Source organism: Drosophila gunungcola, chromosome 3R, assembly GCF_025200985.1.
Source record: "Drosophila gunungcola strain Sukarami chromosome 3R, Dgunungcola_SK_2, whole genome shotgun sequence".
NCBI classification, from domain to species: Eukaryota; Metazoa; Arthropoda; class Insecta; order Diptera; family Drosophilidae; genus Drosophila; species Drosophila gunungcola.
Genome location: NC_069139.1, coordinates 26,507,337 through 26,561,764, shown reverse-complemented (window position 1 = coordinate 26,561,764; position 54,428 = coordinate 26,507,337). Strand labels below are relative to the sequence as shown.

General features: G+C 41.2%; 7 protein-coding genes across 14 annotated transcripts; 6 read left to right on the top strand and 1 right to left on the bottom strand.

Annotated features, from left to right (window-relative positions):
* The first annotated feature begins 440 nt into the window (after window positions 1–440).
* LOC128254902 (uncharacterized) lies at window positions 441–1,833 on the top strand. The gene is given in 3 exon segments (XM_052984264.1): window positions 441–1,314; window positions 1,317–1,499; window positions 1,558–1,833. Coding segments are annotated over 3 exon segments (1,221 nt in total). The 5' UTR covers window positions 441–473; the 3' UTR covers window positions 1,755–1,833.
* A 571-nt stretch (window positions 1,834–2,404) lies between these two features.
* Window positions 2,405–11,556, top strand: LOC128266285 (neuropeptide F receptor). 7 transcript variants are annotated; one of them, XM_053002692.1, is made up of 6 exons: window positions 2,405–2,696; window positions 4,013–4,210; window positions 7,433–7,802; window positions 7,865–8,034; window positions 9,098–10,008; window positions 10,966–11,556. In XM_053002692.1, exons 2-6 carry the CDS (start codon window positions 4,208–4,210, stop codon window positions 10,979–10,981), a joined length of 1,470 nt encoding a protein of 489 aa, XP_052858652.1. In that variant the 5' UTR covers window positions 2,405–2,696; window positions 4,013–4,207; the 3' UTR covers window positions 10,982–11,556. The 7 variants fall into 7 exon arrangements, with proteins under 7 accessions (XP_052858652.1, XP_052858651.1, XP_052858650.1 ...); XM_053002691.1 differs by having other exon boundaries at window positions 3,964–4,210; XM_053002690.1 differs by having other exon boundaries at window positions 3,901–4,210.
* Window positions 11,557–15,411: 3,855 nt separating this feature from the next.
* On the top strand, window positions 15,412–26,217 carry LOC128266136 (uncharacterized). Its single transcript, XM_053002431.1, is given in 7 exon segments — window positions 15,412–15,867; window positions 22,124–22,314; window positions 22,316–22,820; window positions 23,574–23,687; window positions 23,748–23,909; window positions 23,976–24,426; window positions 25,184–26,217. Coding segments are annotated over 6 exon segments (1,572 nt in total). The 5' UTR covers window positions 15,412–15,867; window positions 22,124–22,185; the 3' UTR covers window positions 25,395–26,217.
* A 1,867-nt stretch (window positions 26,218–28,084) lies between these two features.
* LOC128266658 (uncharacterized) lies at window positions 28,085–32,108 on the top strand. The gene is made up of 5 exons (XM_053003319.1): window positions 28,085–28,202; window positions 30,105–30,450; window positions 30,823–30,969; window positions 31,121–31,260; window positions 31,464–32,108. The coding sequence occupies exons 2-5, from the start codon at window positions 30,107–30,109 to the stop codon at window positions 32,000–32,002; spliced, it is 1,170 nt and encodes a 389-aa protein (XP_052859279.1). The 5' UTR covers window positions 28,085–28,202; window positions 30,105–30,106; the 3' UTR covers window positions 32,003–32,108.
* Window positions 32,109–35,868: 3,760 nt separating this feature from the next.
* Window positions 35,869–38,625, top strand: LOC128266329 (uncharacterized). Its single transcript, XM_053002783.1, has 3 exons — window positions 35,869–36,206; window positions 36,818–36,993; window positions 37,757–38,625. Exons 1-3 carry the CDS (start codon window positions 36,117–36,119, stop codon window positions 38,355–38,357), a joined length of 867 nt encoding a protein of 288 aa, XP_052858743.1. The 5' UTR covers window positions 35,869–36,116; the 3' UTR covers window positions 38,358–38,625.
* A 102-nt stretch (window positions 38,626–38,727) lies between these two features.
* On the bottom strand, window positions 38,728–43,881 carry LOC128266328 (protein lingerer). The gene is made up of 4 exons (XM_053002781.1): window positions 43,165–43,881; window positions 41,953–42,292; window positions 40,309–40,622; window positions 38,728–39,040 (listed from the first exon to the last, which is right to left on the bottom strand). The coding sequence occupies exons 1-4, from the start codon at window positions 43,640–43,642 to the stop codon at window positions 38,973–38,975; spliced, it is 1,200 nt and encodes a 399-aa protein (XP_052858741.1). The 5' UTR covers window positions 43,643–43,881; the 3' UTR covers window positions 38,728–38,972.
* A 6,559-nt stretch (window positions 43,882–50,440) lies between these two features.
* LOC128258149 (uncharacterized) lies at window positions 50,441–52,839 on the top strand. 2 transcript variants are annotated; one of them, XM_052989599.1, is made up of 3 exons: window positions 50,441–50,797; window positions 50,980–51,459; window positions 52,135–52,839. In XM_052989599.1, the coding sequence occupies exons 2-3, from the start codon at window positions 51,141–51,143 to the stop codon at window positions 52,422–52,424; spliced, it is 609 nt and encodes a 202-aa protein (XP_052845559.1). In that variant the 5' UTR covers window positions 50,441–50,797; window positions 50,980–51,140; the 3' UTR covers window positions 52,425–52,839. The 2 variants fall into 2 exon arrangements, with proteins under 2 accessions (XP_052845559.1, XP_052845550.1); XM_052989590.1 differs by having other exon boundaries at window positions 50,441–51,459.
* Window positions 52,840–54,428: the final 1,589 nt, after the last annotated feature.

The window sequence follows — 54,428 nt, the reverse complement described above, 5'->3', positions numbered from 1 at the left end:
ACACTGTTCTCCTACATCGCGCATGCTGTATGCAAACAACAAATTAGTTAATTTTCATTGTCTGGAAAAATATGATTCAATAGGTTAGATATTAATTTACTGGTATTTTTAATCGTTTATATTATGTAGATATCCCGCGCCCTGCAACCATTCCTTTTATACAGACAAACAAAAATAAAGATTGTGGCGTATGTGTTCGACTCAATAAAATGTTTGAGAACGAGAATGATTAGACGAATCACAAGCAGTACCCAGGGAGAATGACTTGGCTTTCTACAATTCGCAATCTCATAATGACCTTGTATAACTGAGAATTCACTTGAGAATGACGATATCATACGAATTGCCATTACAAAGCTTATCGTAGGTGAATTAATTGTATCTGTCTCTGATAAGAGCCCGTTTCGTCATTATATTAAGGTGAGTCTCGCAACAAAGACATCAGAAGTGCGAGAAACCCAAGAGCGTAGACAATGCTTCCGACCTGGCTAACCGAGGAATATTTGCAGCCCAGGCTGAGGGCCTATTGCAAGGACGATGGGCTGAAGGTCCTCAAAATCTGGGCCAAGCCGGCGACCGGAAAGGGTGAGAACTTCGTGGGCATCATGACCCGCATCCACGTGGACTATCAGCTGGACGATGGATCGGAGCACAAGAAGTCCTTCATCGTCAAGCAGGCCCTTCCCGAGGATGTGCCCCAGGCTAAGGTCTTCTTTGAGTACGACCTCTACACGCGAGAGATGGACATGTACGAGTTCGTCCTGCCAAAGCTGAAGGAGCTGCTGGCAGAAGCTGGCCTGGAGGGAAAGCTCACTGCGGATGCCATCGCCGTGGACCGGCAGTACAGCACCATGATTCTGGAGGATCTGGCGCCGTACATGTACGTCAATGCGGACCGAGTGAAGATGCTGGATCTGGCCCACACCAAGCTGACTGTGGAAATGCTGGCCAAGTTCCATGCCGCAGCAACAATCCTTAGGCAGCGCCATCCGGAACTCCTGACCAAGTGCTTCTCGACGCACTGCTTTTCGCGAGACAAAAAGGCCTACAGGGAAGTCTACTTGGGAATGTTCAGGGCATTCTTGAAGTTCATAAATGGCCATTCCAGTTTGAAGCAAAGCTATGGCGCCAAATTGGAGAAGTTGATCCCGCACATCATGGAGTATGGAGCTCGGGTCTATGATGTGGCGGAAGGGGACCTGCAGACGTTGAACCACGGCGATTGCTGGAGCACCAACATCATGTTCCAGTACGATGAAGCGGGAATTCCCCAGACAGTCGTAGGCATTGATTTTCAATTCAGCAACTGTACTTCACTGCCATCGATCTGCACTACTTCTTTACCACTTCGCTGAGGGAGGAAGTCCGGAACAAGGAGTCGGAACTGGTTGAGCATCACTACAACGCCCTGAAAGCTAATCTCGAAAGGTTCTCGTACCAGGGTCCGTTCCCCAGCCTTCAGGAGTACCAGCTCCAGTTCGAGCGTCGTCGATTTATGAGTAAGTCAAGTGGCACTTATAGGTCTAACACATTGCTTTAACCTTTGCCACTTTTAAGGTCTGATGGCGCATCTCTTCAAGCCTTTTATGATCTACAATGGCAGTGAGGAGACCTCGGACTTCTCGAGTCTGTACAAGGAAACCCCGGAAGGACTTCGGTTCCAGAAATCCGTTTATGAAAGTGAAGTGGTGCTCAGAAGTGCAACCAAATTGTTGGCTATTCTCGATAGCAAGGGTCTTTTGGATCTTCAATAGGCTAGGATTGCTTATTTTAATAATAGCTGTGCAATTTAATACAGAAAAAACTATATAAATTGACAAATACACAAGTAAACAAAAAAGCCTTTTATTCACTATTTCAAGAAAAGCACTAAGTCTTAGATAAGTTTTAATATAGATATAATTTATTTTATTTATATATTATTTCTTATATTTGCAATTGAATAAAAAAAGGGTCCAACAAAATTCATGATAACAATCAAGGTGACAACTTTTTATTTACTTTTTTAAGAGGGTTAGCAACTAAGACAGTTTCAGTGATAGTGCTTGTATACCCTTTAATTTTTATGCGGGTGCTTCTTTAGATAAGCTATGAGCAGACATCAAATTACTTTAAAATGTCATATGACGTCATTTTGGCGTCATTTTGGGCGGGGAACGATTAAATCCGATAGCCTTTTGCCTCGAGTGATAACTGAAAACTTACTTGATGTGACTCAAATCGGCGGGTAGACAAGGCGGAAGCTCGGTGCGTTTTTGTGGCAACCCTTGGCCCAATGTGCAGAGCTTTTCCACCCCCAGCTTCAGTGATAAGAAAGCTCCGCACAGCTGATGGACGAGAACCAAAACAAAGTCGCACGGATTGCGGCGCCTTCAGTTGCCTTTTGTGTGCCACACGGCGTATACGTAACGCGCACTCCGCCTCATTGGAAATCGGACAGATATATCGACTGGGACGAGGCTTTATAAGCAGGGGATGCGCACCGAAAGCCAACAGATGGTCGCTGACTGTGCACGCGTGTGGTTATCGGAGATCAGTAAACAGCCAAACTAAACACCAAAAGTAATTGTAATAAAAACGCGTGGAATAAGCGAAATAATTAAAATGCGGCTGCAGATTTATTTCGAATTTTGAGGCGTCCGAATGCGGAGGTCGAAAAACTCTTTGGATCTACACGGAATTTCGAATTCTGAGAGGTATGCCCCCGGCGCTGTGTTCTGTGTTTTTTTCTTTTCCCAACAATGTGCCGTTATTAAAAGTGGAAAGCGTGAAGATTTCGCACGGAGCCTCGACATTTACGACTTTTCGTACCCCGATCCGTAAGTGGGCCGCGGAAATTCGCTAATGGCCTGCCGGACGCTCCGCAGTTGTCGGTATTTATTATGATTGTTCTCCCGAACGCGCTTCAATGAATCGGAACTGCAAGTGGCAAATTAATCGAAAGAAAATATTATTCCAGCGTGAGTCTCCCGGGAAACGAAAATTGTTCGCATCTGTAATAAAAAGTGACTTGGGCGGCCAAGGAGAAGAATAAATAATATGCCGAAATTACTGAGCTCAGGAAACCGAAAACCGGTTCACTTCCACTCAATTGAAAATTAATGGATGTGCATCGCGCGTAATGAGATGTAAACGAGTGCTGCAGTTCAATACAAAGTACAACCGAAAAGCAATTTGCCTAATGGCATTATTAATGGACTTACAATAATGAAGCATATATGTAGCATTATATTGAAGCCATATTTTGGGCACACACGTGCTGACAGGAATATTGGGGCAATTATAATTAAAATACATGAAGGATTACCCATCTGAGGCCACACAAATTATGTGCGCCAGCATATGTACAATAGTTAAACCTGAGCTTTTGTTGACTAATTGTTGCGTTATGGCAAATGACTTTCTTTTACGCCATGTTTTTGATTTTTAATCTTGAAATCTTTTTATTTAAGAGACTTTGAATAACTAAAAGTAACAGGGCAATGCTAAATACGGTTTTTGAAATTTGTAAAAATTAAATTAAAAACGAACATTTAAGGTTTTTATAAAAATACAATTTTATTGTGTCATTCAATATAAGTGCAAACGCTTTCAAGAAAAATGAACATTTCGTCAATTGTAACATTGTACATTTAAGCTCATTTGTCCTTAAGCGTCCCCTTTATAAGTAGAGCCTTAAACTTAGTAGAGCTTTTAGGGTAAATGCTTAACTAAACATGGTTTAAGTGGGCCAAAAACATCTGCCCGAGTCTATAAAAAGTGCCAAAAGTTATGCATACCAATGCATGCAGAAGTGCAACGCAACCCCCAAAGGCACTTAAAAACTGCACCAAGGATTAAGTTGTTGGCTCAATTTCGATAATTTATGCGGAATTTTAATTAAGTTTATTATGCTGACAGGCAGCTTGGCTGCTATCTCAAGACGGATTGAGAAGTTTAAAAGCTAGATGTTTGCATCCCCAGAAACCAAGGCATCCTCAGCAAGAATGCTTCCATTTTTTATAATTTTAAGACGGCAAAGACAGCAACAGTGAAATCCCCGAGTGCAATCCAAATTGGAAACTAAATGAACAACAGCTGAACAACAGCCAAAAAACTGAGAGTCACTAGCAGGCGAAAAGACAACAACTGTCGGCCAAAAAGAACAATACTACACTCCACGGCTTATATAATACATATCCCCGGGGCGGAGGAGATTGTCAGAAGGATGGTGAGTGTAAATGCAATATAAATACTTAAAGCCAGCTCGACGAAGCCATTCCGGAGTAGATGTCAAACGGAACGAAATTACTTTATTCCTAAAATGAAAAAGTTTGCTTGAGTTGCTTTGGGGGAGTCGGCTCTGTAAATTCCCATTTGTTTGACATTTGCAGAATACTCCGCCAGATTGGGGCCAATTGGCTGGGGAGGGAACCATACAAATTTCAAAATAATGCTCCCTTCTTGTGGGCAATTTAAAGAACTCGGAGAAGGCTTAAAAGTCTTGGGAAAGCATATCAATTTACGTAATAATTGCTGTCTTGGTTACACAATCATTATTTTTTTGTTCTATGAATTTTTTATTTTTATCTCGAGAGCGTCCTATGCACTCGGTGGCTTTTCTTTGACACCTAAGAAGTGTTGAGGGCGCAAAGAAAATGATTAAATTGCAAGGATTTACACGAATGTGCTCAGCCCTTAAGCAGCTTAGATGATTAATTCCCTAGAAACCCAGTTTCGCACTCGGCCAGATGTCGCCGCTTAAGCACATCACATTATTCTCGGAGTGAATAATTTGGACTTGACCATCCAAACAGATGAATCCAATTCCAGTAGGATCTTACCTCTTCCATGTTTAAACTAAATCGCCTTCAATTAATAAGAAAACGTCCTGTGCCAACTGACAAATTCATCAGCCGGCAGGGGCCAATCAGTATTTGCAGCAAACAAATCGCACCAGCGGCAATAAAATTCATCTTGTTGTGGGCGGAACAAGAAACCAGCCAAAAATAAATCACAAAAATAGCTGAGTCAGAACGCCAGCAGACTGGAATCCGTTCGAATTTCCCCAGCTGACTGGCATTCAAAATCCCTGTCACGCTCCGCTCATCCAGCGAAGCGAAAAGGCCGGAGGCCTTCGAATTGCCAAAAATTACACCAAATTTGTGAGAACTGCCGATAACTTGAGGCAACTTTACATAATTCTCCGGACGTCAACTTCGCTCCTTTGCTCCAAGGGAACCGAGAAAAAAGGCAGAAAGGGGGAAAATACATGAAAATTCAATTTTCACCTTGCAAGTCCGTTCCTCGAACTGTGATTGAAACTTCTGCGACAAATTGGTGTTCAACTTCGGTCGCTGCTCCTTTTGTTGGGCGAAAACTTTTTTATTACACCTTTGCCTGGGGCGGGAAGGGAATCCCAATCCCCCTAACTGTTTTCGATTGCAACAGGCAGACCGTTTTACAGACTGGCCAGTTTGCGGTCGACAGACTTTTCCATTTAGGTCTGGCCAATGTTTGAGTTGGCAGTGCAAATGTTAGTCAATTAAGTGCCGGCCAACTTGAAATTGAATTTCCATGACAACTTTGTCTTCGGCTCGTTTTCAGCACCAATTCCCCCACCCAGCTATTCGGCGAGTTAATACCCCGATTGGTGAGATTTATTAGCGCCCCGTTTATCGCAGCTGTCAGCTGGTAACGCATACCTTTAGGCGCCCCCATAAGTTTGCTTCGCCCACCTCACCTGCGCAGAGCCATCGGCTTTTATCGATACTGACAAGTGCGCAGCCATCCGGCGCATAAAATTACACAATTATTTTTAGCAAATGTCGTCATTTACAACCTGCCTGTATCCGTATAAGTATCTGTATCTGACGGCCGTCCCTCGACGCCGTGATTCCTTGATCTCCTGGCAAATGCCAGGCATCAAACGCACATTTCCCCGGGAACAGCACTCTTGACTTCTTCCAATTAAGTGCATGTCTCGCCCTGATGTGCTGCATAATTTATGGCGCCGGCTAATGCATGAATATTTACGAGGGACAACAAGCAACTAACTCTCGCATTTAAAATTGAGATATTGCATAAACTTCACAGCCAACGCGGAGACGTTTTGAAAAAATGAAGAAATGGGCAAAACTTTAAGACAAAGTCAAAAATTTTGCCTTGTGAAAGTTATCCTGTGGCAGATAATTTGCGAGTCAAGTCCCATGACTCGTGTCCTTTGTCTGTGTTCAAAACGGCATTAAGAGGCAAATACCAAAACCGTTTGAACTTTTTATCACGCCCTGAGATCTCAACTCTGTTATTAATTTAGAGCACTGGAAAATGCGTTCCCTATCAAGATTACGATTTAATAGGGAAAAGAACCCCTTCTTTGTAGCTATATTTTATGTCATTTAAAATAAAAATTTTAACTGAGTGATATTTGTGGTACCTATGGTATTTTTCATAAGCTTAAAGCTGATTTCAGGCTGCAAATTCAATGTTTTTTTCAGCTTAAGGGCCGGTTTCTTGTCTCAATGTCAAAGTCCCAAACCGCTTTCGTCCGAAAAAACTAAAAACCAGATAAATTTGTCGTATAAGCAAATCGGTTTAATTTGTGTAAATAATGTGCTGTAATTGTGCTTTGAGGAACATAAGCAAAGGTTTTCTTTGACTGAATCAGTCCAACTGAGCTGTGAACTACATTTTCATTTATTTGATCTGTCTTCAGAAACCATTTGTCATTTTGTCGAGCCAACAAAACCCTTAACTTTAGCTCTCACATAAACGCACGACACAACCAAATTTTCTTAGCAGTCCCTTTATCAGACCTAGACATTTTGACAATATATGAGAATCCCTAAGACATATGACATGCCTACCATTATGACGAGTAAGCCAGCCAAACTGTTTGAAACTTAGCTGCAATTACTTTCTGATTCATAATTAAATATTTTTGAGTATAATAAGCTGACTTTGAAGAAATCGAAATTTGTGTGCTTCCCAGGTAAAATAAATTTAAAATACTTCATATTATATTTTAAATACAATATCATATCAATATATTTACGCATAAATCTTTACAAATCGAATTACCAAAGCTAATAAATTGTATTTTAAAACTGGATGCCTTTACAATTATACCCGAAATTGTTCCCAGTGTTTGCCTGCGAAGGAGGCGTCAGAACTTTCATTCATGTCGAATACCCATAGAATCCTTTGGTGCTGGGCAACCTACTGGCACGGCGCAAACTTTTCATACGCTTATTGCCTCATATTTTTTGGGCGGCCTCATAAACCAGTGGCATGTGCCATCCGCAGTTGGGCGAAATGTGTGGGTGGCGTGTGCTGCCAGCCACTTCTCATAAATCATAAGTGATGTGGCACGCAAGTCGCCCTCCTCGGGCCTTCCCCGACAAGCGGATACTTTCGCAGCGGATTCTGGATATAACGATACAATGTTTTCCAGATAATCAGCATGAACCAGACGGCGGAGCACCTGAGCGGCTACGCCAGCAGTAGCAACAGCGGCAGGTACCTCGACGACCGGCATCCCCTGGACTATCTGGACCTGGGTCCCGCCCGTGCCCTCAACACCACGGCCGTCAACACCTCGGAAATAAACGAGACCGGGAGCAGGCCGCTGGACCCGGTGCTCATCGACAGGTTCCTCAGCAACCGGGCCGTGGACAGTCCCTGGTACCACATGCTCATCAGCATGTACGGCGTGCTGATTGTGTTCGGGGCCCTGGGCAACACGCTGGTGGTCATAGCCGTGGTCCGGAAGCCCATCATGCGCACGGCCCGGAACCTGTTCATCCTGAACCTGGCCATATCGGGTGAGTTGCCATCGCCCCTCTCCGCCGGCGGAAATCCGTTTCTCATCCGAGCGGACTTTCAGATCTGCTGCTCTGCCTGGTCACCATGCCGCTGACCCTGATGGAAATCCTGTCCAAGTACTGGCCCTACGGTTCCTGCTCCATCCTGTGCAAAACGATTGCCATGCTGCAGGCACTCTGCATTTTCGTGTCGACAATATCCATAACCGCCATCGCCTTCGACCGCTATCAGGTTAGTCCTCGTTCGAGCCTCTTTTAATGCCAGCATTGGTATGCAAATGGGGCCAAAGTGGGGCAAGTCATGTTCCGATATTAATGAGGAAAATGGCTTCAATTTGTAACCATTAAACTTGACGTTGACGGAAAATCGATGGGCTCTGAGTAAATATTTGGTGATTACAAAAATGCTTAACCCACCATTAAAGTTCTGAGTGTGGGTCCCAGATAGAGAATTAATTGTTTTTAATTGTATATAATTTATATGTCCTTACACATAATAAGTATTGTTCACCGGACAGAACATTTAAAAAATGGTTCGTTGAAAAATAATTAAACTGCTGGCTGGGTTTTATTTAACCAGAGCAACCAACGTCAGCAAATTGAACAAATCAATAAGGATTTTTAATTTAACATTTGACCACTAGGTGACACAAAACAATCCGTTTGCACAAGGGTTGATATTTAATGAACTGAGGGGAGACTTGTAACTGATGTCAATACTTTTCGAGAGGTCTTTACAATAGTTTTGTCAGATTATACTTATATTAAATTAAAAAAAAGTTAAAGATTAAAAATCTGAGTAAACTAAGAATTTCTTGGCAAGAAAAAACATGTTTTCACTGGTAAAAAACGTAGTAAATCCAAATATTTTGTATTCAATTTTAAAATTTTCATTTTGATTTTCATATGAATATGAAAATATTAAAAAATTGTTTAATTTTGAATTTGACTATTTTCGAGTTTGATTTAAATATTAAAAATTTAAAAAAACTTGCCAAATAAACTAAAATTGTTATCAAGAACTTATGTATATGGTTTAAAAATAGGGCCTAAGACTATAGTTTTAGACTTCTGGTATAGAAGTGAAACTTAAAAGGATAGTGGTTACATTATTTAGTGTTAAATAAATCCTAATATTATACTTTAATACTGTCTGTAGTTTATTTTCAAGACACACTTGTTAAAACTAAACTTTCAGATTTTTTTTTGGGTGTGGATCTCGAGCTGGGACGAGTCTGTAACCCGGCTACCTAGTCCACTGCAATATTTGAATCACCCAATGACTCTGCTTCCAGGTGATCGTGTACCCCACGCGGGACAGCCTGCAGTTCGTGGGCGCGGTGACGATCCTGGCGGGGATCTGGGCGCTGGCCCTGCTGCTGGCCTCGCCGCTGTTCGTCTACAAGGAGCTGATCAACACGGACACGCCGGCGCTGCTGCAGCAGATCGGGCTGCAGGACACCATCCCGTACTGCATCGAGGACTGGCCGAGTCGCAACGGGCGCTTCTACTACTCGATCTTCTCGCTGTGCGTGCAGTACCTGGTGCCCATCCTGATCGTCTCGGTGGCCTACTTTGGCATCTACAACAAGCTGAAGAGCCGCATCACCGTGGTGGCCGTGCAGGCGGCCTCCGCCCAGCGGAAGGTGGAGCGCGGGCGGCGAATGAAGCGCACCAACTGCCTGCTGATCAGCATCGCCATCATCTTCGGCGTGTCCTGGCTGCCGCTGAACTTCTTCAACCTGTACGCGGACATGGAGCGCTCGCCCGTGACCCAGAACATGCTGGTGCGCTACGCCATCTGCCACATGATCGGCATGAGCTCGGCCTGCTCCAACCCGCTGCTCTACGGCTGGCTCAACGACAACTTCCGTAAAGAATTTCACGAACTGCTCTGCCACTGCTCAGAACCCACTAATGTTGCTCTTAACGGTCACACGACAGGCTGCAACGTCCACTCGGCGGCACGTCGTCGTCGCAAGCTGGGCGCCGGCGCCGACCTCTCCAGGGGCGAGCTCAAGCTGTTGGGTCCGGGCGGCGCCCAGAGCGGCACCGTCGGCGGCGAGGGCGGCGAGGGCGCCACCGGTCTGGCGGCCACCGACTTCATGACCGGAGGCCACCACGCGGGCGGACTGCGCAGCGCCATCACCGAGTCGGTGGCCCTCACGGAGAACATGCCCTCGGAGGTCACCCAACTGATGCCGCGGTAAAGCCCAGGGCACTCCAAAGTCCCATGTCCAGTCTGCATCTGCATCTGCATCTGAATCTGCATGCCAACCACCTTCGAAGGACATCCGTGTCCTTCTTTCAACCCCTGGGCTGATTGGATTTGCATGCTCCAAGCGTCGCTGCTGCTCCCTTTTACGTTTCACTTGTTCCAACTGCCATTGCCAGTGCACACTGGGATTAATCTCAGCTGTTCAGACCCTTTAATTGCACGTCTCGGTCTCGAGTGGTAGTTAAAAAGGTATTTAAAAGTACATGTAGGGTTTGATTTAGGTAGAACATGAGGACGAACCATTCGATGCCAATATGAATTTTACTTAGCTAAGCATTATTGGGCCACAGTGATAAATTTACTTTTTCCTTTGGGTAATAATTGTAATAAACATGTCCGTATCAACTCGTTTACTCGTTGCTATGTAATCAGGTCGTTATACTGAAAAAAATATTGTTTTATTTTCGAAATTCAGTTACTCAATGATGTTGACTTATAAAAAAATTCGGTTCGTTTGAGACTTAATTTTTGGCTTTCTCTTGAACTCTCTGAAGAACAACTTAAGCCTTTCTTTTCAAGTGTAAATAATCCAAGTTTATAATAATTTTTAAATTTAATTAAATATTTCTTACCCCTAAAATAATGTGTTATGTTCAATGCATATATATTAAATATAAATGTTATTTTTTTAATAAGAACAATGGCAGAGTTGAACATGAGAAACAGATTCACGCTAGAGACTGACCCTTTCAGATTTAAGGTTTATCCCAAATATGATTTCTTCTCGATTGACTATGATTTTTTCTCAGTGTTTGCATGCGCTTTTCAATTCCCTTTGTCGTTGCCCTGACGAGCTGTAACTCTTGTCGTTGCGTCGCCATGTTGTGACATTATTTGCCTTGAGCAGCCATCGATTATGACCCAGCTTCTGTGACACATTTTCAGTTTGGAACAGTACTAAATTGGCAATCAATCCTGGAGCAGCGGGAGGCCGGAGCAGCGTTCGAGTGATGCGACTTCCGATTCGCTCTTAGAATTTACAGAAAACACATACTGTCCAGTGATCCAAAGCCAAGCTGAGTTACACCTAAGTTAAGAAACAAAACGAGTAGAAATCGCGAGCATCTCATCACATCCACCATCAATGTTGGACTAAGTCTTAGGCCTACTTTGGTTAGAACACTTTGCTATCGAATGCCGGAAAGTAATTGATTGAGCCCCCAATTAGATTTCGGATATTTGATAAGTCGAAAACGCCTAAGACCTCGAATAAGTTCCATTAAAAAGTTCCTAGGAAACACTTTCATTTTCTCTCAGAGCTGTTTATTTCTTGTTATCATCTAAGCTTAGGATTAGCCTTAAGTGAAGTTATGTTTTCTATTCTCTAATGATAGGCTAACTTGAAACATAGTCCATAATTGTAAAAAAGTCTTTAAAATTAATGTCAGCAGCTCTAAAACATCCGAATGTAAAATGTTTAATGTCTTTCAATGACAGACTCTACGAAAAAACTATAAAATATTTTAATAAATGTTGTTTACAAGTCCTGCATAATATAGTTGTTTCATTAAAACTAAAAAGCGTTAATTTTCATCAACGTGAAAAGTGAGTGCTTGTTAAGTACCAATTAGAGATTTCTGTTGAACTCCAAAGAGTGTTCAAACTAAATGCTCAAGGGCTCTTAACTGCATAAAGCTTTTGATTGTTTTCCCTTAAAAATATTTGTAATAATATGCATTTAAGAGGCATTAGGACTTTCCGCGGAAAAGCAATCGTAAGTATGGATAGAGTTAAAGCGACTTTACTTTAAAGCATTTCAGGAACAAAATGTTGTTTTTCCTTAAGTAAGTGTGCAAAAAAGGGACACTGTGTTTACCAGTTTAACAACACAGCTATAAACAGCAGCTGACCCGCCCAACACTTAACCTTTGACACTTTTGGGGGTTCGAGACACTCAAGTAGCCGCAGCATAAAAACCTACGACCCATAAAAATAGCGGTTAAGCATGCGAACTGTAAGTATGCCTATATATAGACATCGCCCTTAAGGAAGTTGGAGATCCAAAATATCTATTCTCTTTAAAGTTTTTCTTTAAAAGTATGTGTCGTTCAAAAAATAAAAACCTTTGAAATTAGAATGTGTGATATAAAAGCAAAACCATTGCAGCTTGATTATGACTCCCAATTAAGGCAGTCTCTGGTTTACTCATAATAAACTCATTAGCCCGCATTTTGCGGAGGGTTCTTTCGATGGGTGTCAGGTTAGGTAAATTAGTGTTTGATTACATTTCAATTAAGGCCTTCGCAACGCCATGGGCGAAAGGCCAGCCACCATCTCCCCTCGGTTCGCATTCGCAGTTCGTCAACGTGTGACACAAACGTGACCGGTGGCGAGAGAATTATGTATCGTACGGAAAAGTGAAATGTTCCCGCAAGGCAGCGTGAAAAATGAAACAAAAATAAAATAAACTAATTAAAAATTTCTTTGGGGAATGCGTGATGCGACAGGTGAGGCTGCTGTAAAACTGTCAACGGCCCGTTGGCCGTTTGTTTTGACGGGCTTCAGCGCGGTCTTATGCACTTGCGGCTTGTGAAAGTGTTTACCTTACTTTTTGTCACAGTCAGCCGGACTCCGCACCTTCCACTCCCTGGGTCAACACCATCATCGCCATCTCCATCGAGTGCTGATTATGGTAACCCATCTCACTTTCTTCTCATGCAGATTACGCAATGCTGACAAAAGCATTCTGGGTGTGAGTGTATCGACATCGAACATTTTACGGAACCGGCGTGAGTTGGCAATTAGCATATTTATGAGTAAAAGTGAAATTAATGATTGGAATAAAATTCAAAGCAAAGGTTCGCAAATATTTGCGGTTAGCCGCAGACCCTCTCTGCATACCAATTGATGGGACAGAGATTCAGATTCGGATTCAGATACAGAGTCGACTGAGATATAACGTAATAGTTGTCTGGGATCAGGGCACTTAAATCTCTACATCCCCGCTGCTGTTCGACAGATGTCAGTGGCAAATGATGGAGGATTTTAGGGGCAGCAAAACCAGAGGGCTTTCTTTGACATCTTTGGCGGGTCTTTAATAGGCGCTAAACGAATTCGCTCCGAGCACTTTCACATGGGGATGGCCAAGATGGGTGTTCGCCAATAGTTCATCCATTGTTTGGGCAAAAAAGTTGGCCTCGATTTGCGATGCGTTTTTAGAAAACATTGCTCGGACCATTGTTACACTGAGAGTGGTTATTGATTTTGCGGTCCCATAAACTGGCTTTCATTTCGTTTTGGCTTTTGAGCTTCTCAGTGGTTCAGTGGTTCAGTGATTTGGTGGTTCGGTGGCTTGGTGGCCTGGTGGTCGGGAGGTGGGGCGTTTCCGCTTGTTAGCCACAAGTCAATGGCAAAGTTTGTCACCAGAAATTAATAACAATGTGACGCTCAGTTGGCCAATTCTAAACGAAGACTTTCTCATGCGTAAACCGGCCAACGAAACCCGTTCACAGATCAAACGCTGTACACTAATAAATAAGTGAAAATGTGCTTACACTTAGCGCTGCTCGAAAACTAGTTCAGTTTAAATATTTATAGAAATCGAAAATGCTCGGCAGATGTGCACAAATGCATGTTGCATGTTTCACTTTGCCGCTGTGCTCGGCATCCCTAATCCCTAAATCCCCACATGTGCATTGGAGAAAGGCAGCTCCCAACAGCCAATATTGGCTCCACAAAAAGGACTGAATTCCATTGAAACAGAAAAGGAAGCGATTGTCCTGTGGGTTTTTCCGAATCGATGGCAGTCGAGCATGTTTACTTTGAGCCATGAGACCCACAAATATATTGCAATGCTACCAATAAAAATAAACTAAACAGTTTGCAACCAGCTCTTTTGCCAAGAAAATTACATAACGTTTCCATTTGATTGCCAAGTTTTTCCCCAACTGAGGCTAAAGTCAACATATATAGTTCTATCAAATTTAAAAATGCATCTTTAATCTGCTAATTATAATAGTCTTTACTTTCAAACTTTAATGGAAACTTTAGAAACTTGCACAATCTAGCCAATTTATTTAAATTTCTCCGAAAACTGTATTCCTCCTCATTATGGAACGCAAAATGTCATTATTATGATAACATTGATTCTGTAATTTGATTATGCTCACCGCTCCACCGGTTTTAAGTTTTAATTTCGAAATCCATACTTGTTTATCAATTTGCGATGTTAATTATTTTGAATCGAGCGCAAATTGCGTGGGGAAGCTCAGTGTTTCAAAAGTTTAACCGACGCTTCAGGCGGGGAAAAACACACAGAAACAAATTGTAACAAATTAAGTTATGTTTGCGGCAACTCTTGGTCAAGTTTTTGCAACCGAGATCCACACAGCTTCCCTTTTGGGGCACAGAAAATCGAAAGTTCGACTTTGCCAACGAGTGACTGACTAAGTGACCGCTTTCCGTTAGCATATGGTGACTCTTGTTTTGCGCCATGACTTGACGTGTTTCCAGCGATTCATATACATATATCCACATGCAAAATTGACATGCAATTTCACGGCGACAGGGTTCGTATTTTTTTAATATTTTGTGAGCTGTCCGGAGAGTAGCAGTTTTCATTAGCGACTAATTTCCCGTGTGCAAGAGAAAATGGTTACCCACTGATGCGGATATACACTGCGAAAATAGTTCTATGGATGTAAATATATTTTATTTACATGCTAAGCAAATATCTTTTTATTTTGTTGTGATAGTTATCTACAAGGATAAGTCAAATATCATGATTAAATCGAACTCACAATTATTTTTATTGTTGCAACCCGCAGTTATTAAGATCTGCGCTACCCACACATTTTGTGGGAACTCCAATTATATGATAATTACTATTTTATTTGTATTTGTAATTGCATTTTATAAGCTCGCTTGTTACCATATTTTTAAAATTATAATTTTAATTGCATATATATACAAATATAAAGGAAATTGTATAAAATGACATTTGTACCTCTTACTATTAATATATATTAATAATATATATATTATTTCTAATATTATATGTTTTTTATGCGTCTTAAGTTAGTTGCAAAGTAGCTATCAGCATATTTGTAAAGTTCCGGGTTTGTTAAATGTATTTGTCTTAAAATATTTTTATAAATAAACATACTAATACAAATGAACCCATAAGCGAAAGATCCCAATTTTCTGCCGGTGTAGTTGACGGCGTTGTCACTCGGCTTTGCCGTCAGCTGTTGGCTTCAGCTTTGGCCCGGCTCAAAGACTTGGCAGGCGGCGCTCTTAAGCCGCTCTTCGCTACGTAAGCACAGCGGTCCGCTCACGTTGCGCAGCGCTACGTAAGGCCAAACTGGTTGATCGCACCCGCCGTTTGGCTTTCGCCCGGCAGTCTAAATCTTCGCGAGCTGAGCGACAGACGCAAGCGCGCGAGAAATCCGAGGAAAAGCTAGTTAACGATCTCCAATCCCCATCGATTACAATAACTGCCAAAATACTGGCAATCAGTGGCGTGTGCTGCACCAGTTAAAAGTGGGGTCCATTGTTTGCACGGGCAAACTCACGGGCAAACACAGTGGATTAAAGTGCTGTTAAAGTGAAACGAGCTGCGGCAATTGCATTGACAAAGGAAGTGAGCGCAGTGAGTGAACGGGTTTCGGCCAGTATTTTCACCTGGCCAAATCGGAGAGCCGACGCAGCGCAGCAGTGAATGCAATTCCGATTTCAAAACACACAGAAACGAAAGTCTGGCGAAGAAAGTTCTTCGCCGAATGCAAAAATATAATTACCACAAAACTTGAACTCCTGAAGGAATTACCCAGCTTTGCCAGCGAAAAGGTAAATTGAGTTGTTATTGATGACCGCCAGTGAGTGGCCTCATTAATCACCAGTGAGACACCGATCCTCCATGCAGTCTTTATTCACGAGTCTTAATTCGAACAATTAATGAGTTATTGCCTGCGCTGGGAGAAGCTTGTTGCCGCCGACAAAACAGAAAAGAAACCGATTGTTAGCATTTCCCTGTCGACACTGTTGTTGCTGTTCAAAGCCATTCACATCGCTGTCCCTCCGCATTTGTATCTCCGAACCTCCGAAACTACGAGTTTCACACTGTGTGGGCCTGAGCTGGCCGCTAACTTAATAGAAAAGCTCGGCGGCTGCGTAATTAATTGTCGAAAGATGTTATGCAAGCCGAGCAGCTGGCCTACCCCAACTGGCCAAAAGGGAATCATCTGCTCAGCAGGGCCGGCAATCGAAGCGTCGCCAAATGTTCAACGATACTTTCTTTTTTCGGCTCATAGCGCGTAAAAATGCGTCGAAGAAAGCCCTCGTCTCAGTCGATCAACTGCAAAGTTATGAAAATGATACGAGCGGAGGAGTGAAACACACAGAGACAAATTATAGACTTGATATATACAGATCAAAATTCCATTGTGGAAAATAATTTTTTCTTGTATAAACTATCTTTAATTTCAAACAAGATAATCGGGGAATGCTTGAGTGTTTGGTGACATAGCAATATATTAACTTAAATTAAATTCAAATCATATTAAAATCAGCTTTAAATTCAACTTCTACTCATAAAAGATAACATTGTCGAAAATCATAGATTCTTTATATGCAAGAGGGTTGTTTCTTTGTTGTTGAAGAATATAATTATCAGCCTCTGTATATGGGTGCTCTAAATAGCTAATTTCTGAAAACTAGATAAACGTTTTTGCTTAAAAAAGAAATACATTAAATATTTTTACTTAAGAAAAACCCTTGATAAATTTACATAAAGTGTCCGAACTTTTTTCTGTGCAACTATCATGGCATTTAATCGGACTACAGAGCACAAACTCGTATTAATTTGCAGTTGCTCACTGGAATTGTGGTTAGTGGTGCAGTGGTGCCGGTTAGTGAAATGCGAGTGGGCTGGGAGGCAGATGCAGAGGAGCATCCTCGCGAGTCACGAGTGTTTTTCCGCCGACTCGCACTTTCATTTTGCCAGCTCTTAAATCTCGCACGCTGGAGAAGCAACTTTCCTGTCGAGAGCACTCATATCAACCGACAGCTGCAGATGAAGACCGCATCCACACATGATTTCCATATGGAAGAGCTGTCGCTCGACATCCTCGCAAGATGGGTATGTCAAAATGGTTTCACGGGCACTTGAGTTCGGCTTGAATTGGCGGTGATTTAAAAGTCGTTTGGATAGTGAACTAAAACAGAAGGCAAAGATTACATCACTCGCGGACTGCGAGCGATTTTAATTTGGTCTTACAGCACCGACTTAACGACATGAATAGCAGTCGACTTTCTAAAGCCCAGGGGAATCGCAGTCGAATCGCAGAAACACCACCCAGGTGCTGGGCACGCATGTAAATCACTAAATTCGAGTGAGTGTCAGCCGAGGAGCGAAAACGCCCCGTAAAACAATCAGCGCCTAATGGGCCTGCTAGCATTACGGCCAAATTGGCGGCTAATTGGCGAAAACAACATTCCATTTGACTTGGCCCAGACTGATTGCATTGCCAGGTTGTCGGGAATCAGCCGAAACTGATTGTCCTAACCTGGAATCGATTAAAGCCACTCCGAAAAGGCTGAGCCAAGTTCCTCACGTAGCAACCATTATTTCGCTTTCGAGTGAGAGCCGTTAAGCCGAGCAAACAGCTTGTTGAAGACATTCTGGATTTGCCTGACAGTGTTTATCGCGTGTGACTTAATGTTTGACTCGAAGCGGCCAAAGGTTCAAAATTGACGAAGGTTTCGCGCAGTAATTTCTTATTCAATCACATTGGTATTCAGGTTTTTATCGCCATTTCTTCAGCAAAAAGAGAACTGGAGAAAGGTTACTTTAAGGAGCAAGCCATTGCAAGCTGTCAAAACGTTGACAGTTATTTCAGAAACGTAAAATCATATATGAATATAAGATACGAACAGCATGTATCTAAAATACGCACACAAGCACTTACTTATATACACAATACAATATTGCCATAAGCCCAAACCTGGAGTGAAGTTTTGGGTCATTTAACCTAAAATCAAGGCTTAAATATTTGTGACCAATAAACTGGCCTTACTTTTAGGCAAAAAAAATTATTAAATCCATAACCATAAAATCGAAAAGTTTTGGCAATTGATACCATAATCTAATAGGCTTATTTTTCCTATAGTAATTTATAGACATGAGCTTTAACCCTTACCTTTACCCTTTACTTGAATTAAACTTCATTGCACTATTTTAAACAAGTTAGGATGAAAAAAACTTGTGAACATAAAGATAATATTTGTGGTCCTTGGACAAAAATAAACTAAAGCTTAGAACCTAATTTAAAGTGTCTTTCCTAACAAAACGACTGCTTTCTATGAATGAAAAATGGGAATCAAGCTTGACTCGAAATTATGAACTACCACAGGTAGTTGACCTTCTCGTCCATAATTCTCCATTTGTTCGGACAGCCAGACTCTATCTGTGGGTGCATGCACCTGCCATCCGACTACAACAGATGACCAAATGGCTTTCCCTGGGTCTCGGCCAACTTCTGGTCTCGGCCAACTTGTTCTCGGGTTTTGTTGGACTTAACAGTTATGTCACAAACTAACAGTTACGATGCAGCGCGTTTACGAGCATTTTCGACCGTTAGTATACGTTGTTTGTCAAACTGGTTGACATCGTCCAAGTTGAGTACTTTGAGAATTAATGTTTTTTTTTTAAGAGTCGCTGGACGAGCGTGTCGCAAACCATGATGGCCAGCTTATTACACCCGTGATTCCCTCTTTTGCGGAGCTAGAGCCAATGGTAATATGGGGCATGTGCGGTCGAGACATCGGTTTCCATTAGATCAGAACTCGGCAAACTTTTGTGACTTAATTGGGAAACTTCGTCTCGGATGAGCGCGGATGCACGGAGATCAGAGTAATATGGTAAAAGCAGGGGAGGCAGAAATCTGATTAAACGCTGCCTCTGCCTCTGCCTTTCCCGCCTCGACTGTTTTGCAAAAAGTTTGCCTAAACTATATCAGAGCAGAATATCAGAGCATGAAGGTAGACCGAGCACAAACCATAACTAAGTCTCGCCAAAGGGGGGCGGGGTTCAAAGGGTTGGGGTGAGAGTTCTAATTGTAATGTTAAAAACTAATTTGCATGATGCCATTGCCATTGCCATGGCCCAAACGCGCACACTCTGTGAATAATTAATGCAGCATTAGTGTTAAACTTGTTAGCAGGGAGAATAAAGCCTAAATCGTCGGTCGGTACTTTTTAATGAAATATTTAGACAGCCACCGCACAAAGGAATACTCCCGAGCACAGCAAGCTGATAAATGATGGTCCCTGATGGACTGGCAATGATCTTAATGTTTCCATTAGCGGAGCAGTGACTGTCTCCCACAATTCCCAGATGCATCTTGATGCTCAAACAAAGCGAGTTGAGCGGTTTTGACGGGTACAAACAACCGCACTGCAGCCATGGGAAAATTCCGGCCTTAAAAGCTTCAAACTGAAGCTATTTTTAATCAGTCAAGACTCATTGAATACCATTCACTGAAGGCATTTAAAAGTAAAAGCTCACCAAACATAAACCATATTATTGGGAATTAAACAGTGCCTTTCATGGATCTTCACTGCACTTCCGAATATTTTAGCTTTGACTATTTGAGAATTTTATATATTTTTAATTGCTGCATACTGCGGTCTATGCATATAAATATAACTTGTGTCAAAAAGTTATATACTAAATAAATTTTTTATTTTTATGTTGTTATTTCTGATTTGTTATTAAATATTAATTTTACTGATACTCATAGTATACATCCATAGGTTTGTTACCTATGATTTATTTACTTAAAATATTTTTGTTTTGACTTTGAATGTTATAATTTTTGCAATATGCCTATTTCAATACATTTTTTCCTTTTTTATGTTTTATTTATTTTTTTTACAAAATCAAACATAATAATTAAGTAGTAAACATAAACGTTAAATGTTTACTACTTAATTATTATGTTTGATTCTAGTTAATCTGTTTAACACCAACAACAAACTGGTTTGCAGCCCTAGTGAATTTTTAAATTATGAGGTAGATTAATTATAACTTTACATTAACATCAAAATAGTTGTATTTTGATGAAAATTTTTTGTTGGTGTTCCAAACATAATTAACTGCAAGCTGCCAGCAAAGTTCTACGGCTTATCCTCAATCTTTGAATATCCGCTCTGTCAGTTTGGCTGACTTTCAAACTTTAGTTTACTTCGAAGAAAATAGTCGGAGTAATCAGGCATTCCACATCAGTTAGAGAGTGACATTATCCCCAATCGACGGTTTCTCAGATTATAGATTCTTACCACCTGCCATCATGTGTTTTTCAATTAAGCTCACAGTCGACTGCAGCATCGACTCTTAAGCTTTGATAACTAAGCCAAGGAATAAACAGCACAACAATAAGTTCGCTGATTCGCTTTGTGCATCGCAATTGTTGGGCGCAATTTGCGGCTTTGCAGTCGGCAAACTCAGTTCTGTAATAGTTTTTCGAGCCATTGCCGCTTCTTGGGAAAAATCGAAAGTGAAAATGCAACACGAAAATAACGTGATCTGGACCGGGCTCTGAAGTCTCTAGTCTGAAGGAAGGTAGTTCCAACCCATCTGAAGCGCCCGAGCTGAGTAAACACAAACAAAACAGTGTACATTTTCACTTTTCCCCAGCGGGCGTGATGGTGGATGTGGATGGAATATAGCAAATGCGATTGTGAATCCAAATGCTGCATGGCATGCGGCGTGTCACAAAACGAACGCGACGGATGGCAAAGGCAAATAAAAAGTGGGCGACGTGCTTTGTGTGCTGAAGAGGGACGGTTTTTGGCGGCGGGGGCTGTGGCTGGTGATGGGCACGAGCCCCACCAATTGTGATGCCCATCGGATGGAAAACGGCAAATCATTCACATTACCCAGCCTGATTAGCGCCGGGCTCTAAAACAAACAATATTGTTTAAAGTGCAATTCACAAAAATGTTTTCAAAATAATTGTAGGCAGCAATAATAATCTGTTTTTTTTATAAAATGTATGAATGATTTAAATCTTACCGAGGTTCGCTTATATAAAGCTTGTTACAAGCAATTGTTCACATTACCCGCTAATAAAATAAATAGGGTTAACGCTATGTACAAAATTAGGCTGGGTGTAATTGAGCAAATGCTTATTTCAATTGTGCATGGTTGGTTCTCCTTATATTGTAAATTATATATTTTATGGGCCTCAAAATTTCGTGAAAGGGTGTTTATTTAATGGACCAGCAAATTCGTATTTTTCGTGCTGTTTACCGCAACAAAAAATATTGATTTAAGTGCTTTGCTAAATAAGATAAAACTCACGCCCAAGCGAGAAAATTGTGGAAATAATTTTTAAAAAGGGGTAATCATTATGCAAATTAAATTTACCTGACGTTCAATACAATTATTTGATTTGGTCTTAATTGTTTACGAAATAAAAAAAATCTTAAAATTGTTACAGATTGCTTTTCAGAAAGTGAAGGGCTATACCCGAAAAAGCAACTACTTAAGGTTTGAGCAATTTACAAATTAAATTGAAATTGAATAAAAAAAAAATTTAATTGAAACTGCGTATTAATTTAAGGCGTGTGTTAAAAAGAAGTTGGAATAAGGAAACGTATATGCTAAAAGTTAAGACCTGCATATAAACACAATGACGTCTAAGCAATATACATTTGAAAATAAAAATTACGTACTAATTACCTTAATTATTGAAATGGTGAAAATCAAATAAATGGATAAATGCAAGCACGTTTTGTAAAATCGCAAACACTTTTATAATAAATGTTTGTGGATTAAACAAGTTTATAATATAAAGCTTTTACCTGCGAGAGTCAAGTGAAAAATGTTTTCCAACTGTACTTTCATTCCGTTAGTACCTTTATCGCCTTCAAGGACGCACGTTATGCGCTTATCAGGTTTTGAATATTTTTCCGGCTGCCAGTCACGTTCCAAAAAGTTATTTATTCGTGTGCCAACCGCGCTGAGTTCGCGAAAATTGGCCAAAACTCCATCGCATGGAACAAGAGAACCCTCTCTTAACAAGGCAATTATTCATTACAGGAAGCGGAGCTGAATCGAATCGAGGACCTTGGCATGCGAGTGCAGCTGCAAGGCGAAGGATAATGAAAATGTGGGGCCAGGATATCGACGGAGCGAAATTAAAAGCAAACAGCCACAGAAAGCGGCGATGCAGTCCGCTGTTGTGTGGCTTTATCCTGCTCTGCAATGTGGCGATGGTACCAGCAGATGTTTCCCGAGTCGGGCGCACCCTATAGTCAACCCCTCACCACGATGGCAGGTCAGCCGCGCAACGACGACACCTTCCGACCCATCCTGCCCATCGACATCAGTCCCGAGTTCATCTCCCGCAACGTCTTCACCAAGTCGGGGCAGTACCGGGTCTTCCAGCCGGCGGAAAGTGAGAGCGATCTCCGCCTGACGGTGGCCATGCGGCGCAGGAACTTCAAGCACACATCGGAGCAGCCCAAGACTTCAACAGTCAACTCGAGCAACAGCTCGGCCGCCATCGAAGCCGAGCTGAAGGGCCTGGAGGATCTGCTGGTGGACTATGTGGAGCAGTTCTTCAGCCAGGGCAAATTCGAACCCACTCCCGGCTTGGTCCTTGCCCTTCAGCAGAACCACTCGCACCCACAAACGCAGTCTGGAAAGCGCACCACGCGCAGCATTTTGGAGGAAACCAATGTCGAGCTCAATGTTCCAAGGGCCTTCGAAAGTGCCCGGCTGCTTTTCTTCAGCGGTAAGTTAAAGACTCAAGCCAAGATCATTTTTAAAGCGAAATGATTGCCGAACTATCCTAAGCACCCCTAGCTGCATATAAAAACAAGAGTGCACTGATAAAAATAAAATTTAGAATTGTATTTTTATTATTAAATTTAAATATGAAATCATAAAATCATATACAAGTCGTATTAAATAGCATAATTTAATATTAAAAATTGTAACTTATGAGAAAAATAATAGATCTAAAATAGTTCCTATTTTATTTAAATGCATTTCGTTTGAGTTAAATATGGTTTAAATTTAAATTCAGTTTTCAGATATTTAAATCAAATCCGAATATAGTAAAATGAAAAATTACATTTTTTAATATATTCAAATTTGAAATAACTTAAAACCAAAGGAAAAATATTTAAATTAAATACAAAATATTTGAAATTACTTCCTTTTTTACCAGTGTAGCTCGCAGCGTAATTTATTGCATGTTTTTTTAAAAGCACACTAAACCAAATTTAAAGAATTTGAAAACAAATTTATCTACCAAAGTGGCCCCAACACAAAGGATTATAAGATACCTCCCACTCACATTCTGCAGAATATTTTCTCTAGAACCTTCTTAGAGCTCAATCACATGTTTGCCAACAAAATATCAAAGTGCAAAGAGTCATTGGTTTAAGCACGCTTGCATACTTGGGGATTTAAAGCGTGTCCCTGAAAGCAGGTCTTATGTACTATATTTTCCATAACGACGTACCGATTTTCCACCCCACAGGCTTGAAGAAGGTGATGTGGCCCATCTACATGGGCTTGCAAGTGCTGAAGAGCGTGCTCTTTGCCATGTTCCTGCCGACCATCATAAGCAGTGTCAGCCGACTGATTGGAAAGGGTAACTACCAGTAGCTTCCAGAATTGAATAAATTTAAAAATGTGTAATCGTTTGCGACAGGCATCACATCCGGCTCGTCTGGCTCGGTGCCGTTGTTCATCCGCCCCATGGAACCGCCGCAGGAACTGGACTTCCGGGACAACAGCGTCAACTTCGATGACGACAGCAAGTTTTCCCTGGCCGACGAGGGCAAGACTCCGGCTGGCTACGAGTACAATGCAGGTGGGCCATCGCAAATGGGGGGATGTGTTCTGATAAAACTGATTTAGCATATTGCTTACCTTGCAGAGGCTTCCCAGCAGCAGGCGCAATATGCCCAGGTCAACGGAAATGCGCTCAATCAGGCAACCCTTTCGCGCTACGGCGGCCAGCAGATGATGCAGGACACGTACCTCAGCGCCCTGCAGAGCATTGGTGCTGCGTCCTTCAAGAACTCCCAGAGCATGTCGGGATCCTTCAGTGCCGGAGCTGGTGGTGGAGCTCCAGGGATGACGAAGAAACCCACGCCGGCGGTGATGAACACGTTCCAGAGCTTCCAGAAGGTGCCCAGCTCATCGCTGCTGCTGTCCAACTACGATCCCTTCTACAGTCCGCTTCTGTCGCGGTTGGACTCGGTGTTTGCCCAGCTAAAACTGAATCCGGAGAACGAGGCTTGCCGCGAGAAACTCATCTGCCTCATGTACGCCAACCCCGCAAAGTATGCTCCGTACAGCAACCTGGTTTCCGCCCAATTGAGCAGGTGAGTTCGATGTTCGCCCGAAAGTGTGCTGTGCTTGGGCACACTTGAATGAATACAGTAGGGTATCGATTGCCAACTCGAAAACTAAACGGCCTTGAGCACATTTTTAAATTCCAAAATTAATAAGAATTCTTAGCCCCATTCATTGCTCACTTTTTTTTAACCATACGATTCTACGTAAGTGCAAGCAATGAGCAATGAATAAAGAAAAGCAATGAATATTTAAAAAGTAAAATTTTGCTTATTCATTGGAGTTGACGACAAAACGGAATAAAAAAGCGAGTCTTAAATGTATTTTATGTATTTTTACTATATAAAGGTAACAACTGAAAAACTTAAAATGTAATAATTAACTTATATAGTTGGTTTATCCAAAAGGGAAATTATAGATTTCAATTTAGTTTTCCCCTCGAGGCAAATGCAGTAATTCAAAGTGGAAATGTTTGGATATACCATGTTTCTCTTTGGGTGTACTGAAAAGTAAGTTTTTGGGAATAAATTTGTTGCCATTTGGGTCACATTTTCCAGCATGAATTCTGTTTGTAGAAATACACACAATAAAAAAAACTGAAATTCCTATAAGGTTTATTTAATATTTGACAAATTAAATTTTTTACAAATCTCAGATCAATTTAAAGATTGAGTAGCTATTTGTATTGAAATATTGTTATTCATATTTTTTGAACTTTAAACATAAAAGCAGTTTATTTATTTTTAATTTATAGCCTATGTTAACTGATGTCATCTCCACTTTTAGGGAACTGAACGAGTTGCGAAAACCGACCTCCGACAACCCGGACATCCTGCGGTTCTTCAAGTACATGCGGGCTGCAAAGGACGGCCAGGATGGGATCGACTGCGACGAGTCCTTCGCTAAGTGCAAGGAGCTGAAGGACTTCGAGAACCCGGCCATGCTGTCCACCTACAACGACATCAACAAGCTGGTCCAGGCCCGCAAACTGACGTAGACGTAGACGGAGTCGCAAAGTCACACAGAATATGGCTAATGCTGATGCTGATTAAGGTCGAGGTGACAGCACAGTTCGCCGGAGTCACGTCAAAATTCCGTCTGACTGTGCGTCTGTCTTCTGGGAATGGGAGGTGTAATTATGCAAATCGTACTTTAGATAGGATAGCCTAGCCATATATAAAAGTTCGTTAGACGCTCCACCGGCGGCAGCTGTCAGCGGAGGATGTGGGGGTTATGGGCGGGGCGGGGGCGGGCTTCATTAAAACGCTGTAAATAGAAAACTTTGTTTCGTAGTTTAATTAGCGCGAACACCTATTACTGGATGATACTGTTATTTTTAGCCATTTAGATGATTTTTCTTAAGTATTTATTTCTAGCCTACGACTATGTTTAAAATTAACCTATCTATTATTAAATATTTATTCTGTTGTTGTTATGCGATTAGTCAGCGAGAGTTGTTCAATGTCCTAAAATAATCAATAAATTTATGTTTGTCCACCAATACTACTGGAATTAATATTTAAAGTGGTTACAATTTTTGGAAACTTAAAGGATAACTCAAAGCATATGTGCTTCATTGAAAGGGAAAAAGGAACATAGGCCTATTATTGATTTCAATTGATTGCAAGGAGAAACAGCATTTCTGACGACTTAAGCTTGGAAACACCTTTCCAGATTTATTGCAAATATTTGCATTGTACTGAAATCTCTACCAGGCCTGGAAAATCATGGAACCTAATTAAATGCAAACAAGTGCCTAAGATTCAGATAAGCATATTAAAGAGGTAAATAAAAGCGTCCGCATAAGGTGAAATTAATTATAATTTAAATGAAATTGAAATGTCAGGTGTTAACATATTTTTTAAATTTAAGAGAATTTAAAATTTAAGTAGATCTAATGACTATTAAGATATTGCTATTGGGCTTTGAAGTATTTGCTGGCTCACCTCCTTTTTGAACATCAATTATTATATTTCCATTCAATTACACACTAATATTGTTATTATGTTTTTGTATTGTCCGCTATTTTTTCACTTAAATAAAATTATTGCAATTCCCATATGCATAACTTTGTTCGTTGAAATATATTGTTTGGATTACTGAAATTTTGTTTTTAACAACGGTTTGCGTAGAACTCGTTTAAGCCCTTGGTTTCTTCCAGAATACCGTTTTTAATGAAACAATATATATCGTTTACTCGAATATTCGATTGCCGATGGCTGGTTCAAATATAACTTTAAAATGAAGTTCCATATCGTTTATTGTAAGTGGGAAAAAAAGTACGTTTACATAATTAAAAAGCTTCGGCAGATTCGTTGTATGTCTGATCACTCCAAGTTATCGTTCCCTTTACTATTTATTTTTAAGAGATATTTAGGAGTAATAAGAGTGAGTTTAACTAAGTTTTTTAAATATCTTCAAAAAGTAACCTTCTAGCCTTATTTTAAACTATTTGGATGATTGTAACTAGTTTTTTAGCTACGTAAGTCAATACATTTGGAAGGCACCAGTTCAAACTGGTGTGTCTGTAGATTACGACCATTACTATTAAATGTATTTAAAAAAGTTATTAACAGGCATCACTGTATGTTGTATTTATTGAAAAAATTTATAATAGAAAATGGCTTAAAAATACTTATTTATTTGGCTTAAAATTATCAGAGCTTATTTGGTTTAGCACAAAATCACTGTAAGAGGTTTTGCAAATTTTTTTTGGGAAACCAAGAGCCTGCATATATTTGGCTTAGCTCTTCTGCTTCTGACATTCCTCACTGCAGTCAGAGATTTACTTGCAAACCGAGTGTTCATTCTATTTGCATTTTGTGAATTTTCCCACTGGCCAAAACCCCCAAAGGACTGCCCAAGTGGATAATTCAATTAAGCTCCCAGCCACGTCCCCAGGCGCCACCACACTCTCGAACTGACAGAATCCATTTCCGCGGGCGGACTTCTGTTTGCGGCCTCGTTGGCAGTTCGTGCCTCCGCTGGCCGGCGAAAATCGGGAAATCGTGCGAGTGTGGCAATGGGAAAAGCCGCAGAAATGCTGCCAGTTGTTTTGATTTTTGTGGCTGCCAGAGGGGAGATTTTCCCAGATGCACCACAAATGTTACCTCAGGAAATGGCGAAGAATGCAAACACCAGACCAGATGCAGGCTTCTCCGCACGGTTTGTTCACATTTCGCCCTGACTTTAAACGTGGGCGTTACCGAAACCAGTTTGCAGTAAAAGTAATGATCGTCTGTGAGGCAAGAGGCCAAAAATTACATAATTCCCCAATGGCTGTGACGTACGTTTTCCCGGAATGAGTCACTTCAGCTTGTTCAGTTTGTTGTCTCTTTAAATCAAACTCGAATTAAAGCCAAGGCCTCGACGTGCGCCACAATAATTTTGGGATTTTCTCAAGGCACACGAACGCAGGCCCAGCCGGACGCAAGTCGCACAGGTCGTTGTCTCTCACCCACGGAGCCACCGAGCCACTGAGCCACCGAAAACCCGATCGGCTGATCGATCGGTCGGATCCGCAACCTACCGCAAGTGCGAGCGTGTTGAGATCTGCCTCTTAGCCATCATCGTTGTGGGCCAAAAGCGACGACAGCGTCTGGGCCATTGTTTCCATGTTGACTCTGTTTCAGCGCTCTGTCGACTGCTCCTCCGGCCACTTCTCGCATTTCATATAAAATCTTTGCCGGCCAGCAGCCTCGGCACAGTCGCTTTTGGCCAGCAGAAAGACAGAGTCGCTTGGGAAAAGCATTAAGGATACACACAACCAACAACCTCCTCAGGCAGTTATAGGAAACAGCAAAAGGTAAACAACGGAAAAAACTGAACAAAAATGATGTAAAACAAAGTGAAGTGAAGTGAAATGAACTGCAAAGAATTGTGTAATATGCAAAAGTAATGGATGTGGGAACCGCTAATATCGACAGTTTAAACAAGCGTTCAGTTGTTGGTAGAAAATGATAAATCTCGCTAATAACAGTTGCACAAATAATAAAAGTCAATTTATTTATTTTCAATATATTCAATTTTATAGTTGTGTGTAGATTAAAAGCCAATAACACTTTATTTTTAATAACTTAATTTGAATGAACTAATTAGTTGATAAAACATTTTCAAGAAAAATCAATTGCGGGATAAATTGAATAACAAAATACGTTAAATGGTTTGGTTAAAGTAATTTTACATATTTCGCCTAATGTAAATCAACATGGTGAGCGGTTCAAGGGTGTACATAAATTGTTGTACCTTCCAACCCCATAATGCCATCATTTCCATTTATCGCCATTGTAATTTCGCAATTTCGACCATCACCAGTCCACATTTCATTGACCTTCGCTGGCTAATGTAAATGGCAAAGCAAAACAAAAACCAAAACAAACACGACATAGTGACCAAATTCGTATTTGCTTTCGACATCCCATGCAGGGACCATTGACTGCGCAAAATATTCGCCATGAATCATTAATTGCTTCAGTAATCCATAAATCTTCCACATAAATATCCGGTCTTTCTTATCTGCTTTCGGGCGCTCGTCTTCTAGTTGCCATAAACTTTCCACTCCAACGCCATAACGTATTCTTTGCGGCATACTATTTGGCGCAACAGAAACGTTTCTTATGGACATTCAACTGGCTCTGAACTTCTTCTTAAAGAGAAGTCATTGCGGACTTGGCCAAACCCCAAGCGGATTGCCACACAATCATCGTGTTGATGAGTCCCAATCTGAGTTAGGTCCAAATAGGAGCGTAACGAAAGTAAAAGCATTTGGTCGAAAAAGTCCCTCGAGCATAACGAACTTTTCGTGTGCGATTTTAGTTCGTGCCCAGCTTAATACAGTGGCCATTAAAAATATTCAAATTAGTAATTTCCTTATACAACTTGAACTAAATTATATCTTACCTTGAGTGCTTATTAAAAATTCAGACAAAATAAAAAATTTCGGCGAAATGGAATGGTGATATCTACTAGCAATATCTTTTACAATATAAGTTTTAAATGAATATCTGTTATTGACTTTTAAAAATACTATATTATCAGACTAAATGTATATAAGCATTATAGTAAAAAATATTTTCGTCCGCTAATTACAAGACTCCGTGTATTATTTGCCCCACTGTCTTAGTCGCGCATTAAGCACACTTTACTGCATTTCTGGCTGACCAGACTTCCTCGAGTTTTTTAAAGCACATTAGGCATGCTGTTTATGCGCCTTAGCACGGGATTCAATTACGTGCATTTGCCGCCTCATTGCCGCCAAAGGGTTAAGCAGGCAAACCGGTCCGCCTGCATTTCACTTTAGGCCAGCTTCTCTTGTGGCTTTATCTGTGTTTTTGGGTGCAGAAAGCTCGCACCGAGAAATTTGAGCAAACATAAGTTAACAGTAAGCACCGAAGAGTAAAGAGTGGTAAGCTGGCTTGAAAGCGAGAGTTATTACGTGTTTGCGGCTAATTGCATAGTGTGCCATCGGGGCCTCTGAGCCATCTGAAAAGTGTGTCAGTTTTAAGTGGATGGCCAGTCCGTTAAGCCAATAAGCAGTTGCCAAAAAAGTTGCTTTTATACACATACGCTTGTCGCTTGGCATCGCGTGACAGAGCCGAAGAGGCTGGAATAATCGGGTGCCTGAGAGAAAACTTCGGCGGCTGAAAAGAAAAATCGAAATTGTGCCAGCGATTGTGTCTCAAACCACATCATCTTCTCCTGCTTGCAGCCATGGCAATGAGAGCGCTCGTCTTACTGGCCGTCCTCAGCTCGGCGGCCGCCGAAGGTCTGCGTCTGCCGGACCAGCAGTCGTCCAACAACATCCAGCAGGTGTATGCACCGCAGACGCCCATCCAGCAAGTCCAGCAGCCCCAGCAGCCACAGCATTCCCAGCAGCCAGGAGTCGGCGAGGAGCGGGGAAGGTCCTCCCTGCTGAGCATCTTCGGGCTGGGCAACGACAATGATCCCTACCTGGCCAGGACCAACAGCAACTGCCTCGGGGGCGACCTGTCCGAGTGCTTCAAGACCCAGGCCCTCAACACCTTCGACGAGTTCTTCTTCAAGGACCAGTACAAGTAAGCAACTTAACTTTAATATTTGATTTAAACATAATCGCATAAAGTTCCTTTACCTAGAAAAATTGCCTTAACCATTTTAAATTCTTAATGACGCTTAACAGCAAAGGTAGAAGGATTTCCACGAAAGTCATTCCTTTTCTTATTTTCTCGTTTCTTTCTCTGTCCCCATAAAATGCAAATTTACTTCCATCTATTGAAAGGAGTAGCATACCTTTCCAGTGAAGAAAATATATTTTCTGCAAGCAACTTAAACATGAAACCAACTTGTAGTGAAATTCTGTGTATAAAGCACATTTAACGAAACATATTTTTCTTCTTCATACATCACTTGACAAGTACATTAATCAAGCTATCCCATTATTTTTACAGGCTCACCGACTTTGCACGCGTGGTGCGATTGCCCGAGACCCAGCAGAGGTCCCTTCTCCAGGAACCCTTCGAGTACTCAGAGGAGTCCAGGAACGACGATGACCCATGGAATCAGCTGCTGAAATATGGACTGCGAAGGGCCGAACGGTAAGCTGTCACAATTAGCCAAATGACTGCGGCTCGTGCCGGATGCAAATTAATATGGGACCGCAAAGTTGGCCGGGCTTTTGCATAAAATATGAGATTTTTAAGAATATGTAAATGCTCATTCCTCGGCACGTTTCCTGCTCCTTTGCAGCTTCGTCAAGTCCACGGCTCTGGAGGTCGAGTGGCCAGAGGAGCTCACCGAAGCCGGTCGTTACGAGGCCCGTTTCATCGGAAACGACATTGACGGCGAGCTGGACCTCATTGATGATGGACAGCGTGCTGGACATTTCTGTAAGTCTTGAATAAGAGGGCATGTTTTTAATGTCAAAGGCAATGAAGGAAAGAATTGCAAATGAGCAAGGAAAAGCTTCCTGGCCATATTATTTTTCTTAATATAAGCCTTACAAATTAAAGAAGGCGACTTAAATATTGAAACACATTACTTTAATATTTGATTTAAGCGAATGTATTAACTTGCAATTTCGCCTTTGCAGCGCGCAAGAAGCTGAAGAAGATGATCATTCCCCTGCTGCTGGTGCTGAAGATCTTCAAGCTGAAGCTGCTGCTCTTCCTGCCCTTCATCCTGGGCATCGCTGGCCTCAAGAAGATCCTTGGCCTGGCCGCCATTGTCCTGCCCGGTCTGTTCGCCTACTTCAAGCTCTGCCGTCCGCCGGGTGGCGTCGGAGGAGCCTTCGGCGGCGGCCTGTCCGGCCTGTTCGGCAGCAAGAACACCTTCCCCGAGTACAACCACCAGGGAGTGGGTGCTGCCACCTACTACCACCACCACGAGCACTTCGAGGGCGGCCACGGAGGAGCCCCGGGACCCTACTACCGCCAGGAGCCCAGCTTCGCCAAGCCCTACACCGACTACTACAGCAAGAGCTACCAGGGTCAGGGGCAGCAGGTCCAGGGGCAGCAGGTGGCCGGCAACTCGGTGAGCTTCGGGGATCCCCAGGAGGCGGCCTACAACGGCTACTATGGCCGCAACTCCGGCAAGGACATTGCTGCCGAGCAACAGCCCCAGAAGAGCTAACTTCGAGCATCTGGGCCCACGTTGTTATTTATGGGCCTCGGCCTTGCTGCATTCCTATAAGAGTATTTATTACGCTAATTGTAAATAAAACAAAGTTTAAAATAAACCCCAATTAGTTTTGTGATGAAAGGAAAGGGAACAATCCATTGCTGTTGCGGGGCGAGGCTGGCATTTTCCAATTAATGGCAAAAATTTCACTACGAAATGATTTTCCAAACTCGGCGCTTGGTCTGCTTTTACTCACACCAAAGCCGATACAAATAAAATGCAGCTTTTAATTAAGGCAATGAAATGCCAAGGCGAGAAACTGAGGAAAAGTGGACTGGCGTGTTTTTTTGGTTTTGCTTTTTCTGATCGAGGGCTGCCAGAGAGCTCGGAAAAATGGTAATAAAACATTTTAAGGCCAAGGCTTAAGTCGGTTAAGCTCTCGTTTCATGTAATCTCGTTTCACCGTAATTTTTCCTGTTTCGGCCATATACTGTGGAAAGAAAATGGATTTAAAATTAAACAATTTGGCAGACAGGACCAAGCTTGTTTCGTTCTTAGTAAATTATGGGCTTGAAAATATGTTTTTAGAATTTTTGGATTTTGTTTGTGCTAAATTTTCTTATGCTGATTAAAAACCTTAAAAGACTTCTTTAAGGGGATAGTCAACAAAGACAAATATATTAAAATAACAATTTTATTTTGTTAAATATTATATTTGTTCCATTTAGGCAGAAAAGCCCTTAGACATTAATCTAGTTAGCATAATTTTTTACAACATCTAACATTAACAAACAAGACTTTATAATTTTATATGCAATCTTTTTGATGGTTATACTTATAACATTTTAAGTTTGAGATAAAATGATGATCCCAAAATGTATCATTCTGGAAACTTAAACCATTTAAAACTAAGACAAATAATAGTTACTTTTATCGAAGTCTCCTCAAAACGACTCAAACTTCCTCCGATTGGCTTGGCCAACTTCAAAGTCAATGCCAAAAGCGAGGCAGCTAGATATATTGGTAGCTAGGCAGCCGAGAAGCCAGTGTCTGGCGTTGTCAACACCGTTGGAGGAGTCGACTGGCCTGGACCACATTTTCCAAAAGAAAGCGCCAGCCGCTACCACTAGGGCCTCCATGAGGCTTGCTTCAGATTGAGAAATTGTTATGACTCCAGCCGGGGGCCAGTTAAGCATTAACACAGAAAAAAAAAACATTTCTTGGGATCCATATTTAGATGTACTTTCGTCAATCACATTAGGGAGTTTCCATAGAAATTTCGCATACGTTACTTAATTTAAGTGTTTAGGTATTCTTTTTAAGTTCGGCACATACAAATTAATATTATAAAATCGGACTTGATACTCTTTAATTATTGAATTAATGTTATGAAATAAAATAAACTTTTCTTATTTAATTTTATAAAAACAGACGATCTTCAAAAAGTCGTTCAAGTCGACTAATGGAGAATTTGAAGTTAGAGTTCAGAAAACTAATCTGTGTATAAGTCATCAAATCTTTATCAAATAAGTTAACGGACGTATTTTTTATAAGCGTCTTAAGTACGGTTGGTAAAACAATCAATAGCACTATCGATACTATCGATAACAGAACAACTTAGCAAACATCGATGGTTTGGGATCACCATCGATACTATTGCTCTTGAAAAATATTATTTGCTTATGCTTTATATGAAGAGTTGTTTAGGTATATTGCGGTATTTTTTGGGAACTTGCTGGAATTTTGAACCTTTAGACGACCCAAAAAAATATATTTAAACAGGTACAGCAATAACCCCTTTTCAAGTAACGTGTAGGTAAACATTAAAAATTCATTTCTCAATTTTTTTCAGTACACTTGTTGCCTCAAGTGGCCTGGGCGGACGCAATTGGCTTTTGGTGTGATTTGATTTGGGAGCTGCGATCGGACGAGCAAAACGGTTTATGGACAGATCGACTAGCGGTTTTCTGCGACCACATGAGCACACCACTTTCGTGGTCAGGCGTCCCACTTTGGTGGCTCACTGTCCAGCCGGCTAGCCTACTTCCAGATCGGTGAAAATTCTGTGGAAATTCGAGCGACTCTTGCGGCTGGCCGCCAATTTTCGGTGTGTGCAATAACTTTGGTCTTGGCGGGGAAATTGATTGAATTTCCTCGGCAGATGGCCAGCGGATGCACAACCTGTTGGGCCGTCACGCCCACGGGACACGGCTGATCCGTAATAAATTCAATAAATTACACTTGTTCTTAATCTGTTCCGACTAAAAGCAAAAGGCCCGGGAAAATGCAGCTCGCGTGTGGCGGGTTTAAATTGCTTGGGACGAAGAGCGGTCCCTCAGCGGTGGGAAAAAAAAGAGCTTTAGTTTTCACCGCATCGCAGCAGTTGATAACCGCAACGGGGGTCGGAAAATGTATTGCAATGACCACCCAAGATGATTAAAAGTTTAAACTTTAATTCTGTATAAAAATGCATAGGAAAATTCAACAAAAGCGTATGTGTTCACACGAGGAATAATTGCATAAAAGGTCAAACTAGTTTACCACTACTAGTTAACTATATTTTCAACTATTATTTTAATCATTCTGATTCTATTATTTTGTTTGTTGTTCTGATGTTCAATGTAACTTATTTGGTTACTTTGTTTGTCAACTAACTACATGTCAATATTTTACTTATTTTCAACACCAAATTATAATTACAGTTACAATTAAATTTACCATTAACCATACATTTTTAAATATTGAAAGAATAACATATCATATAACTGTTAATTAGGACTATAAAACTTAGATGTTTAGAAGCAATAAGGAAATACTTCCGTAACTTAAGTCGCTTGAATTATTGAATAAATAGTCAGATGTTCTGCCATAACCCAAAATAAAAACATTATAGAAGCACATTTCTCAAGCAGCATAAAAAGTATTACAAAAATAAATGTACAATACCAGCAGAAAAAACAATCGATATAGACATGGCTCCTTACTAAAAAAAAATTGTATATAAATTTTATATACATTTCCGTATATAAATTGAATATTATAAACGATGGTAGTCAGCCAGGACTAGTTTAAGTTTTCTGTACAATTCTATCATCAAATTTATTGGTAGTTTCTTTGTACAACAATTTTAGCCTAGTTAAATTAAATATTTTCTGGATTATTATATATATTATATATTCCTTGCCAAACTTATTACTATCAAAAAACATAAATTCTTTTGGTAAACATTGCTAGCCATAGTTTATTGAACAATTTTCTGGATTAGAGTTTACAGCTTGACAAACTTAGAAGCCAAGTTTTCCCCTTGAGTTGCGCCCCTGTCATTATATTCTCCGTGGAATGAAGAGCCTTTGACTAATTGGCGCAACTGAAAAGTTTTCAGGTTTGCATGCGTGTTGTCAATGGCACTTTAGTATTCGCTGCCAACTCTCTGCCGCTCTCTGCCCACTTTTCCAGCCTCTTTTCCGCACCAACCACGGCTGTGTGGGAAAATTGGCCTCTTTGTTGTTGGGAATTAGGTCTGTTGTTTACTTTCGACTGGCTGTGTTTTTGCTGACGACCCTCGCTGGCAAAGACAACAAAGGCAGAGCAGAACTTGTCGTCGAAGAAAATGGGTGGCAGAATGTGGTGGCAAGTTCAGAGACAAGGCCATAAAGAGCCAGCCTCCGAAACTCGCCGACTCGGAAACTGGCCAAACGAGTGGGGCTCCAATCAAGGAGCTGGTCTTTTTGGGGACCAGTTTCAGGTGCAAAGTCAACATCGAGTGCCTGCAAAAACAAACGCCGGCGTCGCTGTCGGCGTCGACTGCGGCAGAGACCTGTATTGTGGTTGCAGCGCATTTGGCCGCTTTTCATATAAAATCGAATTCACTGGCGGAAAATTCGCATTAGGTTTTCTATCAAGGCGACGATGTCAACAGCAAGAGCGTAGCACTTCCAGCAAAGCGAAGACGCGGTCGTTTGTGAGAGTGTGTGTGTTTGGAGCAGAAGGATACGTCCAGGATATATACCCAAGATACGTGTGTGACACCCAGTGAAACCAAAAAAAAAAAAAAAAACAACCACGAACTGAACGTTTAAACAAAGATCGGGTCAAGCAAACCAAAAGCCGAAAATCGAGACCCACAATGCAAACATTTAAGGTCTGCGCGCTGCTGGCGTTATTTTTCGTCCTCGTTTCCGCCCGCGGCAGCAAAAGGCGGGATGGCCCCGTTACGGTAAGGAAATGACCCACAGAAAGACCGGAAAAGTTGCAAAAGTTGCCAAAGTGCTTGATAGAACGGGCATTAATTGTCAGTGACAAGGATAACGGTTTGGCCCACAGAAAATCAGAGCCAGTGACCTTTGCTATGGCCGCCCGAATTTATGGCCTTATCTGAAAGTTCACCGCCAGTATTGGCAAAGAAAATTTTCAAAGATTAAAATTCAAGCATGGTTGGATATTAAGTCCTCTAACAGGACGAGACCTAAAAAAATGCCGACCTCAGTAAAATTTTAAGATAAGAGAAAGTAAACCATTTATTTACACGCACACATACAATTTTTTAAACGTCTTTTTTTCTTGCAAAAATTAAGTTCAAGTGCATTTAATATTTATTAAACAAAACTACTATAATTAGATCATTGTCCTTTCAAAAAAATATAAGCAACCTTGGAAAATACCTTTCTTATTAAGTAGACGTCCTCTAAAACATCTTCTAGAACCAAAGCTTTTATAAAGTCATTTATGAAGGTTGCTTATATAGTTCCCAACAGAGTTATTGTAGGACTAGTTCGAAATATTATCATAGACATTGTATAACTTATGAAACACTTAATCTTCTTTCAGATTACGGACAGCGAGCGCCGGAATATTGAAGATTTCCTCTTGGCCAAGTTGAAACAAAACTGCAGGCAGGAGGATGATCGAGCCTGCAGGATGATCAAGATGTCAATTGTAATGAACCACCTGTACCTGAACACCCGACTTGATCTCGGCGACCGCGTTAAGGTCACGGAAAACTGGTGAGTTGGAAAGTTTAATCAGCATTAACCAAATATATAAGTGAGGGCAAATCATTGATAAGAAAGTCCTCGCCTAAATGTTAAAATAAGGAGCAAAATAATATATTGGGCTTAAAGATTTAAGAATTAATGTCTAATGACACAACAAAGAATGCACATAGTTTAAATAGAACAATGTTTAAATAACGTAAACTAGTTACTTATAAAATTCTGGACATACCTAAATTGTTTCTATGAAAGCTATACAATAAAGTCGGTTTTTTACAAAATTTAAACTGCAATTCAGATATTTTAAGACTTGGCATTTTTCAAGTATCTAAGTATAATGTTTCAAAGCCGCCCCTAGACTATATTCCTCCAATATCAATTTTTTTCATTATATTCAAATTTATAATTTTTGTACTATTTTCAAGAATTTAAAGTGAAAATAATAAGGCGACGCTGGTAAAAATTTTATATTTTAAGAATACAAAATCTTAATGAACTAAGATAGTTGAAAGATCTCAAAAAAAAAATAATATAACAAAATTTTGAAAAGTACCACACATTTCATAAAATAGCCTTTGAATGAAATTTTATATCTTTGGCTTAAGCTATTGAAAAATAAATGCAAATGAAATGAAGTCGATTAAAGTCCTTCAACTCTGTGGCTATATATTAGTAGTGTTCTGGACTCACTCTAAAAGTGCGAGTTGTCACTACATGTACTGCCGTCCAATGTGATGTATTGTATAGCTTTACTATTTAATTCAAATTATTGCAGGAATATCTCGATGGTGCCGGATGACCCGGAGGTGGACCAGCTGCTGTCCCGCTCCATGGGCTCCGACGAGGAGACCTTTGCCCTGCTGATGGCCAACAAGCTGTGGAAGTTCATCCGGTCGCGTTCGCTGCGCTACAAGTTCTCGGAGAACGCGGACTTTGTGATGAACAGTGATCCGGAGGGCAGCTTGAATGTGGGCGTGTCCGTGCGCCCTCTGGAGGCGTTCCAGGAGGGGCGTGGCAAGATGAAGAACATGGGACCGCTGCTCATGATGATGGCGGCCAAGACGGGAATGGTGGGAGCTCTGCTGCTCAAGGGCCTCTTCCTGCTGGCCGGAAAGGCGCTGATTGTTTCGAAGATCGCCCTTCTGCTGGCGGTGATTATTTCGCTGAAGAAGCTGCTCTCCAGCAAGAAGACCATCGTGGAGGTGCCGTCGCACCACGACAGCTACAGTTCCGGGTGGTCGAGGGCCTTCGATGGGTTCGTGGAGGGTCTGGTGGACGTGCCCGCCGATGTCTTGGCCAAGGAGGTGCAGCTGCCCCAGGAGCAGGCCCAAAACCTGGCCTACAGTGGCCAGCAGCCGGGGAAAGTGGCGCAATAAAGCTAGTTGCTAACTAACCTGTTATTTATGTCATTAGATCAGGAATGAACTAAATTGGGTTTTCCGCTAACAATTTCCTGCTGGCTTGGGGAAACTCCTCTCACGCTCTCACTCTCCTATCACTCTGGATCTCTCTACTTTCACTACTTTCCCCTAGAATTACACTTTTTCTCTCTGCAACTCGCACTTTTGCATCTCTTTGTCATTCTCTGGTTCACTTTCACTTTTCCGTTTTCTCAATAATGATCATTCTCTCATTTGTAATTAATTTACACTTAATTTATTTATTTATTTATATTTATTACCAAATAAAAAGCATACGCAAGCGATTACAATTTCTGAACAACTTTGTGTCCAATTCTTTAATGTTTTTTTAGTTTTTGTAGCATTTTGACTGCTAATTACAGAGACATTGAACTAGACTAAATGTGTGCGTCAGGTTTCACTAGGTTAAGAACGATTCAATAAATAATAACATAAGTAATACGCAAGCTCGCTAGGTTGCTAGGTTGCTATTCCGATGCAAGATGTCCGGTACTCGGGTCCTTATGGCAGCAGAGCAACCTCCTACTACCCACGGGGTCTTTGGTAGCTGCTAATTGGCTAATCGTCGCCTCAGGAGCGGTAGTACGGCATGTGAGGCTGCACGTAGTTGTAGATCAGAGGTCGTCGGGCGGGAGTGGCTGCAACACGAATTCCATCGTTAATCAGGCAAGTAATTGAGCCCGGAGTCCGGAGCCACTTGTTGGCCACCGGGAGTGGGTGCAGGGTATGGAGTGTTGGGATGTGCACAGATACAATAAATTTCATAGTGGCCAGGTTGAAGGGGGTCAATGTGGATCTCAGAAAAGTGTTAAGAGTGGATCCCGTGTGCGTCATTGGAAATTAAACACCTCTTCCCTAAATAAATGAACGCACTATGATTATTCGTTTGTGATTTCAACTTAGCTAAAATAACGATTAAAATTTGTACCCCTCTTCAGACTTTTCTACTGCTTGTGACGGTTAAAATAGAAATAGGTAGATCAGCTAAAAAGTATGCAACTATTTTTACAAAAGAAACATTCAAGTAGGACAGTTAACTGACCACCAACAAGTCATGATTGTCGAAAAGGCAACTGCATAGAAACAGCACAAGTTACAGACGTTCTTTTCATAAAACTAAGCTATTATAAAAGTCGAATAGGGCTTCAATTTAAAAATACATTTTCGATTAATATTTATAACTGACTTAAGTATTAATGTTTAAAAACCAAACCAGGAATAGTTTCTTGCGTAATTTAAAATTAAAACACCCATAAATCAAAATAAACTAAAATATTGCCAATATCATATTTCTTAAATTTTTGGTAATTTTTATTTTGTATATATTTTTTATTCCCAAAAAAGTATACTGTGCAATTCTACTACACTTAACCAACTCCGTTTTTTCTGATTTACGGTAAAAATAAATTACTGAAGTTTAAAACCTGCCGCAAGCATTACCAAACATTAACCTAGAGCGTTTAAATGCTGATTATACTTGATTAAAACATAAGTGGGAACTTATATAAATTTTCTGTGATTATTATAAAATAAACCTTGCGGTAATTTAGGAACAATGCACTAAATGAATCAACATTAAGTCATATGCAAAATGAAGGTTTGAAACACAATTTGAGGACCCCTTGAATGCAAGTAAATGTGCTCTGGCTTCGTGATATGCCCTCGAGAAACCACACCCCATGGATGCGTGCTTGGTAACAAATGTATGTAATAAGTACTCTGCTCAGTCTTCGTCCTCAAGGTCGTCCTCAATTGCGCCCTCGGCCGCAGCTGCTGCCACCGCCGCCGCATTCAGGGAGTTTACCTTGGCCATGGACAGGTGAAAGGATGGGGAGTGTTTGGGAGGTCTAGGGGCCCCGCGCCTTGCCCCGACTATCTGAAATAGCGAGAGGCTGGATCAACTTACTCTTACTCTTGGCCATCCAGGCGTCCTCACGTTTGATCTTGTGTCCCAGGCCGCCAAGTCCGCCCAGAGCGGCCAGCACCTGTGTATTGTTGCTGCCGTCGCTGGACACCTGGGCGGAGTGCAGATGGCTCTCGGCACTCAGGCTCTCCAGTCCCGGATGTCCGGGATGACCAGGCAGCTGTCCGCCACCGGCCATCGCCAGGTGATGCAGCGAGCCCGGATACATTTCCGGCGACATTTCAGCGCCGTGCATCGAGTAGTCCATGCCGTACGGCATCATGTACGGCGTCTGCTCGGGGAACTGATACATCATCCTGTCAACCGGTTTGAGATCAATTAATATTTATTTATATATTTTAAATAAAGAAAAAAATTATTGCTTTAAATTTATTTTTTTATGAAAAAATTCAACCCAACAAGTCCAGCCCTTTGAAACCGTAAAATTTAGTTTTGAATCTGCAATTTATGAAAACTCTTTCGTCTAATATTTGCCTAAGAAAGTTTTTACTAAAACAACAAGAAATTATTAGATAGATTTTGAAGATACCAGATATGTTTTTACAAATAACAACTATTTAGACCTATTTTATTTCTTTTGCTTCCAATTCAAATCTCTTTCAACGAGTTTTAATTTAAAATGAGTTCACTATTTATTACCTAAATACACACAAAAGTTTTTATGTCTAAAAATTAACATAAATGTTATAAACAAGAAAAATGCGATTTTAGCTAAAACAATTTAATGCTAATAAATTAATTTTTAACTTTCTTGATTTCGAGTTTAGTCAGCAAACAAAATTCGATTTATTATAGCAAATAGGAACTCCGAAAACGTATGGACTTGAGAACTTTAATAATTAATTTCCAACCCAAATAATATATATTCTTGATCAGTATCACAAGGAAAGTGAAACCAACCATGTCCATCCGCCCGTCCGTTCGTCTGTCTGTCTGTCTGTTCCCGACGCAAACTTTAAAAGCTAGCAGCACATAACTTTCCCAAAAGTTTTTGTTTTGCAGGTCGAAATTGGTTGGATCGGAGAATTTATTATGAAGCACCCATACAACAATTCAAAACAATTAATATAAACCAGTTTTAACTTCGTAGTCTTGCGATGTACATTGATAAAAAAAAAGGGACAGTAAACATAAATATTAGACTATTTAATTTAAACTGTATGTTTAATATTTTACCTAAATATTAGATAATTTAATTTGAAATACAATGCAAATTAAATAACATGATTTAATATTACAAGTTTTAATTAATGTAGAAATGAAATTTTTCGATTTAAAATAGTTCCAATTAGATTTAATTGCTTTTTATTTAAGTTTATATGGCTTTGTTTATGTACACATATACTCAGAAAATAAAATTTCTCGATTTTAGTAATCAGTATTTTTTTGTAAAATCAATAATTCTTTTTTAAAATTTTAATAAAGGTGTTTAATTGAATATTTAATTATTGTTAAAGCTGCAATAACTTTTTATTAAATGTCATTTTAGCTTTCCATAAGCTCTAAAAAATAAGGTACGCTTTTCCAACTTTCCTTGATTTAAAAATATTTTTAAATGGGGCAATTCACCTCTTTAACATGATAAATTCGAGGTATGTATTTAATGTATTGGTTTCTTATACTCACTTTTCGCTGGCGTTGTCCATGAGCTTCTTGATCAACACAATGGCGGCCACCACAAAGGCGATTTTGGACAGGATCAGCGCCTTGAGGGTGAGCAGTCCCACCGCCTTTGCTGCCACCATCGTCCAGCCAAATGTTGTGGCTGCCAGGTACATGGGAATGAACATCTGGAACTGCTTCTTGTCCTGGTGCTGGTGTCGCCGCCGTCCGCCCATGAGGCCGCCCCCGTGGTCGCCGCCCCCGCCGCCCAGTAATCCGCCTCCGCCCCCGCCGCCGTTTCCTCCGAGACCACCTCCTCCTCCGCCTAGAAGTCCTCCGCCTCCTCCGTTGCCCTGCAGGCGGCCTGTGTTTGAATTTTGGGAAACAAAACACGTTTTAGGCTTTACGGCTTTAATGGCACTCGTACGTATACGTAACAGTGCGACACAGGATTTGATTGGCCCGCCCCTTTCCTGTCAGAGGATGCGGTATGATTGATGCCCTCCTGCCATGTATATCGAATGTCAGATTAAAATGGGGCCAAGTAACGACTGTTTTGGGCAGGGCCAATTCATTGATATGCATTGGGTGAGAAAGTAGATTTTGGGCTAGTTTGCCCGGAAGAGTACACTCGTAATAGTGCGGCAACACAACTTGATCGAAATATAAAAGCAAAAGCTTAGGAATTAAAGATGGTCTCTACACAAATGGTATTTTTGTTTGCTTTTATAAACGATAATTTCAAAAATATAATGAACAACAAAACTTTACCTGCTACAAATTCTTTAACTACAGAGTCTTTTATGATTTGTAGTCATAATAATCAACCAATCATTTTCCAAAATATCTAGTTTATCAAAGGTTTAAAAGCAGCATGTATCTTACTTGATTTACTTGATTTTTTAAGACAATATATATTTTTGCCTACCCTTATTGCAAAAACACTCTTAATGGGTTGTTCTCCTAGAGGGCTTCTAAATTTCCTGGATTTTCCAAAAGCCTAGACAATTCACAACTAATTTTTCCTAAAACTCCAGTTTTCTACTCTATCACTTTCGTTTTCCGAGTGTAGGCATCTGTCAGGGTCTTGTTATGGGTATCAAAGTCCTGGATCGCCCACATGCGAGCGGCATGTCAAGCAGGAGCAGCTGGTTAAGCCACTCCGCCGGGCTCGAATGACATCCGCCTGGATGGCAGGCACATGTCAGCCGCTGATTGGGCCTCTCGTCTCATTACCTGTTCCGCTGGAGGCCTTCTTCAGCAGGGCCACCTCGATGTACTCGCTGTCGTCCTCGGCCCGCTGCACACTGAACACCATGGGGCCCACGGGCACCCTGATGGCGTTGCCCGTGACGAAGTCCATGAAGCTGGACAGGCCGCGGCCAGTGCCCCACTTGCGCTTGTGCGAGGCGTCCAGTTCGGGCAACTTGACCAGGTCGAAGAGGCCCAGTTTGAGGGTCTCGCCGCGCCGATAGGAGGCCATAATGCCGTTGGCCACGCCGTACAGGCAACTCGCGTTGTTGGCGCACTTCCAGCTCAGCTTGTCGAGCAGGTCCGTGTTCTCCACACTGGCCGCAGGATTTGCGACCGGCTTACTCTCCGGATCCACGCCCAGCGAATTGGCATGGGCCCCACTGCGCTTGTGAATGGCCGCCAGGCTCATGTTCAGGCCCAAGGCCAACAGAAGGCAGCTGGCAACTAGATGACTCGCCATCGTTTCTGGCTTTTTTCGACTTGTTCGTTTTGTAGAACACCGCACAACACACGACACTGAAAAAAGGACGAGTTCGCGGCGTATCCTTCACATGGATGCGAGTGGACGCGATTCGATGGCAGCTGCTGCAGCGCGTTGTGGAGACTAATTACCAGCCGTTGCATGCAACTCAGTTTTATTGGAGCAGCCGTAGTGGCAGCGGCAACATTGCCAGCAGCAGCATCCGACCAAGCTGCGTGCAACACCACTGGCTGCTCCACTGCACCACCACCACCACCACCACCACCAGCACCTCCATCGCATCCACATTCAGCACCACTACACCTCTGATACAGTTTTGATTTCAAACCAACCAGCTGAGTGACGGCCATCGCTCAGCGGGCATCGAGCTTCAGTATCGTAGTGGATCGCACAGTGGATCCACAGCACCAACTAAATTTACATAAATAAGCAAGCTAACCAATTATAGAGAAGGCCCAGAATAGTCACATAGTTGTTATCCAAGATATGATGTTTAATTTATATTACACCTTTTTTAGGCATAGTCTATTAGATAACTTTCTAAATCATCAGCTTATCAAAAATCAGAAATAAAATTTAGCTCATATCATCGATTTTCAGGGCGATCCCGCTGCTTGGGAAATTTATCAAATGATAAAATTCAATATAAAGCTAAAATACATTTTACAGTCCCATTTGGCAAAATTAATACAAGAAGGATGCAACTAACATTTGGTTAACTGTTTTATTTTTTTGTTTTTAAATACAGCGAAAGGTTATTAATCGCGCAAACATTAATAAGTTACATTTAAATAACTGAAAAAGTAAAACGAGCAGACACCCCTTAAACCATACTTCAAACAGGTCTATTTTTATCGCTTACTTGAACTTTCAACGACACAATAGTTAATCTAAGCAATATAACTCCATTAAAATGTATATAATTCAATTGTTACCAACAAAAAGCTAACAAAAAACATGTTTTACTTTTTTAAATGTTTTACTTTTTTAAAAGTGCAATTGGCAATATTGCATGGAATGGATTTATAACTGGTCGCAAAGTCCATCCACCCAATTGGGTATATAGACTATGATATGATATGTCAGCTCGTCACAATATATCCCACTGTACGAGTAAATGCAAACGCAGCAGTCATCAATTTGTTTTGTTTTTCGCCAGCATCGTTTTTCAGCTGCACTCCCGCAACTTTGAAAGGGTGCACTAATTATCTGCAATTTCATTAACCACATGACATTAGGTTTTTGCCGTGGCCTTGTCTGCATAGGTGGGCGTAGGCGGCTCACACGGCTCCTGGTCGAAGACTTTTCATTATTATGGCCATGACAGTGGCAGAATGGCGGCCAAGCCACTGGCTTTAGTGGCGTCCGCGGCATGTGGCCGCTGTACTAATGCGGCTAATTTACTGCTCATTAATTTGCCCGCAATTTGCTGTAAACAGTTTTCGCAGGCAAAAGTAAAAGCCAACTGCAGTTCGAGTACGAGTACAATTAAGTTGCAGCTGGTGGGGAGGTGGGTGGACAATGTGGGGCTGAGACTGAGGCTGTGGCTCAAGATGTGGCCACGCCTCGCCGCCTGAACACCATAAATAAATAAATAATAAAAGAAAAGTGAAACGAACTATTAGCTCTCGGTTTTCATAAATCGCCGGCTCAGTTACATTCTGCTGAGCAGGCGAAATGCGGTGGACTAGGGAACTGGCGGAGTGGAGAACTGTGGAACTGGTGGGAAGGGAAATGCAGCCAGTAAAACACTTTTCGTTGGTGCATGATGAGCGGGACTAATAAATATTCACTTTTCCAGCCAGCCAGCCAGCTGAGCACGCAGGCGGGCGCGGTAATTGTGGCCAATTGGGATGCAGTGGGAATCAGACCTCGACCGTTCTTTAGCTGTGGCACCGATCTATCGACGATCGGCCGGCGATCGACCGGCTCTATCTGGAAGATCTATCCCCAGGTCCACCGCGAATGTGATGACAGTAATCTGGACGTCCGCGCCTTTCGCAACTTGACACCATCGACCATCAACGCCGCAAAAGCGCAAGTAATGCGAGGCGGTTTGCCAAGAAAGCCAGCCACCGCAGCAACACGGCCCAAAAGCCGCAACAATGGCCAAGGCCGGGGCCAACAGCCCAGATGGACATCGAAAGGAAAGCGGTGACGCAGTCCGAAAGTGGTAATCCGACCCCAGCCCACCCACCTTCCAAAACCACCCATCTGCTCCAGTTTACGAGTGCCACGAAAGTTTAATGATCCTTGACTGCAACCGGATCCGTTGGGTGGAGTCCGGTCCAAAGGCCAGCGGCTTCTTCGCCTTAATTGGCTCTGATTTCAATACTTGCGATGCACTTAGCTGAAACCAAAAGTGGCCATCGCCAATTTGATCCCATTGCCGGACAAGGCTTTTCACTTTATCTGGCCACACTTTTCAATCGAGTTTTAACCAGACCAAATACCACAAAGAAATGCAATGAAAATGACTACAGGGCATGCCTCAATTCTAAAACCTAATCAAGAACTTGGCCAAGAGCAGTCTGAAAGTTTTGCGTTCAAAATACTTGTTCACTGAGCAGCCCGGATTGTCTGGCTTGCTCCCGAAAACTTTTTCTGCTTGCAAAAGAAGAGCAACGTACTTTGGTGTTTTTCAAAAGATGTAACAAAAGCACACTGGGAAAAATATATATTATTTTTAATAGGTCTCTCAACAATGTTAGCCAAACATCACAAATTTTATAGAAAATCATAATTCAGTATAAAATACGTAACCAGAACCCACTAACAACCTTATTATATTAAACTAATTAATTGTTTAAAGAAGATATAATTTTAATTATTTCTTAAACCGTCTACCATTACACAACATTTTTTTCTAAATATTATAAAATGTCACTGTATATCTGGTATTTTTAGTTTTAATTGCCTCTTAAAAAAATTAAATGTTACTGATTTATAAAGCTTGCCAGTGGTAAACGTAAAAAAAAAAAGTAAAATAAAAGTAATATTTTACTTATTTAAAAAAACAAATTTTTTAAGTTTCTACAATTCGGAGCTTTTTTAAAGTGATTGCCATTTTCTTGAATATAATTTTCCGTGTACGAGAACTGCACATTTTGAAAATGTAGTTGAAGCTAAGTAAAGCAAATTTATTGCGAGTTTGAATGGTTAGCACTTTTAAGAGTTTTTAATTAAGGGCAAAACCTTTAGGAACCCTTGAGTGCAAAGAACTACTTAATTAGGAAATTTATGAGAAACTGAGTTATTTTTGATAAGTGCAAAGCTTAAAATGATTTTTCGGGAGCCAGGACAAGTCTCATTGGCCATTTAAAGCCGCTTAGAGTTGTTAAACATTTGCCGTAATCCCCGGAGAGAGCCATGGACCCTCCACCAATCGTTCACCTTGATACCGAATAATCCAGCGCCTCGTAAATAGCTGGCCAAGTGGGTCTGGCAAACGGCTTGTCTGCGGATTGTAGGCTCTCATCGCACCGTGATCACATGGATTTGTCAGGGCTGACAGCAAAATTGACTCTTTGGCAGTCAATCAGAGCGAAATTGTCACGAGTCATGCGAGAAATGCAAGTCGCCTGGAAACAGGCGCAATTAAAGCCACTCCAAAGAGTTTGTATTGCTATTGGCCAGCACAATAGCAATAGAAATAACAATAACAATAATATTGTTTATTTTGAAGCCAATTACGTGGCTTTGAGCTGCGGTTGTTTGGCTGGCCATGTTGATGTTGATTTAGCAGCTGCTTTTGCTTATGCTGCTGTTTTATTTTCACTGGCACGAATTTCGCTCGCATTTAATCGCACGGCACCTTGTTTATTTGCTACGGCTGTTTTTCTCTCATTCCTAATCAATTGCCTGAGCCCAGCGAGTCGTTTAATTTATTTTAATCTAATTGTTTTATAATTAAAGCATACTTCTGTTTGATTTCACCTGTGCGTGTCACAAAGCAACAAACTTGCGGTTTCGGCTCGAATCGATTCGAATTGTTTTTCAAGTTGCCATAGCTTCTGAGCCACTTAATTAGCTGCCACTTATTTGCAGCCCCACCCAATTTTTCTAGCTGAAAATCCTCACGATGTTGACTTGCAACTCGAGCGGATTACAATGCACTAAGCTTATTTTTCGTGGTAGGCCGTTGTGTTGTGTACTTTGGGGCTTGCCAAAGATTATTCACAATGTGGTGGACTTTTGGGGGCAAAAACAAAAGCAGTGGGGCCTCGATGAGTGCAACTTCTTAGCTACACTCTAATTTGAAGATAAATCAGGCATGGAAATAAGAGAAATGTGTATCATAAATAAATTAATAAATAAACGAAAAAACCACCAATCGGATGAATTTGTTTATGCCTTTCTCTTTATTGCAGAAGTTTTTTGTCTGAAAATTAAATGTGGGCTTATACAAAGCCTATCAATAGTCGATGCCCTGGTGTCTGATGTAATCATTTTTTTATTGCTTTAAGCTGCCTTTGCCATGGTCTTGCCCATCAATTGGCCGATTTATTTTCAACAAGTAAATAAATATTAAACAAGAAAGGAAGCAAACTTCGGCAAGACGAAGTTCATATACCCTTGCAGGTATTGCCAAACTAAATATTCTTGAAAACATTAAAATTATGATTTACTTGCGTATATGTTTAAAAAGAAGCTATGATGATTTGCTGCTTAATTATTCGATAGTTCCTATGGCAACTATATGATATCGTTTTCCGATATTAATAAAATTAAAAGCGTAATTCTATGGTGTCATGTTATTAATAAGTTAACAAAAATTTATTTTTTATATTACAAAAATTTTAAAAAACAAAATTGTTTATATATTTTTATTGTTTCCATTTCCCTATAAAGTATATATATTCTTGATCAGTATCACTAGGCGAGTCGATCTAGCCATGTCCGTCTGTCCGTCCGTTTCTACGCAAACTAGTCTCTCAGTTTTAAAGCTATCTGCAGGTAGTATATAAGTCGGAACGAGCCGGATCGGACGACTATAGCATATAGCTCCCAAAGGAACAATCGGAAAAATAAATGAAAAAAAATTATAACTTTGCTGTTTTTTAATATTTTTTAGTTCTAGATCAATAGGGATTATAGAGTCGGAGATGTCTCCTTCACTGCGTTGTAAACTTCTGACTGAAATTAAAATACCCTCTGCAAGGGCATAAAAAATACCATTAGTAGTCGTCAAATCCTTTGATTCGCTTACTCAGGCAGCATAATTTTTATCCAAACTATCTGTAAGCTTGTCATGGGACACGTAGCCTCACACCTGCTTACTCCCCCGACAATTTCAAGTCGCAACTGCTGTCTCATTCAATCAACTCGATTCCATACACCACAATGCATATTGCACATTGAATTGTGGTCTCAATTGAATGTGCGGCAAATGAGATTCTTTTAATGACGATGACGATGATGATGATGATGATGCACAACAATCAATTATAGCAAGTTGCCGCAACGTCAGAGACATTGGACTCGGACTCGGACCACAGATTCAGATTCAGATTCAAGCTGGGGCAAACAACGGTTACAAAGGCCCCACTCAAATGAATCGAGTCGAATCGAGACCCGGCTGCTTTCCTCGGTTCAAAATCGGAGATTCGAGGCGGAGATGGAGATGGAGCTGATGCTCTGCTGCCAGGGGGAGATACTTTCTTTTTATTGCCGACACCGACACAAGGCAAACGTAACGAGTTCAGATCAATTTTTGGTTGACTCGCTGCCAGTTCGGCTCAATAACGTACGACTTGTTTTGTTGCCGCTGTTGCGGTGATGTGTTTAATTTTTGTACATCGTTTGGGGTTTCAAAATTTCCAGAAAATGTGTAAGTAAGTCTGTGTGTTTGCGTGTTTGTTTGTATTGGACAACAATATGATAAATATAAAAATTAATACATTGAGAGTGAAAGTTATTGCTTTTGGAGCGAAGTCGATCATCATTGCCATCATCATCTTCATCATCGCTCGAATAATCATCACCGGCAGCTTCATGGCAGGGAGAGAAATGGCGATAATGATGAACGAAGTGGGATTTTGATGCCGCCAAGTTGATTTCTTTCGCTTGCCCGATGGACCCCGGTCACGTTAACTTGATTAATAAGTTTTGGCGGTATTACAAAATATGGCTTATGAAATCCCCAGAAGACTGTTGCTCGTGTCTCTGTCTAATTGAATTATGGCATCATGTTGCACACGGGGAATTAAACCTGTAACCCAATATTATATAATTGACAATTAACACATCCCTTAGAATTTTCATAAGCCTTTACAAAATTTGAAAGCATTTTATATATGTACGCGATAAAAAGTATTAAAAGAGACACCAGCAAAGAAAGTTTTAATGCCAAGCATCGATAAAAATGTTCCTTGAAGTGCACAATTAATTTTAATGATATCGCGATTTGCCATCACTTGATTTCTCCTAAAGAAATCACACAACGTTTTGTTGTGAGTAAAATAGAAACAGAATTTGCAATCATAAGAAAGAAAAGAGGTCTTTAAAATATGTATCAGTCATGTTAATCAAGTCAATCAGTTGCATATACCAGAAACATATCTTATAATAAAAAAAACATAATCATTTCTAGTCAACTTTTTAAATCATATTGTTGATTTCCACTTTTAACTAAAAGCTTTTAAAATATTAATATTACTGTCAATGTGACAATCTTTATTTAAATACAAACATATCTTTTGAGATGTTACTTAAAGATCTTGTGTTTTTAATGCTTTGTAAGTATTGAAAGGTAGATTTATAATTTACTTGTATTCCGTCAACGCAAAAGAATTTACAAACTGCTGGCCTAATTCACTGTCGATTGTCAATTGTTTCTCGGCCCTAATTTAAGCAGTGGGCACCTGGTTAACTCTTCGCACGGTCTGGCGACCCATTTTAATGGGCATTGCATGAGCTGGCCAACGCAAATTGCTACTAAACGTCTTCATCGCTGGTCTTTCGGGGCGGGTAACTTTCGCTTTTTCGGCTGACACGCTCGCCAGTCGGCTAATAGAGCTGTTTTGGGCCGACAGAGAACTGTGTGAAGTGGAGTAGGAACAAGGTGTGGGCCAGGAACAAACCCGCAGCACTTTAGGCACTTCTGATCTGTATAATTTGGCCGAGAGCCGCCGAGTTGAGTGAACCAAAGGCCAAGTTGTTGGTGGAACGGCCGGCAGCCAAGCGCATCCCACGGCTGTCCGACCAACTGACCGTTGAAAATTGGAAAAATTGCAACGGCCAGTGAAGAAGAAAATTGCAAGGCCCGGGCAAAAAGCAGAGAAACGCGAACTGAAAGCATTTTTCTTTCTCTCCAGAAGCACCATTGTTTTAATTTACAATTGTGACAATTCGGCTGGCTATGCTTGACTGCCTCCCTTTTCGCCCCCCTGGGAAAGTGCCCCGTGGAAATGGGAGCTATAAAATATGACCATGCAATTGTCAAGGCTTTTAGTTGAACTTCAAGCGTTTTGGCAACATGTTCCGCATTTTCCCGCTACTCTGTCTGCTGCTCTTCTCGGTTGTCCGCTCGGAAAACTGCGACCAGGATGCGAGTGCCACGTTATATTGTCGCGGCGAACGGGCCCTGCGAAATGTCCTGCGGAATTTGAATCGGAGCGAAAAGCCTCTGGTGGTGGTCAGGGGTCTTGAGATAGTTCCCCTTCAAAACAACTCACTCGTCGAGGACGAGCAACATCTGGACCAAAGCCTACTGGATAGCCTATCCTTCTATTTGCGTACCCACGAGATCAACGTAAAGCTGGCCGATCTGCTGGAGGATGAAGCGCCAGTTTCAGGTGAGTTGATTTTAATATCAAGTGCTGTAGAAAAACAAGAGATAAATAAGTGTTATGTTTATATAGTCACATTAAATGTTTGTCTTCATTCTTCTATAATAAAATGTTCACTTATTCTTGTCTTATTCCTTTAAAATGCACTTTACCAATAAACAGATTAAATTTTTTTACCAAATTTTTAATACAATACTAGTCAAGCCAATACTATTCTATACGTTTCTATTTAATTATTTTAGGTAACTTTTACAATAAACAACTCTCCTGAATAACTAGATTTTAACGAAATGAATTTATTTTGTACACCTAACTTTTTATATGTCAAACGCATTTTAATGTTTTTGTAATTTTCATTCTAGTGTCATAAATGTAATTTTAAATCAAGAGTTTACTGCCCAAAAAAAATTGTATAGAAGCCTGGCAGCATCTTTGAAGAGTCTCTTTCTTTACAAGAAGCACTTTTCGTCTTTTTGTGGAGTGAGATTAGAAAAGCAAATTATTTTAGGACCCGTTTAGTAATTGAATTGAAATATCTGCCGCAATGCATCAACATGTATCACCAATTTGCCATTTCGATGGGCACAATTTACATGAACACGTTGGAAAATTGGCCAACAAAACATAAAATAGTAAATACATCTGCATGGACAGAAGTCACAAAAGTGTTTTTTGTTTCAGAGGCCCGGAAAAAGGACAAAGGCCAGGGCATGTTGCTGGCGATGGCCCTGATGTTCGGCAAGATGATGGCCGTGATGGGTCTGGGCGGCATCGCAGCCCTGGCCATGAAGGCGCTGGGCGTGTCCTTGGTGGCCCTGATGATGGCCGGGATGGTCGGCCTGAAGACGGCGGCCCAGCACGGCGGAGAGAGCAGCCACAGCATTTCGTATGTGACCGGCGAGGGACACCATCACAAACGGAGGCGTCGGTCGTCCGGCCAACAACCCTTGGCCTACAGGGACTGGAACTGAGGCTCTTGCTGTGCGATTTGTTAGTTCTTATGTAGCACTTAAATAATCTAATAATGTACCCATCATGCAACAGTTGCGAGTTGTTTTTATTCCGCTGCAACGAATCGAGTGCAGTGCCACTTGAGACGTTGCTGCTGCTCTGGGCATTCGTGTTGCTGTTGCTGTTGCCGTCGTGCTGCGGCTGATGTTGCTGCTGCTGCCTCGGATGCTGCTCTTTGGTTTATGAAATCGGTGAAAGTTTATTTGAGTCGAGCTCGTATTGTGTAGCCATCAGCATCGGCAGCAACAGAAGGCAACCTACACATGCCAGCAGCGGTCGTGTTTTTGGCTATACCCTGACACCAAGTTGTATTCGTTTTTGGCAGCATGTGGTGGTCAATTTGTCAGAAAAAGGGTTTTTTTTTATATAATAAAAACTATTTATTTATCCAATAATTATCAGCTCAGTCAGTGACTTTCTGATAACTGCAATGAATAATTCGAAGTTGTGTTTACAATTTTTATATTTGATACTTAAAGTTCTTTTTTAACTATATTTTCAATTGGCAAGAAAAAATGACAACTTAAAATTAAAATTTGTAAGTCGTACGTATTTGTAGTTAGTGAAATACATTTTTGTATGATACCCAAAGCAAATATAGCTCTTTCAGGTTACTGAATATTGGTAAACATAATACAATTTGCAAAATTTGCCATTATACTGGTCTTGTTAACTTGGCTGAGACAATTTTAGGCAAATATTGTTTATTGCAATTAAAACAAATAGGCAACATTGAAAATACAACACACAATCAATTACGAAGTCAGCCACAAAACCCACATGTATATACTTCCCGCAATCATGGCATTTTGTATCAACGAATTTGATTTGAAGCGAAATCATAAATGAAAATTGCTAAGTTTGGAAAAAATGTTCTCTGTTACATTTATGACAAACATTAGACAAAACCCATATTAAATTTTAAAGTTCATTAAGCTTCATAAAAGAGCATCTCTGCTTCGCCTTCATCCAATACAATATATCGCATTTCCTCCTTTTTGTTCATGGTGTCGTCATTTGTCATCCCGCTTTCGTGCAGTGTTATCGATGAAGTCGCCAGATACCTACCGGATATCAGAGTTCCGAAGCTCTTCTGATCTTCTTTTCTCTGCTGATCTGCGCTTCAGATGGCGACCGAACTCTTATTTTCCGTGGAATCTGGTACACGACCACAGGCGCACTGGAGCTGGCCAGCACACAGATTGAATTTGCATAATGCGTGGCCAACTTTCACTGTATTTTGGCAGCGCCAACGGTTCTTTTCGACCACCTAAAGCGCCGTAAGCAACAGCAACGGCAACACAAATTACAGCCATGACAGACCCCGAAAAACAAGATGTGCGTTCTGTTACACAATACCATTAAAGCCGCAGCACTTGAACGGCCAAAACCCGTTAAGCGGCGGGCAGGGATACGGCCACCACCACAATAGCTTTGGCCAAGAGCAACTTGCTCTACCTCTTTCCCCTGTGTTTCGAACCTTGTACCCGTCGCCTAATTGCTCTGTCTACTGGTGGCCGCTTCTTGTGCCGCCGCTGCCGCTGCGCTGCTGCTGCTGCTGCTGCTGCTGCTTCTTTTGTTGAATCGCTCTTCTGGGGAACTTTCCCTTTTCAACGGCATTTTACGAGCGCGTCTGCCGGCAGTAATTAAATTATAAAATAATTTCATAAAGGCAAATTTGTTGTTTTACAATTCGTATATGATCTGCTATTTGCTGCTTTATATAAGAGCACACTTGCTCCGGACTTGGAATTGATTTTCTAAACGGTGCGCTTTGATTTTTACAAGACCGCCAGGGTTGGCAATAAAAGCTACCGGTTTTATGGGTTTATGAGCACGACAACGATGATGATGAGATGGCTGCCAAGACGTGTGTGAATGCTGGAGCTCCAGTCCAGTGCATAAATGAAAGTTCATAAAGAAATTAGCTGATTAATCGTCGTTCGATGAGCTTGGAAAATGAC

What these genes read in the sequence shown, in the direction of transcription:
- LOC128266285 (XM_053002692.1), top strand. An exon ending in CCTGAACCTGGCCATATCGG is followed by an intron (nt 7,803 to 7,864) that starts GTGAGTTGCCAT and finishes GCGGACTTTCAG; the next exon opens with ATCTGCTGCTCTGCCTGGTC. An exon ending in TCGCCTTCGACCGCTATCAG is followed by an intron (nt 8,035 to 9,097) that starts GTTAGTCCTCGT and finishes CTCTGCTTCCAG; the next exon opens with GTGATCGTGTACCCCACGCG.
- LOC128266658 (XM_053003319.1), top strand. Translation starts at nt 30,107, where the DNA reads ATGGCAATGAGAGCGCTCGTCTTACTGGCCGTCCTCAGCTCGGCGGCC. An exon ending in TTCTTCAAGGACCAGTACAA is followed by an intron (nt 30,451 to 30,822) that starts GTAAGCAACTTA and finishes TTATTTTTACAG; the next exon opens with GCTCACCGACTTTGCACGCG. An exon ending in GGACTGCGAAGGGCCGAACG is followed by an intron (nt 30,970 to 31,120) that starts GTAAGCTGTCAC and finishes GCTCCTTTGCAG; the next exon opens with CTTCGTCAAGTCCACGGCTC.
- LOC128266328 (XM_053002781.1), bottom strand. Translation starts at nt 43,642, where the DNA reads ATGGCGAGTCATCTAGTTGCCAGCTGCCTTCTGTTGGCCTTGGGCCTG. An exon ending in ATGGACAACGCCAGCGAAAA is followed by an intron (nt 40,623 to 41,952) that starts GTGAGTATAAGA and finishes ACCGGTTGACAG; the next exon opens with GATGATGTATCAGTTCCCCG. An exon ending in CTGGATGGCCAAGAGTAAGA is followed by an intron (nt 39,041 to 40,308) that starts GTAAGTTGATCC and finishes TTCGTGTTGCAG; the next exon opens with CCACTCCCGCCCGACGACCT.
- LOC128258149 (XM_052989599.1), top strand. Translation starts at nt 51,141, where the DNA reads ATGTTCCGCATTTTCCCGCTACTCTGTCTGCTGCTCTTCTCGGTTGTC. An exon ending in GGATGAAGCGCCAGTTTCAG is followed by an intron (nt 51,460 to 52,134) that starts GTGAGTTGATTT and finishes TTTTTGTTTCAG; the next exon opens with AGGCCCGGAAAAAGGACAAA.
- LOC128266329 (XM_053002783.1), top strand. Translation starts at nt 36,117, where the DNA reads ATGCAAACATTTAAGGTCTGCGCGCTGCTGGCGTTATTTTTCGTCCTC. An exon ending in GGCGGGATGGCCCCGTTACG is followed by an intron (nt 36,207 to 36,817) that starts GTAAGGAAATGA and finishes ATCTTCTTTCAG; the next exon opens with ATTACGGACAGCGAGCGCCG. An exon ending in GTTAAGGTCACGGAAAACTG is followed by an intron (nt 36,994 to 37,756) that starts GTGAGTTGGAAA and finishes AAATTATTGCAG; the next exon opens with GAATATCTCGATGGTGCCGG.